Source organism: Chroicocephalus ridibundus, chromosome 12 (genome assembly GCF_963924245.1).
Source record: "Chroicocephalus ridibundus chromosome 12, bChrRid1.1, whole genome shotgun sequence".
Lineage (NCBI taxonomy): Eukaryota > Metazoa > Chordata > Aves > Charadriiformes > Laridae > Chroicocephalus > Chroicocephalus ridibundus.
Window position 1 is genome coordinate 17,276,684 of NC_086295.1, and position 70,203 is coordinate 17,346,886.

Genomic DNA, 70,203 nt, shown 5'->3' on the forward strand with positions numbered 1-70,203 from the left:
CCTGCACAAAACCCTTGTTCCCGCCGCTCTGGGGACGGACGCTGGCGTCTCCCCCTGGGGACCGCTCTGCCACCTGTCCTTTGGGTCTCCTCGCTGCGCAGCGGGGAGGCAGGTCTATTGTGGAGGCCCAGAACGGTGCAGCGGAGCAGGTTCGAGCAGCCGGTGCCAGGGCTCACCCAAAGGGAGCTGCAAGCAGGGAATGGGAAAAACCAGGGCCGGAGGAGATGGCCCTAAATCAGGGTTCTTCACCCGCTGGGCAAAAACCAATCAACACACTGAGTCGAGATATTTGGCTTTATTTCAGTTCTGCAGAATCGGGTGCCGGGCGTTTAACAACAGCCAGCACACCACGCGTTTCCGACAGTCCCAGGTTCACAGTGATGAGATACAGCCCATGGGTGAGCTACAGTTCCCTTACCAGCCCTCATCACACACATGCATTCAAGTCCAAGTTTGGAACGGTTTGGGAGATCCCCGTAATTAGGCCAATTAAGGATTAATTTCAGGAGTTCAGCTCAAGCTCCATCAAAGTTCTACTACAATTCTATACAAAGCGCTCCTGTAACTTTTTAACCATATTCTTTTGACATCCCTACTCTAACATTTTTCTAACCCATGAATGTACCAAGCACTCTCCTTTTCCTTCAAGAAACAGTACAAAATGGCTTTTATTACAAAAAGGTAAAAACCCCACTCCCCCTTTCCTTCAGAAACAGTACAAAATGGCTTTTATTAAAAAAACATAAAAACCCCTCTCCCTTTTCCCTTCAGAAATAGTACAAAACGGCTTTTAGTACAAAACCATAAACCCCCACTATCACTAGCACATGCTGCAAAATCTAAACAGAACAAATGCACCCACCCTGCCCGCAGGAAAACAAACACAGTCCAGGGAAGGGCCCAAGACGGGAACCCCGCGATGCTGCAGCTGCTCCGCGGCAGGACAAGGTTCAGCGCAGCTCCCGAGTCTCTGCCACCGGAGCAGCAGCTTTGGCCTTCAAGGTCTTCAAGTTCCTGGCCGGTCTTTGCACAGCACTCAATCCAGTCCCGCTTCTATTTTCCGTCTTGCGCCAGCTGCGTCTGCGGAAGGGACACCTGAAAGAGGCCAAAGGCCGAGCTCAGACAAGCCCACGCTGGTAGGACCAGCCCTAGCTCCACGGTACCGGCTCTCGGGGAAGACGCACCCTCTAACGCCAGCCCCGACAAACACTTGCTCTTCGGGGAATGGAAGTCACAGGCTCCCAGAGTCACCCTGGCCTCACCTCACACTATCAACACGTTGACTTTCTCTCTGGCTCACCATTCACACGTACAACCCCGAGACATCCCATGGATATGAGAGAGAGAGGTTCCTACAGGATTAAGTCACCCAACTCCCCTTTCCAAGGGAGAGACGGGGGCTACTGCCACCTTACTGCCACAGGCTTTTTCCTCAGCAGGAGAGTTACTGGTGACACAAGGCACTGAGGAACTCTTCTGCTCTCATCTGCCTTGAAAACGTGACAGCTAGCGCGTGAAAAGGGAAAATGGGAAAGCTCAACAAGACGAGCAAGACTCAAGGGGAACGTCCTTAGACTATTCTCTATTTCCCATCCATTCCGTTTTCTGAGTTTCCTCCAATCCCTCTCCCACCCTGCCTGACCCACAGGCACCACAGAGACCAGACCTTGGGGAACGATGCTGTCTGGCCATGGCCAAGGGACGCGTCTGACTGGGTATTCCCACCGCCTGCCGGCCTCCCTTCCTGATGGCCAAACAAAACTCGGGCCACAGCATCGTGCAGAGCTGTGCCCACCAGCACAGCCACAGCGGCTCTGGATGAGAGCTTTCCTGCTCCTCACCCGCTCTATACTGGGGGGCTGCTGCCATCGTTCCTCCATCTGGCCAGAGCCTCCTCCCACCAAGGAAGATCCTGGTCTCACCTGCTGAGACGCCGGCATCTTGTGCTGGTCAGACTCGGAGAGAGAAGATCCGCCTGCATCTGGCAGCGCCCGACCTCTGCAATATCTCCTCAGCCTCCTCCGTTCACGTTCCACCTGCACGTTGGATAGGAGAAAGGGTCACAGAAACCTGCCACCACACAAGGAGCAAAAGGACCTCTGGACATCCTGGCAAGGAGATGGCTGCTCCGAGACTGTGAATTGCACCACAGAACGCTGGGGCCAAAAAGCACTCCAAGCAGCCCACGGAAGAGAGCGAGCAGGAGGAAAGAGTTCCTGACACAAGAGTGTCCAGTGGGTGTGGATGGGGACACTGGGGCAAGAAGGCTGGTACCGCAGTGAACGTGCATTTGCGAAGGCAACGGGGTGCCAGAAGAGAGAGAAAAGACAAAAGCGTGTGGCCACAGGGGACAGTGGGAGAGGGAAGGAAACAAGCCGAGGACTCCACAGTGCTGCCTCTGGAAATGCGGTGCCTTCCAGAGGACCGTGATGCTGCGCAGAGGCAGCGAAAGCCTGGTCTACCTCCTCCAGAGTCCTCCTGAGCTCAGCACTGTATTGCTTCAGCTCCGTCTTCTCCTGGTCCAGCCTTGCAACTGCTCGCTGCAGACGTTCCAGCCGCTGCGACAGGAGTCTCTTCTCCGAGAGCCAGGACAGCCGCTGCCCTTCTGCAATCGCCTGCTGGGCATTCAGAGAGCAGATGATGGGAGTGGTGCCACAGAAAGGAGAGAAGGGCCAGAGTCAACACATCGCGGAGAGTGACCATGGAGGAGAGGACAGTGCTACGTCCCTTCTCCTCCTCCTCCCGGCCCACAGCCCAAAACAACACTCTCCCTTCCCAGGGGCCCTCCTCCACATCACCTCGGAGAAATCCCTGCGCCAAAAGAACACCCTGAAAGCGCAATGAAGCCTTCAACCTCACCACCCAACGGTACCATTTCCATTCTCTCTAATACCCTGGGAAAGGTGGACCTCAGGACTCTCCACCTCTGAAAGCCTCCTCTAAGCACCATCAGTGTCGCTGCTGTTCAGCCATCCTTACAACATTCTACTACGTTTAGTACATTCGCTTGGTCAACTGTGCCCTTTCCAGGCCAAATCCCAACCGCCACACATTGCTTCATCTTGCCTAGATAGGAGAGAACCAACCACCCACGCACAGCTCTTGGACTCGCATTCATTTTAACGGCAAGCTGCGTAGTTCTTTCATTAGTTCTGGGCTTGACGGAAAGCGTTTGAGCAGCTGAATGGTGAATTACTAGCAAACATTTTCTTCTCGGCCCAAGCACAAACACAGGCTGGGCAGAGAATGGATTGAGAGAGCCCTGAGCAGAAGGACTTGGGGGTGATGGTCGATGAGAGCCGGCAACGTGCACTTGCAGCCCAGAAAGCCCCCCGTATCCTGGGCTGCATCCCCAGTAGCGTGGCCAGCAGAGCGAGGGAGGGGATTCTGCCCCTCTGCTCTGCTCTGCTCTGGGGAGAACCCCTGCAGTGCTGCCTCCAGCTCTGGGGCCATGAATATCAGCACAGGGACCTGTTGGAGCGGGGACAGAGGAGGCCACAGAGATGCTGGGAGGGCTGGAGCCCCTCTGCTGTGAGGACAGGCTGAGAGAGCTGGGGGGGTTCAGCCCGGAGAAGAGCAGGCCCCGGGGAGACCTTAGAGCCCCTTCCAGTCCCTAAAGGGGCTCGGGGGGAACGGTTTTAGACTGAAAGAAGGGAGACTGAGATGAGATATTAGGAAGAAAGTCTTTGCTGTGACAGCGGTGAGACGCTGGCCCAGGTTGCCCAGAGAAGCTGTGGCTGGCCCATCCCTGGAGGGGCTCAAGGCCAGGTTGGACGGGGCTTGGAGCAACCTGGTCTAGTGGGAGGTGTCCCACTGGCATGGGGGTAGGAACTAGAAGATCTTTAAGGTCTCTTCCAACCCAAACCATTCAGTCCTTTAATGAAGTCTCAGCCAAGCTCCTCAGAACAGCGTAGGCTCACAGCCTCCATTGTCACAGCTCGGCTCCCTTTTCATCAAGGAAAAGGTGCAGACGGACTGCAGGGTCAGAAAGGGACCAGACCCTCGTGCCCTCCTCACAAGACAGGCCGCGAACGCCAGTACCAGCAACAAGGGGCCTGTTCCGTCTGCTCCAACACCTCTGTCAGCCGCCAAAGGACAGAAAGGAAGGAACAAAGTTCCCCCGCCTGCAGCTGGCAGCAGCGTTAGGAGTCTACTCCATGGCGGGCGGGAGGCTGGGAAGATCCCAGCCCTTTGCTGCCGTGCTTTGGCTGGGGACCACCCAACCTTCTGTTGAACTCCTCTTACGCCCACACGCAACCCGTGCCTGCATTTACTGTCCCACCAGAGTCCTGGGGGTCTCCACGCTCCTTCCAGGACGAGCCACTGGCTCTGCTGCCTGGCCCGGCACCGTGTCGCCCGGGACAGACCATTGCTGCCATTTCCCACGCTCAGGCTGTTCTTCTCCTCAAGCCAGCCCACAAAGCTGGCTTGAAGCATTCAGAAGCATAGTGTTTCCTACCACGTCTTGCAGCAGCTTGTTTATCTCCCCTTGGTGGTCGGCCTCCCGAACTTTGAGGGTGTCGGTATGCTGCTGTTCTTTCTGCAGGAGCTCTTGCGCCGTGTTTTGCCGTTCCCGCTTCAGGAGAGACCTCTCCGCTTCCAGCTCCCACTGAAGGCACTTCACTTCCCCTGCAAACACGACAAATGGCAAGAGTCAGAGTCTGCACAAACAGCGGCTCTGACTTTACTGACCTTACGCCCTTTGAGTTTCCGTGGAGGAGGGGTCTGTCTCCAGCTCCTTCACTCCTCAGAAGCACTGCGGACAGAGAGCTGCTTTCATACCACCTTCCCCAGGCACGGGGTCACCAGAAACGGGAGGCTCTCACCTTGGATCACCTCCTTGGCCTGCGCCACCGCGTGGAGCTGGGTTTCGAGATGACTCCTGCTGATCTCCAGCTCAGACAAGTGCTGCTGAGCCTCCAACAGGCTGCATTCCAGGGTCTCCTTCCCTGACCTGCAAATCGTGAATACAGAGAGAAAGGAGCTGCTTGCTCCTGACACCCACAGGGAGTTGTTCCAGGAAGAAGCGGTGCAAGATCCCTACCCCTGCCTACGGAAAAAGGCTCGCGTGGAAACTCCTACACAGAGAGCCTATTGCTGCCCTTCCAAATAGCAATGCGGGCCCCTGCCAGGGGATGGCCAGGCTTCCCTTGTCACCTGGCAGCACACAGAAAGCCCAGCCGAATTGGACTGCAATAGCCAAATCTTCACTTGCTGGGGTCTGATCCACGACACACGGGTAGCTGCGCCCACCAAGCCTGTGCCAGCAAGCAAAACTTGGATGGACAACGGAGGACGTATCTTCAAGAAGGAGAACAAGCACACAGTTCCGATTACACCGGTCTCTGGCAGGCCAAAGTAACTATGTCCATTTTAACAGACATCAGTGATGGGCAGGAACCCCTGAAGGCTGGCGAGAATTCAAGAGAGGGTTCCCTGCTGCTGGTGTCACCAGCTCTAGCTCCTGCACCACACTAACACCAGTTAGCTTAGAAACAGAAGGCCCTCCACACTTTCTGCAGGAGCCTCTGGCTTCTCCCGAAGGGCAGCGTCCTGCTCACAACCTCCATAAGCAATAGCCGTCAATTCTGAAGATCCCACCTCAAACTACGTGACAAGGAAAGATCGATGTTCAAATGCACAGAACAAGAATCCAAGACCCGAGAGAAACTTCACGTTCTGGGAAACGTCTGCGTGGTTTAATTATGGCTCCGTTCAGAGCCCACTCGGCTTGCTGTGGACGTCACAGAGGAGCACGTAAGGGGGTATAAACATGAGCCCAACGCTCAGGAGAGCTTTGCCAGCTTCAGCTGTCAGAAAAATAACCTTCAAATCAAGGTAGACTTTTTTTTTTTGCTTGAAATTCTTCCATTTTCTGTCCATGGAAGGGAAAACATGTGAAAAGCACACAGGATGCAATCAATCCCCGTGGAACCACTGTCACCTTTACCATTACAGACATTAAAGAACGTCCTGCCCAGGGTCTCCTCCCTGCCCTTACCTGGCCTCTGCCAGCTGCTCCGAAAGGCCTCGTCTCTCCCGCTCCATGGCTGCCAGTCGCACCTCCAGGGCAGCCTTCTCCCGCACCAGCAACTCCTTCTCTGCGCACACCTCGGCCAGCGCGTGCCCTTGGCGAGAGGACTCCTGGCGCAACTGCTCCAGGCCACTGCGAGACGACTCTTGCTGGCGGGAAACCTGGAAGCGGGACAAAAGGCAGTGAGAGTCCTTGCGTGCAGCCCTGGCTTTTGCCCCAGACAAAGGCTCCAGAGCTACACAGTTTGCTGCTTTTGCCACACGGGAGAACAGTAGAGTCGTGGATGCAGTCCTCTCTCTGCAACTCACCAGAAGCCAAAAAGGAGGCCAACACGCACAGCTTCACCCAGCCAAGCAGCCACATGCCCACCCAGAAGCACCAGGTCTTTGGTCTCACCTCAAGGAGTTTCTCTTGGGCTTCTTCCTTCTCCTCTGCCAGGACCCCCAGCTCTACCCGCAGCTCCTCTTGTTGCTCCTCTGCTTTCTTCAGCAGCTGCTCCAGGTGGCCTTTCTCTGCACAGAGCTCGCTCTTTGTTCTTTCACACAAGCTCAGCTTCTCCTGGGCAGAGATCTTTGCTCTCTCCGTCTCATCCACTTTACACAACAGAGCCTCATTCTCTTGCTCCAGCTGCAATCACAGAAGCACAGAGGAAATCAAATACAGCAAGACTTACTCTGAAGAAGAGGAGAGCAGCAACTCCACATCCCCTGCGTCTCGCTGACATACTCCCAGGTCAGCGCTCCCAATAAGCACGTGCCCACAAACTACCCCAAGGAGCCTGCGTGGTCTCATCACCATTTCCCAAGGAGGAGAACAGCACGTTCCCTGGCATCTACTGACACGAAAAAAGCATCTGTGCTGGTCTTGCTATCACAAGGTGGCCATACCTTCTCCAGGGCCACTCTAAGCTCATGCTTCTCTTCCTTCAGCACATCCCTCTCAAGGTGCGATTCCTCCAGCGCCTCTCTCGCAACTACCAACTCATGCTGTAACACGCAGTGTTTGTCTTCGAGTGCCACTAAGTCCTTCAGTCTGTGAGAAGGGGAAAGACAAACAAGTTGTCAACGTAAAAACATTCTCCTTTCCAAAACCAGGAGCACATACTGTGTCCCAGATACGGCAGTTGGAATGATTTCCAATGGCTTTGGACCTACACCTAAATGCCACCGGCATTTCCTGATTAGAGCTGCATCGCTCTTTGTCATGGATGAAACGTTCGTCATTGAGAAAGTAAATCAAGCTTCCAGACATCACAGAACGTTTCCAAAACGTTCAGGTACTGGCAACAGCTTCCTGCCTCTTAGTTCTCTCTCTCCTCTTTCATACGTTGGATACAAGCCTTGCACAAGTTCTTCTTGGGCTAAAACAGACTTTGAAAGTCCAGACTACGACTCCCACAATTACTTTTGCCTTCTGCAGTGAATGAATCCAAGGCCCTGCAAGCTGTCTGGGGAGACGGCTATGAATGTCCAATCCAATAACCATGGGATCACAGGAGGGGCCCGGTTAATACGCTGCATGTTGCAAAATGGCCCTTCTTGCCCCAAAGGCCTTCTGCACTCAGTCTCGCAAGGAACTGTCAGCACAGAGGTGCTACAGTGCTTAGGATGGTGCTGGGCAAATTCCTGCCAACTCCTCTAGCACCGCCCCGGGGAGCAAAAGGGCTGTACCAGAGACAGAGCTCTCTTTAGGCTGCTCTCGCTTGCTCACCAAGAACCAGTTCACAGCAAAAGCACTGGAATACGCCACCTCTTTGCCAGTCTGGTCTTACCCAGAGGAGCTTCTGGCAGTCAGACGGTTTTTGCCGTCCTTTCTGTTGAAGGCAACCGTTTGACTCGGGACAGAAACAAGGCCGTGCAGAACGGGTGTGTTTGCAATGTGAACACAGCCCATCTATGAATGCAAGAGGCAGCCCCAGAAGAGAACCCTGTCCGGCAGGTACTAGCAATTCAATGGCTCTCTCATAAAGACTCCGAACCCGTTATTGTCATTCCTGTTGGACCCCGGAAGATATTGGTAAATTTTATTATCGATACCGGAGCCCAAATGTCTGCAATCACTAACGAAACAGCACAACTTCTAGGTATAAATCCCACCCGACGCAGAGTCAACTTCACAGGAATTGATGGTGTGGTAAAAACACGCCCCACTGCAAAAATTAACCTCTGGTTGCCGGGAGAGCAGCGAATGACTAGGGCAGAAGTGTTAGTGGGTGCCTCACATACTAACCTCCTAGGATTTGACGTGCTGCGTGGGCGAATGTGGAAATTCCCGGATGGAACTGTGTGGAGTTTTGCAGGACGCAAAAAAGGATTAGACACAGTTAAACTGGGCCTATTAGAAACATCTATACCTTTGCCTCCCTCTAAAATTACCAACGTCCGACAGTACCCACTGCCTGCAGCTGCACTTGCAGGAGCAGACGGGGTGGTATCAGATTTAGAAAAAAGAAACATCATTAAGAGGACTCACTCGCCTTATAATTCACCGGTGTGGCCAGTAAAGAAACCAACCGGGCAATGGCGTTTCACAGTAGATTACCGAAAGTTAAACGCCAACACTGCACCCCTGACCGCCGCGGTTCCGAATATCGCGGAAATTGTGACAATGATAAAAGGAGCTGCCCATCCTTGGATGGCTGCCTTAGATGTAAAAGACATGTTTTTTATGATTCCCCTCCTTGAGAGCAGGACAAAGCGCGGTTTGCATTCACGTGGAAAGGAGTCCAATATACCTTTAACCGACTTCCACAAGGATACAAACATTCCCCCACCATTGCTCATAATGCTTTAGCTAAAGTGCTATCAGAGATTCCTGTTTCACAGGGATGTACAGTATACCAATATATTGACGACATCTTAATAGGGGGAGAGAGCCAAGAAAGTGTACAAGACATGATGCAAAACATCCGAAAAACATTATCAGATTTGGGATTGGAAATTCCAGACTCAAAATGTCAGGGACCCGCACAGGAAGTTAAATTCCTGGGGGTCTGGTGGATTAAGGGAGCTGCTTCTGTCCCTCAGGATACCCTGAAAAAAATAGAACATGGACAGAATCCTTCCAGCACGAAGGAGTTACAGCAAGTTCTGGGAACTTTAAGTTATTGGCGTAAACACATCCCTGGCTTTTCCATCATTGCTCGCCCCCTTTATTGTTTGCTCAAAAAAGGTAAATCCTGGGAGTGGACTGAACAACATACTAATGCACTAGAATTGCTAATAGAAGAGCTAAGGTTATTCCAACAACTTGGCCCCATACATCCAACTGACCCTGTCCATGTAGAATGGGGGTTCAGCGAACATGGTTCTCATTGTAACTTATGGCAAAAGGGACCAGCAGGACCGGAGAGACCATTAGAATTTAGCTCTCACTCCTTTAATGATACTGAGAGCAGATATTCAGACCTTGAGAAGGGTTTACTGTCCCTGGTGCGAGCATTGCAACGAGCAGAGCAGATAAGGAGAGAACAGAGCGTGATTTTTTACACATTCGGGACAAGAAAACATTGTGGCATTCATGGCAAATTGATTATATTGGGCCCTTGAGATCATCAGGTGAGAAAAGATACGTCCTAGTCGGAGTGGAGATTATCTCTGGCCTCACTATGGCCACCAGCTTCAAATCAGCTACTGGGGACAACACAGTGAAAGGCCTACAAGGGTGGTTCAGCACACTTCCCCTTCCTGAGGAAATCCAAAGTGATAACGGTTCACACTTTACCGCTACAGTGGTACAAGATTGGGCCAAAGAAGAAGGGATTCGATGGGTATTTCATACTCCCTATTATCCCCAGGCTAATGGCATTGTTGAACGCACCAATGGATTGGTTAAGCGTTTTGCAAAAACTCATGAACCTGGTTGGCATTTGCGATTGGATGATGCCATCTATCAATTAAATAACAGATGGAGTGGAGATGGCTGTCCTAAAATGAAAGCTTTCTGTGTATCTGCTGATATCATCACTCCAAAAGTTCCCAATGAACCACGAATATACCTAGGACAATTTCACCCTGGGCAACCTGTGTTAGTGAAAACGCCTCAAATTGGCACAGTACCAATGGTGCTAGCTACTCCCAAAAACCCCCATGCATGGGAAGCCAAAGACTGTTCAGGGAAGATACACCGGATCAGCACCCGGTGGATCTCACCCTCTTTTTAACCCCCTCGGTCAAATGAGACCGAGCAGATTTTCTTTTCCTTTGTGTCTTACAGGAACCTTGGAAGAACTGTACGTGGACAGACGCATTGGCCTACGCTAACCTCGAGTGTCTCCAGGGAATCCTGACATTGATCCTGGCAATAATATTATTTTTGTTATGTATGGCCACCTGGAGGCCTAAATTTTAGAATGACGAATTGGCAGATGGAATTGATGCTATTCAGTTTTATCTTTTTACTCCCTGTTGTTTGTAGTCAAAGAGACCCAGAATGGCCGTGGTCTCAAGCTTATGTAAAACACAATGCGATGGCAGGAACAGGAAAAGGAAAATTGAGCCTGGCCACTGTAGTCCTACATGAAAATGAGGTGTTTTCAAAACATGAGATAGATCAAAGCATAGATATAGTCGAACCTGACTCAACTCCACAGCCTAGTCTGGTTCCACTGCCACTATCTGAAACCCCTGACAATGACACCTTATTGAGCGGACTTAAGAATCTGCCCCTTGATGATGAGCTTTGGGATAATGCACTGTCACGATACACTGCAAGCACTGAGACACTAGAAAACATAAGGGATTTAAATCTCTCCACTCTGGTTATACAAGGAAGTGAAGTATATTCCAGAGATAAATGGAGTTGGAAAGACTCACTCCAAATGGCTAAGCTTGAAGCCGCCCCAGGAAAGAAAATACAAATTAGCTGCCGAGTAATCAATGGGTCTGCTCACCATAGACCAACTGTAATTGAAACCATCCATGTAGACTCTACTAAACCGGACAAATACAACACTGATTGTTACAAAATTATAGAGCCAAACTCAGATTGCTGGCACAACTTCACCTTTATCAAACCTATCGTAGTATATTGTATTTGGGGCTACAGGGGCACGGAATTGTTATTTGAATTTATGATTGACTCAAATACATCTGAACCTGTTGAAATGAACCCAAAACCTACACCCCCACAAACTTTCAAGGGTGTAGCTACTCAGCCCTCCATTAGTCTAACTCCTTACACCTTTAACATTGGCCCTTATGCCATTAAACACACAGGTCAACAACAAATACTGTTTAACCCAACATATTCCCTCAAACGAGTAGAACTGTCAATGCAGATTAATATCTCTGCGATCAAACCCACCTGCTCACCATTCCTGAGTACATCTTATGCAGGATGGTCAGCATGGTTAGGCCGGCGAACTGTTGCCACCTCACAACGACTGAAGACAGATGTGACTGGTATCTTGGGAACAGGACTGGGAGTCTTAAATAGTATAGATGCTGAGAGACTTGCAAACAAACTAGTCACAACTACTAGTGATCTAGACAAATTAAAACATCCTCTACAGTCCTCGCTATCAGCATTGGGAAATCACCAATGGCTTTTATCGAATATATTGCCTCAGTGGGAAGAAACAGGTGAAAAAGACCATCAGCTGATCACAAATGCACTTGGTACAACCCAAAACAATGTTTCCTTGGCCCTTAGTTGTATCCAAGCCCAACTGTGGATGCAATCTATGACAGCCGCAATTATAAGGGAAGGTGAAGAAGGCACCTTGCCCACCGAAATTCGAAAAGTAATATGGGATAATGCAATTCAGTTTGAGAGGAAATTTCAATCCTGGTGGTATCTGGTTAATTTCACCTATGATCCCACTGAGAGCAAAGCCACAGCTTTTGTCTTAACGATACGCAATGCCTCAGTATACACCATATACCCAATCATCGCACTGGGGTTGAATCACCATGGAGCCATACTCCATCCGGTAGAGCATAGAGTGTGGGCACAACAAAACGAGAATAAATGGCAAACTGTTGATGTTGAAGCATGCATTTCACGAGATCAACAAGGATTCATTTGTGAGAGTAATACTCTCAAGGCACAAGACATTTGTCTTGACACCAACCAGAATGTTTGTCATTTTGAGATACAACCTGATGAAACCCCAGAAACTGTGCTTGTGTATATTGGGAAAGGGTGTGTTTGCATGAGGTCTCCCTGTACTTTTGTATTCGTAGATGACATAGCAGTAGATAGAAGTAATCACTCAAATCTTTGTGTTTCTAACTTTACTAACATCATTGGATGTGACTTCAGTTATTCAGCTCCTGTTACGTCTTTTCAATTGCTACAATCTAATTACACATTGATTCGAGATTTGCTGCCTACCCCTATCGGAATGAATCTCTCACTAGTGAAGAAGTTGCTACAACACGATGAATTGAAGCGATTGTTGAAAGAGGCCCAAGAAAATGGACAAAGAACTCTGATTACTGTCCATCATGATGTTGAAGAAATACACCACGTACTGGAAAGGGTCAAGAGAGACGGAGGACATGAATGGTGGGACACCCTCTTTGGATGGTCACCAACAGCTACAGGACCTTTTAACAAGATGCTCCATCCTGTTGTTGTTCTACTAGTACTCACTGTATTGTGCTTTGATTTGACAATTGTTTTGTGTGTTAGACTTTGGATTATGATGAAACGCTTAACTCGCTTAATCACCCCACAAGAAGTATTTGCACTTGATATCCCTCGCCATAAGAGGACATGTGATATTCCCCATCAGTATTGATTATCGTGGAGCTTGAGTGACTGTAGTCACGGGGTGGATTATGTGGAATAATTACTAAATTGGCCAAGAATACAAAAATACAGCATTGTTCACACATTAAGGAAAGTCATAAAATCAAGAGGCTTCTGAGGTAGAATACAGCCGCAGCCAGCACACGAAGAATGCAACATCTGTGATTCCCTGTACAAGGTTGTTTGCGAAACTACACGAGGGATGGAACGGAACACGCTTGTTCCATGGCCTTCCCTTGTGACGAATAGCAGATATGGGGACGAGATGGTACTACGGAACTGATAAGCGGCCTACACGCTACCCGAGCCAACATTTCGTCAAACGTTGATGAAATGCTGCCCTTTGTGCGAACTTTGCTCACCACAATGTACCAAAACACACCTCCATCCCGGAGGCTATCCGCCCCCGAGGTGTGAACACTCCTCCTTGAATACATTAATCATAATAACAGTACGTATGACTAAAGTCACTCAACCTCCACTTTGAAGATAAAAAAATAATATAAAAATAGCCCAAGAGAGAGGGGATGTCAGGGAAGACACCATCGCGAAGAATTCCACCGCTGATTTCCGGGATCAGTCGACGGGCTGAGCCTCTCTTCCCCCCCATAGGGACGCCTTTGGGTAAGACTTCGATTACACCGAGCGCTTTCTCGGGGACTTAGAAATTTCTCTAGAGAATCTCTACCCTACGTTTATAGCCAGGCTGTATCGTTTATAATTTTGTCGCGCGTTTGTATACTTAGCAATATCTTTATTTGCATGTGCTTTGCAGACAGCGTATTTATCACCGGCAATCCTAAAGAACCTGTATATCTGTTGTTTAAATAAACTGCACTGTTTAAGTAGCCGGTCGTTTCGCTTTCTCACTGAACGCGACCAAAACTTGAGAGAGGCCGTGCTAGTTCAGGAGCACGACTAGAGTGAAGGTGCAGTCCACTATTAGTGTATCCAAATCGTAATAGTTTAATACATATTAAATGCGATTGGACTGATAGTGCTGAATTGGGCATCACTCAGAATTTAAACCCAGCCACACCCAGCCTCCCACCTCGGTGAGGAGTGTTAGAACGCAAGGGGGTTTATCTTCTGCCAAAACCACTTTGGCCCCGTTTCACGTAACAGAATTTGGCATAGTCGGCAGGATTGCCATGGATAAACTGCTGCAAAAATACGATTGTGCCCCTTCCCAGGCTGGGAAGGAGTGGGCCCAAAAATTTTGGAAGGATGAAGAGAAAGTGGTGGAACGTATTGAAGAGTGTCGGGTTTCACAGAAGCTCAGAGCGGGGAAAGGCAAGGGTGTGATTTGTGCTGTGTTAGGCGCCTGTTTATCTTGTGCACAACAAGAAGCTAGAGAAACCCCTGCTCCTAATCTGATTTCAGCTGTAGAATATGCAACCCTGAAATCGGAGAATGAGGTGCTGAAGTCATCATTAGCCTTGCAAAAGGAGACAGGAGAAAAATTAAGAACTCAAGTCGATAAGCTTGGGAGTGAAAATCTCCAACTTAAAATGTTATTGGAAAGGGTGACTGGGCTCTTAGATAAAATGCAGCCCTCGACCCAGGTCCAACAGATTCGTAAGTTAATGTGTTATCCAAATTCCGGAACCCAGACCGGAGATTTTTTGTCTAATAGTGAGGATGACGAAGAAGATGAGGAGGAAGGGACTTTTACTTTGAAATCCCAAGTTTTTCCTTCACGTCCTCTGGTTAAAACTGAAACTGCGGTTGATGATGATGATGAAATTCACACCACTGTGCGTACCGTTCCATGGACACCAACCGAGTTAACAAAAATAAGGGAGAAATATTCGAGGCGACCAGAAGAGTCAGCTGTTGAGTACGCGTGGCGAGTTTCTTCTGAAGGGGGGGACAGAATTATGCTGAGTGAGGAAGAAGCAGGAGACTCTTGGGGACCAGGAGTGTTTTTAACCACTGTGCCTGGGGATCATAATTATTCCCTAACTGCTCGAGCAGCCTATTGGGCAGGGGGTATGGATCCGCGAGAGAGGGGGGAGCCGTTAGAGATTAGAGCTACAGGCTACTCTGATCCGTTTGCGGCTGTACGGAAAGCAGCTTGTCTGCAAGCCATGTATGACAGAGAGGAATTTCGGAAATCCCCAATGTCAGCCCCTATCGACCCCGATCGATTAGCCCCTCTTATCCGTGGTCTTCCCGATTGCCTGAAACCGTTCCTTGTTCGCACTCAAGATCGTATACGGGATGCTCGGGGTGCTCATGGGCGGGGCCGTCCTCACTACATGCCCACCTGGAATGAATATGTACAGGAAATAGATCAATATGGGCGCCGAATGGGCTGGGCCAGCCTAACTAGTGAGAAATCCTCCGAACACCCCCGAAAGGTTCGCCAAGTCCGAACCCACACTTAAAACCCTAAATCGGAGGAAAGGTTTAAGCCTGATAAGGACAGAAATTAGTTGTGGCGTAAAGCCCTACAATTAGGGGTGCCCTGACAATTCTTGCACGGTGTCCCTACAGGAGATCTCCATACACTAGTCCAATCTCTAACTAGAAAGAATAATGCGGCTGGGGAGAAAAGTCTAACCAGAGAATCCCCAAGTCGTGAGAAAATTGTGCCTTCTGCACCGGAACGTAACTTGATTGATTTGACAGAGTCCCAGCCAAAAAACTCCTATCCCCGGGGAGGGCAGTGAGCCACCCTGTCCGGCAGGTACTAGCAATTCAATGGCTCTCTCATAAAGACTCCGAACCCGTTATTGTCATTCCTGTTGGACCCCGGAAGATATTGGTAAATTTTATTATCGATACCGGAGCCCAAATGTCTGCAATCACTAACGAAACAGCACAACTTCTAGGTATAAATCCCACCCGACGCAGAGTCAACTTCACAGGAATTGATGGTGTGGTAAAAACACGCCCCACTGCAAAAATTAACCTCTGGTTGCCGGGAGAGCAGCGAATGACTAGGGCAGAAGTGTTAGTGGGTGCCTCACATACTAACCTCCTAGGATTTGACGTGCTGCGTGGGCGAATGTGGAAATTCCCGGATGGAACTGTGTGGAGTTTTGCAGGACGCAAAAAAGGATTAGACACAGTTAAACTGGGCCTATTAGAAACATCTATACCTTTGCCTCCCTCTAAAATTACCAACGTCCGACAGTACCCACTGCCTGCAGCTGCACTTGCAGGAGCAGACGGGGTGGTATCAGATTTAGAAAAAAGAAACATCATTAAGAGGACTCACTCGCCTTATAATTCACCGGTGTGGCCAGTAAAGAAACCAACCGGGCAATGGCGTTTCACAGTAGATTACCGAAAGTTAAACGCCAACACTGCACCCCTGACCGCTGCGGTTCCGAATATCGCGGAAATTGTGACAATGATAAAAGGAGCTGCCCATCCTTGGATGGCTGCCTTAGATGTAAAAGACATGTTTTTTATGATTCCCCTCCTTGAGAGCAGGACAAAGCGCGGTTTGCATTCACGTGGAAAGGAGTCCAATATACCTTTAACCGACTTCCACAAGGATACAAACATTCCCCCACCATTGCTCATAATGCTTTAGCTAAAGTGCTATCAGAGATTCCTGTTTCACAGGGATGTACAGTATACCAATATATTGACGACATCTTAATAGGGGGAGAGAGCCAAGAAAGTGTACAAGACATGATGCAAAACATCCGAAAAACATTATCAGATTTGGGATTGGAAATTCCAGACTCAAAATGTCAGGGACCCGCACAGGAAGTTAAATTCCTGGGGGTCTGGTGGATTAAGGGAGCTGCTTCTGTCCCTCAGGATACCCTGAAAAAAATAGAACATGGACAGAATCCTTCCAGCACGAAGGAGTTACAGCAAGTTCTGGGAACTTTAAGTTATTGGCGTAAACACATCCCTGGCTTTTCCATCATTGCTCGCCCCCTTTATTGTTTGCTCAAAAAAGGTAAATCCTGGGAGTGGACTGAACAACATACTAATGCACTAGAATTGCTAATAAAAGAGCTAAGGTTATTCCAACAACTTGGCCCCATACATCCAACTGACCCTGTCCATGTAGAATGGGGGTTCAGCGAACATGGTTCTCATTGTAACTTATGGCAAAAGGGACCAGCAGGACCGGAGAGACCATTAGAATTTAGCTCTCACTCCTTTAATGATAGTGAGAGCAGATATTCAGACCTTGAGAAGGGTTTACTGTCCCTGGTGCGAGCATTGCAACGAGCAGAGCAGATAAGGAGAGAACAGAGCGTGATTTTTTACACATTCGGGACAAGAAAACATTGTGGCATTCATGGCAAATTGATTATATTGGGCCCTTGAGATCATCAGGTGAGAAAAGATACGTCCTAGTCGGAGTGGAGATTATCTCTGGCCTCACTATGGCCACCAGCTTCAAATCAGCTACTGGGGACAACACAGTGAAAGGCCTACAAGGGTGGTTCAGCACACTTCCCCTTCCTGAGGAAATCCAAAGTGATAACGGTTCACACTTCACCGCTACAGTGGTACAAGATTGGGCCAAAGAAGAAGGGATTCGATGGGTATTTCATACTCCCTATTATCCTCAGGCTAATGGCATTGTTGAACGCACCAATGGATTGGTTAAGCGTTTTGCAAAAACTCATGAACCTGGTTGGCATTTGCGATTGGATGATGCCATCTATCAATTAAATAACAGATGGAGTGGAGATGGCTGTCCTAAAATGAAAGCTTTCTGTGTATCTGCTGATATCATCACTCCAAAAGTTCCCAATGAACCACGAATATACCTAGGACAATTTCACCCTGGGCAACCTGTGTTAGTGAAAACGCCTCAAATTGGCACAGTACCAATGGTGCTAGCTACTCCCAAAAACCCCCAAGCATGGGAAGCCAAAGACTGTTCAGGGAAGATACACCGGATCAGCACCCGGTGGATCTCACCCTCTTTTTAACCCCCTCGGTCAAATGAGACCGAGCAGATTTTCTTTTCCTTTGTGTCTTACAGGAACCTTGGAAGAACTGTACGTGGACAGACGCATTGGCCTACGCTAACCTCGAGTGTCTCCAGGGAATCCTGACATTGATCCTGGCAATAATATTATTTTGGTTATGTATGGCCACCTGGAGGCCTAAATTTTAGAATGACGAATTGGCAGATGGAATTGATGCTATTCAGTTTTATCTTTTTACTCCCTGTTGTTTGTAGTCAAAGAGACCCAGAATGGCCGTGGTCTCAAGCTTATGTAAAACACAATGCGATGGCAGGAACAGGAAAAGGAAAATTGAGCCTGGCCACTGTAGTCCTACATGAAAATGAGGTGTTTTCAAAACATGAGATAGATCAAAGCATAGATATAGTCGAACCTGACTCAACTCCACAGACTAGTCTGGTTCCACTGCCACTATCTGAAACCCCTGACAATGACACCTCATTGAGCGGACTTAAGAATCTGCCCCTTGATGATGAGCTTTGGGATAATGCACTGTCACGATACACTGCAAGCACTGAGACACTAGAAAACATAAGGGATTTAAATCTCTCCACTCTGGTTATACAAGGAAGTGAAGTATATTCCAGAGATAAATGGAGTTGGAAAGACTCACTCCAAATGGCTAAGCTTGAAGCCGCCCCAGGAAAGAAAATACAAATTAGCTGCCGAGTAATCAATGGGTCTGCTCACCATAGACCAACTGTAATTGAAACCATCCATGTAGACTCTACTAAACCGGACAAATACAACACTGATTGTTACAAAATTATAGAGCCAAACTCAGATTGCTGGCACAACTTCACCTTTATCAAACCTATCGTAGTATATTGTATTTGGGGCTACAGGGGCACGGAATTGTTATTTGAATTTATGATTGACTCAAATACATCTGAACCTGTTGAAATGAACCCAAAACCTACACCCCCACAAACTTTCAAGGGTGTAGCTACTCAGCCCTCCATTAGTCTAACTCCTTACACCTTTAACATTGGCCCTTATGCCATTAAACACACAGGTCAACAACAAATACTGTTTAACCCAACATATTCCCTCAAACGAGTAGAATTGTCAATGCAGATTAATATCTCTACGATCAAACCCACCTGCTCACCATTCCTGAGTACATCTTATGCAGGGTGGTCAGCATGGTTAGGCCGGCGAACTGTTGCCACCTCACAACGACTGAAGACAGATGTGACTGGTATCTTGGGAACAGGACTGGGAGTCTTAAATAGTATAGATGCTGTGACTAGTTTGTTTGCAAGTATCTCAACTACTAGTGATCTAGACAAATTAAAACATCCTCTACAGTCCTCGCTATCAGCATTGGGAAATCACCAACGGCTTTTATCGAATATATTGCCTCAGTGGGAAGAAACAGGTGAAAAAGACCATCAGCTGATCACAAATGCACTTGGTACAACCCAAAACAATGTTTCCTTGGCCCTTAGTTGTATCCAAGCCCAACTGTGGATGCAATCTATGACAGCCGCAATTATAAGGGAAGGTGAAGAAGGCACCTTGCCCACCGAAATTCGAAAAGTAATATGGGATAATGCAATTGAGTTTGAGAGGAAATTTCAATCCTGGTGGTATCTGGTTAATTTCACCTACGATCCCACTGAGAGCAAAGCCACAGCTTTTGTCTTAACGATACGCAATGCCTCAGTATACATCATATACCCAATCATCGCACTGGGGTTGAATCACCATGGAGCCATACTCCATCCGGTAGAGCACAGAGTGTGGGCACAACAAAACGAGAATAAATGGCAAACTGTTGATGTTGAAGCATGCATTTCACGAGATCAACAAGGATTCATTTGTGAGAGTAATACTCTCAAGGCACAAGACATTTGTCTTGACACCAACCAGAATGTTTGTCATTTTGAGATACAACCTGATGAAACCCCAGAAACTGTGCTTGTGTATATTGGGAAAGGGTGTGTTTGCATGAGGTCTCCCTGTACTCTCGTATTCGTAGATGACATAGCAGTAGATAGAAGTAATCACTCAAATCTTTGTGTTTGTAACTTTACTAACATCATTGGATGTGACTTCAGTTATTCAGCTCCTGTTACGTCTTTTCAATTGCTACAATCTAATTACACATTGATTCGAGATTTGCTGCCTACCCCTATCGGAATGAATCTCTCACTAGTGAAGAAGTTGCTACAACACGATGAATTGAAGCGATTGTTGAAAGAGGCCCAAGAAAATGGACAAAGAACTCTGATTACTGCCCATCATGATGTTGAAGAAATACACCACGTACTGGAAAGGGTCAAGAGAGACGGAGGACATGAATGGTGGGACACCCTCTTTGGATGGTCACCAACAGCTACAGGACCTTTTAACAAGATGCTCCATCCTGTTGTTGTTCTACTAGTACTCACTGTATTGTGCTTTGATTTGACAATTGTTTTGTGTGTTAGACTTTGGATTATGATGAAACGCTTAACTCGCTTAATCACCCCACAAGAAGTATTTGCACTTGATATCCCTCGCCATAAGAGGACATGTGATATTCCCCATCAGTATTGATTATCGTGGAGCTTGAGTGACTGTAGTCACGGGGTGGATTATGTGGAATAATTACTAAATTGGCCAAGAATACAAAAATACAGCATTGTTCACACATTAAGGAAAGTCATAAAATCAAGAGGCTTCTGAGGTAGAATACAGCCGCAGCCAGCACACGAAGAATGCAACATCTGTGATTCCCTGTACAAGGTTGTTTGCGAAACTACACGAGGGATGGAACGGAACACGCTTGTTCCATGGCCTTCCCTTGTGACGAATAGCAGATATGGGGACGAGATGGTACTACGGAACTGATAAGCGGCCTACACGCTACCCGAGCCAACATTTCGTCAAACGTTGATGAAATGCTGCCCTTTGGTGCGAACTTTGCTCACCACAATGTACCAAAACACACCTCCATCCCGGAGGCTATCCGCCCCCGAGGTGTGAACACTCCTCCTTGAATACATTGATCATAATAAAAGTACGTATGACTAAAGTCACTCAAACTCCACTTTGAAGATAAAAAAATAATATAAAAATAGCCCAAGAGAGAGGGGATGTCAGGGAAGACACCATCGCGAAGAATTCCACCGCTGATTTCCGGGATCAGTCGACGGGCTGAGCCTCTCTTCCCCCCCATAGGGACGCCTTTGGGTAAGGCTTCGATTACACCGAGCGCTTTCTCGGGGACTTAGAAATTTCTCTAGAGAATCTCTACCCTACATTTATAGCCAGGCTGTATCGTTTATAATTTTGTCGCGCGTTTGTATACTTAGCAATATCTTTATTTGCACGTGCTTTGCAGACAGCGTATTTATCACCGGCAATCCTAAAGAACCTGTATATCTGTTGTTTAAATAAACTGCACTGTTTAAGTAGCCGGTCGTTTCGCTTTCTCACTGAACGCGACCAAAACTTGAGAGAGGCCGTGCTAGTTCAGGAGCACGACTAGACTGAAGGTGCAGTCCACTATTAGTGTATCCAAATCGTAATAGTTTAATACATATTAAACGCGATTGGACTGATAGTGCTGAATTGGGCATCACTCAGAATTTAAACCCAGCCGCACCCGGCCTCCCACCTCGGTGAGGAGTGTTAGAACGCAAGGGGGGTTATCTTCTGCCAAAACCACTTGGCCCCGTTTCACGTAACAACCAAGAACCAGTTCACAGCAAAAGCACTGGAATACGCCACCTCTTTGCCAGTCTGGTCTTACCCAGAGGAGCTTCTGGCAGTCAGACGATTTTTGCCGTCCTTTCTGTTGAAGGCAACCGTTTGACTCGGGACAGAAACAAGGCCGTGCAGAACGGGTGTGTTTGCAATGTGAACACAGCCCATCTATGAATGCAAGAGGCAGCCCCAGAAGAGAACGGTGCTAACAGCAAAGTTTAAAACACCTTTACCTCTCCTGAAGCTCCTTCTTCTCCAGCTCCCCCTTGCCTTGGAAGGACATCACGCTGCAGTTTAGACGGGAGCAGTTTGCCATTACAGACCCAGAAAGCCTCGTTTGCTCTGCCTTCAGCTCTGACAAATCTCTGCAGAAGCACAAAGGAAGAGCCAACGTTCACACCACCAGCTCTCTCAGCTGACTCGCTTCTCACGCACGTAATGGCGCAAAGAGGAAAAGCTGCCAGGAAAGATGACATCTCGGCTGGGGACAAATCATTCCCCTGACACTCTGGGGTCAGGACACACCTTGGCGAGCGACTGCTCAGAGGCTCACGACAACAGCCACATAATAAACTTTTCAGGAAGGTGGAGGAAGAATAAGCCTAAAACGGCGTAACGAAAAAGCACAAAGAACTCAAGAACCAAGGCACGCTCGACGCATTAAGGAAGGTTCATCATCCAGGAAGATAAATGGCTGACAGTAACCCAGAGTCTGAAGTCGCCTGCTGACACCAGCAGCAGACACTCTCACGGCTACGCTGCTCTTGTTTGTGTAGAAGGCAACTGTGAGAAAGGAACCTCAGAGAGGTGTGAAGGGAAGGTACATCTTTTCTGCCAGAGATCGGGCCTCAACTTCTACTCACCGGTTCGTGGCAGTCTTCATTTCCAGGAAATGACGGCGGAAGGTGACCATCTGATGCCACAGCCCGAGCAGACGGTCACGGTCACCCCTGAAGTAGTTCTCATAGAGCTACAGATGCAAAGACAAAAAGAAATGCCAGTTCAGCCTCCGCCATCACTGTACGAGCAGTAAAAAACCAAGTGGACCTTGCTATAGAACCCCCTTAAAACTGTCGCGTCTGCTATCGACTTGGTCAAATCATTGGTTTATATCAATAAATATATTGCTGCTTCTCTCTTAGGAGTGAAGTCTATCGCTCCATCCGCGACAACCCCTCTCTTCTGCTCGTCAACACCAACACATCCTCAACAGAGCCACAACCTTCTCACAGCAAGTTCTCTGGGCCAGAAACAAAACGCGTTCTCATGCCACGCTGGCACCACCTCTGACATTCCCGCAGCTGAGCCTCACCTCACGTTCCTGGCGCCATTCGCGCTCCTTCGCTTCCAGCTCCTCCCGCGCCCTCATCCAATCCACCGTCAGCTTTCCAACATCTTCTTTGAGGGCTGAATTCACCTCTTTCGCTTTCTCCAGGTGCTCCCGCAGCAGACTGTTCGCTTCGGCCAGATCCTCGCACCTTGCAAAGGGAGGAACAGCCATGAGGTCACTGAACAACCCCGATCCACAAGCAGCATCCCCGGGATTTCCCGGCTCCCCCAACACTGACTTTGTTCTCAAACTGAGAGGCAGGAAAAGCGCTTTCTAGGATGAACTAAGATCTCTCGCTGATGGCCAACTCATGTGCTTCTCCTTGCTTTAAGCCTTCAGTTTCCACCCAGAGGTTGGGTTTCCCCTTCCTCTGCAACTCGGACGATGCCCACAGTTGACGGCTGCCTCCCCTTCGTGCCGCCTCATCACTGGACGCATCACCTTTCTCTAGCGTTGCCCCCAGCCCCTCACCTACTGCACCAGGGCAGCGTTTAGGCTGGAAAGGGACCCTTGGAGCTCACCCGCAGGAACGCCCCGCTCCAAACAGAAGCGGTCAGCACACACCACTATTACTGCCCCACAGAACAGGTTGTGCACCTCTCTCCTTTCCAAAGGGCTTGCCCCAACACTTCCCTTGCGGAGACTGCCTACCACGGACAGGTTTTCCCTCCCTGCCGTGAGCATCCAGGATACCGAGTAGGAGGGAACGCTTCTTCCTTGTACCTTTGCTGCTCCTCTTTCACCTCAAGCAGGGCTTTCTCCAGGGCCTCCGTGCCTTCCCACCTGCCTGGGAGGCATCCCTGAAGAACAAAGCGAATGGTTGGTCCAATTCTTCCACCTGAAGCCCAGGAATGCTCTCCTACGCTCCCGCCCTTTCTTTCCTAGATCTGCTTTAGCCGGCAAGCAGAATGAAAAGCACAGAGCCAGCTCTCTCTGCCCGACGCCAGCATTCTCGCCTTCCAAAACACTGTCTGTCCACCCATTCTATTTCAGAGACAGCCCCAGAACAGGCAGCAAAGCCCTCTCCCGAGACCCAGGACGAAACGCTCCCCGCCAATAAAGCCCTCCCGCACACAACTCCAATCCTGCATTTCTGGGACCGCTGGCTGCTCTGAGAGCGGCAACTGGGCAGAACAGGGGCGGGCAAACTCGCAGCGCTTCTTGAAACCCTCCGGGAGCACAATCTTGCTTTTCCCCTGCCATGGCTCGGGGAGCTTTTTCGCTCCCGAACGCTCCGGCCGCTCTCTTCAGTTCGCGCCCTGCGCACTCACCGCTCCTGCTTCCAGCTGCTGCTCCAGCTCTCGGCAGCGGGTCCGGTACTGCAGGACCTGGGCGCAGACACGGCATGAAGATGAGCGACTGCAGCCGGGGACGGACCCGGCTCCTCCGGCACCGGCTTTTCTCTCGCTCTCTGCAGCCCGAGCTCAGCCCGCGCCACGGCGCTGCTGCTCCGACACCGAGTCCCTTCGGGACCGGGAAGCTTCGCTTCCCCCGAGCCCGGCCAAGCCCCGGCGAGCGGCTCGGGGGTGACCGCCGACGGGACGGGACGGGACGGGACGGGACGGGACGGCTCCCGGGGCCTCCCTCCCTCCCTCCCCCGAGCTCCGGGCTCGGCGCCGTCCCGCCCGCGGCAGCGCAGGGCAGGGCCCGGGCAGGACCCCGCCGGGGCCGCGCCTTCGCCCCCCGAGGGCTCCGCCGCCGAGTCCCGTCCGCGGACGGCGCGGGCACCCCGGCCCGGCCTCGGGGAGCTCCCCCCGGGCAGGCGCCCCCGCTCCTCACCTTCGCCTGCAGCTTCCGCACCAGCACCGCTTGCCGGTGCCGCGCCTCCTGCGAGCTCTGCAGCCGGCGCTGCAGGGAGGCCGGGCCCGGCGCCGCCATGCCCCCGCTCGCCGGCCGGGCTCCGCCGCCTGACGGGCGCCGCCGGGAGCCGCGGGGCGGGAGGGACGGGCTCGCTCGGGGCCGCTCTGCGGCGGCGCTTTCCTGCGGGCTGCGGGGCTGCCGCGGGGGAAGAGGCCGCTCCGGCCGCGGTTCGCTCCGGCCGGCTCCGCTCGGAGACCGTTACCGGCCCCGGCCGACGCTGGGGGCGGGAGCGGGGGGAAACGGTCCCCGCGAGCCGCGTGTCGGGGGGGCCCCGAGACGGCGGGCGAGAGCCGGGGCCGCGGGGACGGGCCGTCGCCCGGGGAAGGCGGCGGCAGCGCCGGAGCCTCTGCCGGAGGCTGCGGCTTCGGCCCGGGCTGCCGCGGGAGCGGGGGGCCCGGCCCGGGGCGAAACGCCGACGTGCCCGGGGGGAGCTCCCGGACCTTGTCCTCCCCGACGGGCGGCGCGAAGGGCCCGGGCCGCCAGCAGGGAACGGGGAAGCCGGGGCGGGAGGGAAAGCTTCCGAGTTCCAGGGCAAGGGACCCCGGGAATAAAGCGCTATTTCGTGGGCTCAGGGGGGAAACACGACAAACGGGGCTCAGTCCCCTTTGCCCCCCGGCCTCGTCTGTCCTGGGAGTAGAGAAAGGCTGCCAAGGGACACCGCAGCGAGAGCACTATCACCACACTCCCGCGACAACGGGAGAAATCCTCGTACCTCCCCATCATTCAGCTCTTGCCTTAGTTTAGCCTTTCAGCTTCAACACCAGAAAGTTACATCCAAGTGATGCAAACCAACAAATTCCCTTTATGCTGACACACAGAATGACGCTGTCTCCCAGAAAAGGTAGTCAGGAGATCACGTTTTGGAAAGGAGAAGTCAGGACAGTATTCCTGTTAGACTGCAACACTTTGCCAGAATCCTCTCTGGTTTGTGTCGAAGAACGAGGGTGAGTCAGAACAGGTAGAAAGGGTAGAGGAGAGGGTCACGTAGCCAAGGGCCACTTCCTACAACTTGTAAGCGATAAGTCAACTACAATATATTTCTCAGGTCTGCATGAACACACACAAAGTGCCTGCACTAAGGGGCAAGGTTAGGCTTAAAGGCTTGAGTCACCGGAACCTTCCCTGGGGAGAGGCTCTTTCCTCTAACCAGGTCATCCCATTTGTCAGCCCACTGTGATTTAAAGATACAACCAAAGCCAAGCTTGGCCAGAACAGCTGCTTCCTTTCTAGTCGTCAAAGACCATTAACTTGGGAGCTTTATTCCTGAAATGCATCCATGAGCCCTTGTCATAATGTCAGAGGGACTAGGCAAAGATTTGCCCCGCAAAAGTAGCCAGTATCAAAGCAGTCGGACTGATCTGCACGTTTCATAGACTTGCGTGCCTTAAACGTGTTTAAGGTTCAACCTTAAGGTGTTTCAAACACCATAAAGGTGTTTAAATGCTCGTCAGCTGTCCCTTGTTCCCGTGAAAGCCAAACCAGGCACACAGTGATGGCAGGACGACCAGAGCATCCGCCCAAGACAGGCAGAAGAGCGCCTTACCGTGTCTCTCGGCCCCTGGAGTCACGCGATTGCCACCTTTATCCCACCGCTGCTTAAACAGGTTGTGCTCTACCTCCAGCTGCTGCTCTCCTGCTCCCTCCATGGCTTCGATGCTCAAATCTGAAAGCAGTGAGCAAGGGAAGTGGTCTGTAAAGGCACAGTCATTATGGCCTGTGGTGGGCTGAGGAAGCATTCAACCCGTGAAAACACAGAATCTTTCAGCCAGGGGGACAAGAATGTGCCAAAGTGAAAGGCTGTGTATGCTTGGGGCCGAGTGTCACCCAGGGAAGAAAACGCACGTTGCAGCAGCCGAAATGCCCCTTCCAAATACGGGGATGGGTTTGGTGTACAAGAAGGACTGTTTCCAGCTGCCACAGAAAGCGTTACCCTGAAGGGTAATACACTTAAGGCCAAACAAATCCACACACCAAGCCCCTCCAAGCCCATAACCATCTTCACAAACACCGCTTCAGAAGCACAGCTTAAAACGGGTTGAAAGCTGCCTCCTACCTCAACCCCCCCACCTTCAGCTGTCTGACTCCTTGTCTGACTCCTTGGGGGAGTGGGGTGTCTCTGAGGGTGCCAGGGATAATTTAGACGTTTCCTGAGAGCTGTTCCCGAAGATTTCCGAAGGGCAAACTTTGGCCTGCTTAGGAGCATGGTTGAGAGTGTCCCTTGGGGGACAGTCCTGAAGGGCAAAGGTGCCCAGGAAGGCTGGTCTCACTTCAAGGAGGAACTCCTAAAAGCTCAGGAGAAGGCCACATCCCCAAGTCCCAGAAAACGAGCAGACAGGGAAGAAGACCAGTAAATTATCCACGAGTAAGCAATGTGCCCTTGTCGCCAAGGCGGCCAACGGAATTCTGGGCTGCATAGGGAAGAGTGTGGCCAGCAGGTCCAGGGAGGTCATTCTCCCCCTCTACTCTGCACTGGTGAGGCCACAACTGGAATACTGTGTCCAGTTCTGGGCTCCCCAGTTCAAGAGAGACAGGGAATGGCTGGAGAGAGTCCAGCGGAGGGCAACAAAGACGATGGAGGCATTGGAGCATCTCCCTTATGAGGAAAGGCTGAGAGAGCTGGGACTCTCTAGCCTGGAGAAGAGAAGGCCGAGGGGAGACCTTATTAATGTTGCCAAGTATCTAAAGGGTGGGTTTAAAGAGGATGGAGACAGACTCTTTTCAGTGGTTCCCAGTAACAGGTGATGGGCACAAGGACCCTTGGGGCCTCCCTGTAGGGCTGCCTACACTTTCTGCATTCCTTGTGCAGTGGAAAGGGTCCCCGTCTTGACCTCTCCTGTCAGGGGACACTACACCCAGGAATCAGCAGCTCTCTGCCGTTTGGCAGGACTCGGAGCGAACCCACCTTCTGCAGCCTTAAAGCCCTCCCCTGAGCAGCCCGTGGGGGCGAGCAGCCCGTGCAGAGCAGGGTCGGGAGAACTGGACCTGGCGAAGCAAAGCTCCTGCTGCGCTGGTGGATGAGCCTGGGACCCCCGGCTCTGCAGCGCAGTCGGGGCTCTGCCCCTTATCTCAGCCCTTTGCCGGCCAGGGCTGCTGCGGGGGCACCAAAACTCTTCATTCCTGCACCTGTGAGCAAAAAATAAACAAGTCCTTTCCCCAGCCAACGGTGAGAGTGCTCATCCCTCCTCCTCCCCCCTCACCTCCTCCTTTCGCCAGTGGGCAGCAACCCCACTCCCGACACCAACCTGGGGGGGATTCTGCATCTCCGGGGCCTCAGCCCAGAGAGAATTTTCATCCCGAGCCAGCCTGTCCCGTGGAGAAGGGGCAATAAAGAGCAGGTCACAGACAACCTCCCATCGGCATTTTGCTGGCAGAAGAATGCAAGCACCAAATAAAGACATTTTCAAAAAACGAGCAGTACTATGTTTTCCATTCTCCTTGAGCAAAAGAGTTTTGCTGAAGTGTTTTCCCCTTCTGGCAACAACCAAAGTTCCCTATTTTGGCTGGGGCAGGCGGCAGGGCTGAGGACCCTCCGCTTGCCTCGGCAGCGGCACTGGCACCTCGTCCCGGCTTGTTGAGACCCCCCCCTGCCGCCAGCCCCCGCCCCATCCCGGCTGTCCCCCGCCCGCCTCAGCCCTGACACATGCCAGCCAGCGGGGCTGGCACCAAGGAGCGCGTCCCACAGCCTCCACCCCACCGCTGAGGGCGATGCCTTCCCCTCCCAGCCCACGGGGGGCTCGGCAGCAGCTTGGGAAGCCTGACCCACCGGGCACTCGGCCCCCGCCTTGCCCTGGCACCTTTCCTCCGAGCCAAGGCACCGGGGCTTTCCCTTCATCGCTCCCTGCAGTTCCTCGCAACTCCTTTGCGCTCCCCACAACTCACTGCCGGGCACAAAAAGATGCCCCCAGTCATCCCCGCAAACGTTTCATTGCTGACTTCCCACTTGCCCCCCACCTTGCCCCTTCTGCTCCATTGCTCTTTAAGCAGACCTTTCCCCAAACCCGCCCAACACCACCCTCCTTACCCAGCTCATCTGGGATTGTTACAGCTCTGCTGAAGTTAATGCCCTCCCAACACCATCATCTTGGGGCACTCGCTACAAACTCACCAACACCAGGGGGGAGCTCAACTCAAGCCACAAGGAGGAAAGCTCTCGCAGGAAGGGTCTCAGCATGCGGGGGGAAGGGAGAAGGACGGCTTTGGGCAGCAGGATCCGAGTGGAGACCGGGTGCAGGCTGCTCCCTGCAGCGCCTGACCCTGGGACAGCCCGGACACCTGCGAGTCCCTGGCTGAAGCCCCTGTGTCCAGGGGAGCCTTGACAGCCGGGGGGGCACGGACAGCTCGGCTCCGCCAGCCGACACCCACCGGACACACACACACAGTCCCGACCCAGCCACACGGAGAGAGGGGACCCCGCATCGCCCCCCGACTCCGCACCCCAGGCAGCGGCCCCTCCGCAGCCCGGCCCCCGCAGCCCGACCCCCGCCCGGGCAGCCTCCCCCAGGGACAGGAGCAGCACGGCGGGGCGCCGCCGCCCGCAACCCCCATGGCCGGCAGCGCTCCCCGACCGCCTCCGCGGGGAGGGCACCACGCCCCGGCCGCCGCTAATGAGGCGCTAATGAGGCGCGGGTAATGAGGGGGCGGGCGGGGCCGCGGCTCCCGAGCGGCCGGGGGCAGCCCCGTGCCCGCAGCCCCGGCCCCCCGCGGCTCCCCGCATCCCGCACCCCCGGCCCGCACGGCATCGCCCCCCCTCGCCACTCTGCCGGCACCCACGGCTCCCCGCACCCCGACACCCTGCGCCCACCGCACCCCTGCACCAGCTCCCTCTCCCCAAAGCCCCCCGCAGCCTGCGCTGCCCCCTCCACGGCTCGCCCCGAGTGGGGACCAGGGCCCGGGGCCGCTGCCGGCAGCAGGAATGCCGGAGGGCAAGGAGGGCTTTGCTCCGGGCTTCGGCTCTGGGCACGGCCCCGGGTAAAGCACGGCAGGACCAGAAGCAAAGACCCGAGCGTGGGGAGGTTCACACCATTAAACATCAGCCCCTGCAGCTCCAAAACCTTCTCCCCTCATCCTTGTACCAGCCATTCCCAAGGATGTCATGGCCCTCGGCTGATCAGTTTGCATTTTGCAGCTCTGCAGCCCCATCCTGGCTTGTGCCCCGTCCCTCCCTTTCCTTTCCCTCCAGCAGCAAGGGCAGCAGCAGGTTTCCTGCCTGCTTTGATGGCATCATGGCAGGGGTCGGTCATGGCAGAGTCCATGCTTGGCTGGGGACCCCTTTGCTGTTGGGGACCCCACTCCCCAGCAGCCCATGAACCCCGCTGGTGCCCAGGGACGTCCCCTCCATCAGCCGCATCCCATCTGTGCACAGGGACCCCCGGGGCGGCCGTGCCACCACCCCCAGCCGCCTCCAGCGCCGCCATCCCCGAGACACTGGAACCACAACTCTGCAAAGGCCGCGGCTCCCAAGAAATGCACACAGAGCTTGGGTGTGAAAAACAGGAACACAACTCTTTATTAACAACAACACAACTACCTACAACTACTGACAACCAGTAACAACTCTTACAACTCTTTACAACTCTGAACAACTAACAAAAATATTAACAACTAACAAAACTATTAACAAACACCAAAACTATTAACAAACTGTAGACAACTATTTACAACTCTTCCTCTTCCTTGGTCTGGTCTTGGTCTGGCCTCCGCACGCCTGCTGCCCCTGGAAGAAAAGCCAGCGGCACGGCCGTTTGGCTAACGAGCAGCGCCTCACCCAGCAGAGCTGGGGCTTCCCGAGCCAGCTCAGCGGCAGCAGCTGCTTCGGGTCGGGCTTCGCCCCGACGGGCATTCGATGGCCACAGCCCTGGGACACGCTGGGGACAGCGGGACTCTGCCGCCAGCGCTGAGCCCCGCCTGGGCTTGGGCTTACACTTGCCTGTCCCGGCCCTAAGGAATCGCTCCCGGCCCAAAGCGGACGGGGGCTCAGGGCAGCGCGGTGGGGGCCGTTGTGCCGCCAGTAGGAGGGCAGCGGGTGCTGTGTGCCTGCAGCGGGGACCACCCAGCCCAGCCCCAGCCCCAGCCCCAGCCCGGTGGCAGGAGACCCTCCCTCCCTGCGGGCAGCGCATGGCGAGCACGTGCCTGTCCTCCTGATGGCGGGTCCACATCCATCGCCTCCTCCTCCTCCACATCCACCTCCATCTCCTCCTCCTCAGCCACATCCACCTCCATCGCCATCTCTTCCTCCGTCCCCACACTCCTGGCAGCCGCCTCTGCAGCCTCCAGCGCAGTCTGGCACATCCTAAGCCGAAAGGCAAGCAGAAAAGGGCATTGGTCCTGCCCTGGCCAGCCCAGCGGACCTGTGGGACGGGGGTCTCCGCACCCCTGCCCCTCTTGCTGCCCGGGGAGAGCCGTGGGGCCATGGGGCTCCAGCAGGAACTGGCTGGACCTGAGTGGCTCCTTGGCCACCAGCACCCACCAGCACTGACGCCCCAGCGCCTGCAGCTGGAGGCTCCTCTTCTTCCTCTCCTTCAGCAGCTTGGAGTGCGGCACGGTCCTGTGGATCTGGCGGAGCAGAGAGGGCAGGGGTGAGCAGCCCTGCTCCCTGCCCCACGGGGCTCTGGGCACAGTCCCCGGCGCCCCCCGCGTAGACCCCGGCCCCGCGCCTGCCCTGGCGCCCAGAAGCTCCTTACTTGGTGCAGGCAACCTTTGGGCTCGGCGCTGCTCCGCTGGCAGGGCTCAGCTCCCACGGCTCCAGCCTGGAAAGGGGCAGCGCAGGCACCGGCTCAGGCTCCGGCCAGCACCCGCCTGCTCCCGCCGAGCATCCCTGCGGCACCAGCCCGGGGCAGCCTGGGCTGTGTGTGGGGACGTGTCCCCCTGGCGCAGGGATGCTGCATCCCAGCAGGGCATGAGCAGCTCAGAAGGGCTTCTGCCAGCCCCTGGCCTTGCAGGGGTGGGGGGAGAGGGCGAGACAAGGTCTCGGCCCCCCAGCCACTGCGGGCTGCCCACCTCCAGGGAACAGGGATGTACCTCTGCCAGCACACATGGATTCTTCTTCATCGCCTTCATTATCACAACGCTAGGGGAAAGAAATTGGGATCGGACGGGATGGGAAGGGAAGGGCTGGGTGGAGGGTAGGAGCTGTGAGGAGCAGGAGAGCAGGGCTGTGTGGGGAGCAGGAGAGAAGGGCTGTCGGGCACAGGGCAGAGGGGATGCGTTGTGCCCGTCGCCAGGGACTGGCAGTTACAGATGGAACACGGGCCATGGCAACGGGAGCGCAGTGGGGATGGGGACGAGCCCCCTTAAAGGTGGGGCAGCTGAATACATACCTACCCCCCAAAGTTAAGAATCCCAACACATTACACTTCAGTCCTGTCTTCAGCGGCTCTTCCTGACCATCCCCTCATGCCTGACCATCCCCTCATGCCAAGCTGCTCCTCAGGTTAGTCTCAGAAGCGTGCCGGAGAAGACGTGCCCAACAGCATCCAGCCTACGCTGCTGCGGGCTACGCTGGCCGAAGAGCAGGAGCTTAAAGAGGAGGCTGAGACCGTGGTCGGGGAAGTGCTGGATGGGGGAAGGCGCTGGATCAGCCCCTCCATGTCTTCAGGAGGGCTCCCCATGGGGTCGGCGGGAGGTTGTTTGCCAGTGCCAGAGAGGCAGAGCCTTTGGACACTTCTCCTGCGGAGCGATGGGAGGAATTTGGACTGGAGGCTCGAGAGATTGTGGCGAGCGTGTTGGGGAGCTTTGGGCAGCGTTTGGTCCTGAGGAGGTGTGCGGCTCCTGGGGCACAGAGCCCCCGCGCAGCTCCACCAGGCGGACAATAAAACCTTTGCTCCCAGGGGGTGCCTTGTGCCTTCCTTCCTTCAGGCCAGGCCATACTGTGTCTGTCTGGGCATCTTCCCTGCAATGATTTCCCTCTTCTTCCTCCCTCCCACAGCCTGGGTCAGGCGAAGACCCAGCTTTTGTCTCCTTCGGGAAGCTTTGTGGCCGGGCTATCGGAGGGGCTGCTCCAGCTCTGCTGAGCCGGGGTTCTGGCGGTCCTTGTGTCGAGATCCTTTCTCCAGGGCTCTTTCTCCTCAGAGCAAGCAGCCCTGCACAAAACCCTTGTTCCCGCCGCTCTGGGGACGGACGCTGGCGTCTCCCCCTGGGGACCGCTCTGCCACCTGTCCTTTGGGTCTCCTCGCTGCGCAGCGGGGAGGCAGGTCTATTGTGGAGGCCCAGAACGGTGCAGCGGAGCAGGTTCGAGCAGCCGGTGCCAGGGCTCACCCAAAGGGAGCTGCAAGCAGGGAATGGGAAAAACCAGGGCCGGAGGAGATGGCCCTAAATCAGGGTTCTTCACCCGCTGGGCAAAAACCAATCAACACACTGAGTCGAGATATTTGGCTTTATTTCAGTTCTGCAGAATCGGGGGCCGGGCGTTTCACAACAGCCAGCACACCACGCGTTTCCGACAGTCCCAGGTTCACAGTGATGAGATACAGCCCATGAGTGAGCTACAGTTCCCTTACCAGCCCTCATCAGACACATGCATTCAAGTCCAAGTTTGGAACGGTTTGGGAGATCCCCCTAATTAGGCCAATTAAGGATTAATTTCAGGAGTTCAGCTCAAGCTCCATCAAAGTTCTACTACAATTCTATACAAAGCGCTCCTGGAACTTTTTAACCATATTCTTTTGACGTCCCTACTCTAACATTGTTCTAACCCATGAATGTACCAAGCACTCTCCTTTTCCTTCAAGAAACAGTACAAAATGGCTTTTATTACAAAAAGGTAAAAACCCCACTCCCCCTTTCCTTCAGAAACAGTACAAAATGGCTTTTATTACAAAAACAGAAAAACCCCTCTCCCTTTTCCCTTCAGAAATAGTACAAAACGGCTTTTAGTACAAAAACATAAACCCCCACTATCACTAGCACATGCTGCAAAATCTAAACAGAACAAATGCACCCCCCCTGCCCGCAGGAAAACAAACACAGTCCAGGGAAGGGCCCAAGACGGGAACCCCGCGATGCTGCAGCTGCTCCGCGGCAGGACAAGGTTCAGCGCAGCTCCCGAGTCTCTGCCACCGGAGCAGCAGCTTTGGCCTTCAAGGTCTTCAAGTTCCTGGCCGGTCTTTGCACAGCACTCAATCCAGTCCCGCTTCTATTTTCCGTCTTGCGCCAGCTGCGTCTGCGGAAGGGACACCTGAAAGAGGCCAAAGGCCGAGCTCAGACAAGCCCACGCTGGTAGGACCAGCCCTAGCTCCACGGTACCGGCTCTCGGGGAAGACGCACCCTCTAACGCCAGCCCTGACAAACACTTGCTCTTCGGGGAATGGAAGTCACAGGCTCCCAGAGTCACCCTGGCCTCACCTCACACTATCAACACGTTGACTTTCTCTCTGGCTCACCATTCACACGTACAACCCCGAGACATCCCATGGATATGAGAGAGAGAGGTTCCTACAGGATTAAGTCACCCAACTCCCCTTTCCAAGGGAGAGACGGGGGCTACTGCCACCTTACTGCCACAGGCTTTTTCCTCAGCAGGAGAGTTACTGGTGACACAAGGCACTGAGGAACTCTTCTGCTCTCATCTGCCTTGAAAACGTGACAGCTAGCGCGTGAAAAGGGAAAATGGGAAAGCTCAACAAGACGAGCAAGACTCAAGGGGAACGTCCTTAGACTATTCTCTATTTCCCATCCATTCCGTTTTCTGAGTTTCCTCCAATCCCTCTCCCACCCTGCCTGACCCACAGGCACCACAGAGACCAGACCTCGGGGAACGATGCTGTCTGGCCATGGCCAAGGGACGCGTCTGACTGGGTATTCCCACCGCCTGCCGGCCTCCCTTCCTGATGGCCAAACAAAACTCGGGCCACAGCATCGTGCAGAGCTGTGCCCATCAGCACAGCCACAGCGGCTCTGGATGAGAGCTTTCCTGCTCCTCACCCGCTCTATACTGGGGGGCTGCTGCCATCGTTCCTCCATCTGGCCAGAGCCTCCTCCCACCAAGGAAGATCCTGGTCTCACCTGCTGAGACGCCGGCATCTTGTGCTGGTCAGACTCGGAGAGAGAAGATCCGCCTGCATCTGGCAGCGCCCGACCTCTGCAATATCTCCTCAGCCTCCTCCGTTCACGTTCCACCTGCACGTTGGATAGGAGAAAGGGTCACAGAAACCTGCCACCACACAAGGAGCAAAAGGACCTCTGGACATCCTGGCAAGGAGATGGCTGCTCAGAGACTGTGAATTGCACCACAGAACGCTGGGGCCAAAAAGCACTCCAAGCAGCCCACGGAAGAGAGCGAGCAGGAGGAAAGAGTTCCTGACACAAGAGTGTCCAGTGGGTGCGGATGGGGACACTGGGGCAAGAAGGCTGGTACCGCAGTGAACGTGCATTTGCGAAGGCAACGGGGTGCCAGAAGAGAGAGAAAAGACAAAAGCGTGTGGCCACGGGGGACAGTGGGAGAGGGAAGGAAACAAGCCGAGGACTCCACAGTGCTGCCTCTGGAAATGCGGTGCCTTCCAGAGGACCGTGATGCTGCGCAGAGGCAGCGAAAGCCTGGTCTACCTCCTCCAGAGTCCTCCTGAGCTCAGCACTGTATTGCTTCAGCTCCGTCTTCTCCCGGTCCAGCCTTGCAACTGCTCGCGGCAGACGTTCCAGCCGCTGCGACAGGAGTCTCTTCTCTGAGAGCCAGGACAGCCGCTGCCCTTCTGCAATCGCCTGCTGGGCATTCAGAGAGCAGATGATGGGAGTGGTGCCACAGAAAGGAGAGAAGGGCCAGAGTCAACACATCGCGGAGAGTGACCATGGAGGAGAGGACAGTGCTACGTCCCTTCTCCTCCTCCTCCCGGCCCACAGCCCAAAACAACACTCTCCCTTCCCAGGGGCCCTCCTCCACATCACCTCGGAGAAATCCCTGCGCCAAAAGAACACCCTGAAAGCGCAATGAAGCCTTCAACCTCACCAGCCAACGGTACCATTTCCATTCTCTCTAATACCCTGGGAAAGCTGGACCTCAGGAGTCTCCATCTCTGAAAGCCTCCTCTAAGCACCATCAGTGTCGCTGCTGTTCAGCCATCCTTACAACATTCTACTACGTTTAGTACATTCGCTTGGTCAACTGTGCCCTTTCCAGGCCAAATCCCAACCGCCACACATTGCTTCATCTTGCCTAGATAGGAGAGAACCAATCACCCACGCACAGCTCTTGGACTCGCATTCATTTTAACGGCAAGCTGCGTAGTTCTTTCATTAGTTCTGGGCTTGACGGAAAGCGTTTGAGCAGCTGAATGGTGAATTACTAGCAAACATTTTCTTCTCGGCCCAAGCACAAACACAGGCTGGGCAGAGAATGGATTGAGAGCCCTGAGCAGAAGGACTTGGGGGTGATGGTCGATGAGAGCCGGCAACGTGCACTTGCAGCCCAGAAAGCCCCCCGTATCCTGGGCTGCATCCCCAGTAGCGTGGCCAGCAGAGCGAGGGAGGGGATTCTGCCCCTCTGCTCTGCTCTGCTCTGGGGAGAACCCATGCAGTGCTGCCTCCAGCTCTGGGGCCATGAACATCAGCACACGGACCTGTTGGAGCGGGGACAGAGGAGGCCACAGACATGCTGGGAGGGCTGGAGCCCCTCTGCTGTGAGGACAGGCTGAGAGAGCTGGGGGGGTTCAGCCCGGAGAAGAGCAGGCCCCGGGGAGACCTTAGAGCCCCTTCCAGTCCCTAAAGGGGCTCAGGGGGAACGGTTTTAGACTGAAAGAAGGGAGACTGAGATGAGATATTAGGAAGAAATTCTTTGCTGTGAGAGCGGTGAGACGCTGGCCCAGGTTGCCCAGAGAAGCTGTGGCTGGCCCATCCCTGGAGCTGCTCAAGGCCAGGTTGGACGGGGCTTGGAGCAACCTGGTCTAGTGGGAGGTGTCCCACTGGCATGGGGGTAGGAACTAGAAGATCTTTAAGGTCTCTTCCAACCCAAACCATTCAGTCATTTGATGAAGTCTCAGCCAAGCTCCTCAGAACAGCGTAGGCTCACAGCCTCCATTGTCACAGCTCGGCTCCCTTTTCATCAAGGAAAAGGTGCAGACGGACTGCAGGGTCAGAAAGGGACCAGACCCTCGTGCCCTCCTCACAAGACAGGCCGCGAACGCCAGTACCAGCAACAAGGGGCCTGTTCCGTCTGCTCCAACACCTCTGTCAGCTGCCAAAGGACAGAAAGGAAGGAACAAAGTTCCCCCGCCTGCAGCTGGCAGCAGCGTTAGGAGTCTACTCCATGGCGGGCGGGAGGCTGGGAAGATCCCAGCCCTTTGCTGCCGTGCTTTGGCTGGGGACCACCCAACCTTCTGCTGAACTCCTCTTACGCCCACACGCAACCCGTGCCTGCATTTACTGTCCCACCAGAGTCCTGGGGGTCTCCACGCTCCTTCCAGGACGAGCCACTGGCTCTGCTGCCTGGCCCGGCACCGTGTCGCCCGGGACAGACCATTGCTGCCATTTCCCACGCTCAGGCTGTTCTTCTCCTCAAGCCAGCCCACAAAGCTGGCTTGAAGCATTCAGAAGCATAGTGTTTCCTACCACGTCTTGCAGCAGCTTGTTTATCTCCCCTTGGTGGTCGGCCTCCCGAACTTTGAGGGTGTTGGTATGCTGCTGCTCTTTCTGCAGGAGCTCTTGCGCCATGTTTTGCCGTTCCCGCTTCAGGAGAGACCTCTCCGCTTCCAGCTCCCACTGAAGGCACTTCACTTCCCCTGCAAACACGACAAATGGCAAGAGTCAGAGTCTGCACAAACAGCGGCTCTGACTTTACTGACCTTACGCCCTTTGAGTTTCCGTGGAGGAGGGGTCTGTCTCCAGCTCCTTCACTCCTCAGAAGCACTGCGGACAGGGAGCTGCTTTCATACCACCTTCCCCAGGCACGGGGTCACCAGAAACGGGAGGCTCTCACCTTGGATCACCTCCTTGGCCTGCGCCACCGCGTGGAGCTGGGTTTCGAGATGACTCCTGCTGATCTCCAGCTCAGACAAGTGCTGCTGAGCCTCCAACAGGCTGCATTCCAGGGTCTCCTTCCCTGACCTGCAAATCGTGAATACAGAGAGAAAGGAGCTGCTTGCTCCTGACACCCACAGGGAGTTGTTCCAGGAAGAAGCGGTGCAAGATCCCTACCCCTGCCTACGGAAAAAGGCTCGCGTGGAAACTCCTACACAGAGAGCCTATTGCTGCCCTTCCAAATAGCAATGCGGGCCCCTGCCAGGGGATGGCCAGGCTTCCCTTGTCACCTGGCAGCACACAGAAAGCCCAGCCGAATTGGACTGCAATAGCCAAATCTTCACTTGCTGGGGTCTGATCCACGACACACGGGTAGCTGCGCCCACCAAGCCTGTGCCAGCAAGCAAAACTTGGATGGACAACGGAGGACGTATCTTCAAGAAGGAGAACAAGCACACAGTTCCGATTACACCAGTCTCTGGCAGGCCAAAGTAACTATGTCCATTTTAACAGACATCAGTGATGGGCAGGAACCCCTGAAGGCTGGCGAGAATTCAAGAGAGGGTTCCCTGCTGCTGGTGTCACCAGCTCTAGCTCCTGCACCACACTAACACCAGTTAGCTTAGAAACAGAAGGCCCTCCACACTTTCTGCAGGAGCCTCTGGCTTCTCCCGAAGGGCAGCGTCCTGCTCACAACCTCCATAAGCAATAGCCGTCAATTCTGAAGATCCCACCTCAAACTACGTGACAAGGAAAGATCGATGTTCAAATGCACAGAACAAGAATCCAAGACCAGAGAGAAACTTCACGTTCTGGGAAACGTCTGCGTGGTTTAATTATGGCTCCGTTCAGAGCCCACTCGGCTTGCTGTGGACGTCACAGAGGAACACGTAAGGGGGCATAAACATGAGCCCCACGCCCAGGAGAGCTTTGCCAGCTTTAGCTGTCAGAAAAATAACCTTCAAATCAAGGTAGACTTTTTTTTGCTTGAAATTCTTCCATTTTCTGTCCATGGAAGCGAAAACATGTGAAAAGCACACAGGATGCAATCAATCCCCGTGGAACCACTGTCACCTTGACCATTACAGACATTAAAGAACGTCCTGCCCAGGGTCTCCTCCCTGCCCTTACCTGGCCTCTGCCAGCTGCTCCGAAAGGCCTCGTCTCTCCCGCTCCAGGGCTGCCAGTCGCACCTCCAGGGCAGCCTTCTCCCGCACCAGCAACTCCTTCTCTGCGCACACCTCGGCCAGCGCGTGCCCTTGGCGAGAGGACTCCTGGCGCAACTGCTCCAGGCCACTGCGAGACGACTCTTGCTGGCGGGAAACCTGGAAGCGGGACAAAATGCAGTGAGAGTCCTTGCGTGCAGCCCTGGCTTTTGCCCCAGACAAAGGCTCCAGAGCTACACAGTTTGCTGCTTTTGCCACACGGGAGAACAGTAGAGTCGTGGATGCAGTCCTCTCTCTGCAACTCACCAGAAGCCAAAAAGGAGGCCAACACGCACAGCTTCACCCAGCCAAGCAGCCACATGCCCACCCAGAAGCACCAGGTCTTTGGTCTCACCTCAAGGAGTTTCTCTTGGGCTTCTTCCTTCTCCTCTGCCAGGACCCCCAGCTCTACCCGCAGCTCCTCTTGTTGCTCCTCTGCTTTCTTCAGCAGCTGCTCCAGGTGGCCTTTCTCTGCACAGAGCTCGCTCTTTGTTCTTTCACACAAGCTCAGCTTCTCCTGGGCAGAGATCTTTGCTCTCTCCATCTCATCCACTTTACACAACAGAGCCTCATTCTCTTGCTCCAGCTGCAATCACAGAAGCACAGAGGAAATCAAATACAGCAAGACTTACTCTGAAGAAGAGGAGAGCAGCAACTCCACATCCCCTGCGTCTCGCTGACATACTCCCAGGTCAGCGCTCCCAATAAGCACGTGCCCACAAACTACCCCAAGGAGCCTGCGTGGTCTCATCACCATTTCCCAAGGAGGAGAACAGCACGTTCCCTGGCCTCTACTGACACCAAAAAAGCATCTGTGCTGGTCTTGCTATCACAAGGTGGCCATACCTTCTCCAGGGCCACTCTAAGCTCATGCTTCTCTTCCTTCAGCACATCCCTCTCAAGGTGCGATTCCTCCAGCGCCTCTCTCGCAACTACCAACTCATGCTCTAACACGCAGTGTTTGTCTTCGAGTGCCACTAAGTCCTTCAGTCTGTGAGAAGGGGAAAGACAAACAAGTTGTCAATGTAAAAACATTCTCGTTTCCAAAACCAGGAGCACATACTGTGTCCCAGATACGGCAGTTGGAATGATTTCCAACTGCTTTGGACCTACACCTAAACACCACCGGCATTTCCTGACTAGAGCTGCATCGCTCTTTGTCATGGGTGAAACGTTCCTCATTGAGAAAGTAAATCAAGCTTCCAGACATCACAGAACGTTTCCAAAACTTTCAGGTACTGGCAACAGCTTCCTGCCTCTTAGTTCTCTCTCTCCTCTTTCATACGTTGGATACAAGCCTTGCACAAGTTCTTCTTGGGCTAAAACAGACTTTGAAAGTCCAGACTACGACTCCCACAATTACTTTTGCCTTCTGCAGTGAATGAATCCAAGGCCCTGCAAGCTGTCTGGGGAGACGGCTATGAATGTCCAATCCAATAACCATGGGATCACAGGAGGGGCCCGGTTAATACGCTCCATGTTGCAAAATGGCCCTTCTTGCCCCAAAGGCCTTCTGCACTCAGTCTCGCAAGGAACTGTCAGCACAGAGGTGCTACAGTGCTTAGGATGGTGCTGGGCAAATTCCTGCCAACTCCTCTAGCACCGCCCCGGGGAGCAAAAGGGCTGTACCAGAGACAGAGCTCTCTTTAGGCTGCTCTCGCTTGCTCACCAAGAACCAGTTCACAGCAAAAGCACTGGAATACGCCACCTCTTTGCCAGTCTGGTCTTACCCAGAGGAGCTTCTGGCAGTCAGGCGATTTTTGCCGTCCTTTCTGTTGAAGGCAACCGTTTGACTCGGGACAGAAACAAGGCCGTGCAGAACGGGTGTGTTTGCAATGTGAACACAGCCCATCTATGAATGCAAGAGGCAGCCCCAGAAGAGAACGGTGCTAACAGCAAAGTTTAAAACACCTTTACCTCTCCTGAAGCTCCTTCTTCTCCAGCTCCCCCTTGCCTTGGAAGGACATCACGCTGCAGTTTAGACGGCAGCAGTTTGCCATTACAGACCCAGAAAGCCTCGTTTGCTCTGCCTTCAGCTCTGACAAATCTCTGCAGAAGAACAAAGGAAGAGCCAACGTTCACACCACCAGCTCTCTCAGCTGACTCGCTTCTCACGCACGTAACCGCGCAAAGAGGAAAAGCTGCCAGGAAAGATGACATCTCGGCTGGGGACAAATCATTCCCCTGACACTCTGGGGTCAGGACACACCTTGGCGAGCGACTGCTCAGAGGCTCACGACAACAGCCACATAATAAACTTTTCAGGAAGGTGGAGGAAGAATAAGCCTAAAACGGCGTAACGAAAAAGCACAAAGAACTCAAGAACCAAGGCACGCTCGACGCATTAAGGAAGGTTCATCATCCAGGAAGATAAATGGCTGACAGTAACCCAGAGTCTGAAGTCGCCTGCTGACACCAGCAGCAGACACTCTCACGGCTACGCTGCTCTTGTTTGTGTAGAAGGCAACTGTGAGAAAGGAACCTCAGAGAGGTGTGAAGGGAAGGTACATCTTTTCTGCCAGAGATCGGGCCTCAACTTCTACTCACCGGTTCGTGGCAGTCTTCATTTCCAGGAAATGACGGCGGAAGGTGACCATCTGATGCCACAGCCCGAGCAGACGGTCACGGTCACCCCTGAAGTAGTTCTCATAGAGCTACAGATGCAAAGACAAAAAGAAATGCCAGTTCAGCCTCCGCCATCACTGTACGAGTCTTTCAGCTGGCAGAGAGCACAACCACCATCGCCAGCTCTCCTTGAATAACTATTCCGACAGGGCACCAAGGACTGAAGAGGCACCGCAGAAGCAGCCCCAGCAGACCTGCCACCTGCCTTCAAAGAAGGCAACATCCACCCTTCTCCTGCGGGAGGGGACATCAGCAAAGCAAGCTGACCCCGAGTCACCACCTCGCCTTGCAGAGCTGTCTCACACTCTTGGTGGAGGAAGACAAAGACAAGCCCCTCCAAGACCACCGTCCCATTTGCTAGCGGTGACGGAGGCCTGTCTTCTTCTTCCCTTGGCTGCTCTGAATCTCAAAACACACAGACCTCTCTGCTCTCACGGCTCTAGACGCAGATTTAAGAACCATCAAAAAGACGAGCGCTCCTGTGTCGCTGCCCTACAGCGTCCAGCAGCAGCAAGCATTTGCCTTCAGGACCCAGCAGCACGGCCACAGCAGGTGGGCCTCTTCCGTCACCACGAGTTCCTGACACTCCCCCAGCACCCTCTTAGAACTGTCGCGTCTGCTATCGACTTGGTCAAATCATTGGTTTATATCAATAAATATATTGCTGCTTCTCTCTTAGGAGTGAAGTCTATCGCTCCATCCGCGACAACCCCTCTCTTCTGCTCGTCAACACCAACACATCCTCAACCGAGCCACAACCTTCTCACAGCAAGTTCTCTGGGCCAGAAACAAAACGCGTTCTCATGCCACGCTGGCACCACCTCTGACATTCCCGCAGCTGAGCCTCACCTCACGTTCCTGGCGCCATTCGCGCTCCTTCGCTTCCAGCTCCTCCCGCGCCCTCATCCAATCCACCGTCAGCTTTCCAACATCTTCTTTGAGGGCTGAATTCACCTCTTTCGCTTTCTCCAGGTGCTCCCGCAGCAGACTGTTCGCTTCGGCCAGATCCTCGCACCTTGCAAAGGGAGGAACAGCCATGAGGTCACTGAACAACCCCGATCCACAAGCAGCATCCCCGGGATTTCCCGGCTCCCCCAACACTGACTTTGTTCTCAAACTGAGAGGCAGGAAAAGCGCTTTCTAGGATGAACTAAGATCTCTGGGTGATGGCCAACTCATGTGCTTCTCCTTGCTTTAAGCCTTCAGTTTCCACCTACAGGTTGGCTTTCCCCTTCCTCTGCAACTCGGACGATGCCCACAGTTGACGGCTGCCTCCCCTTCGTGCTGCCTCATCACTGGACGCATCACCTTTCTCTAGCGTTGCCCCCAGCCCCTCACCTACTGCACCAGGGCAGCGTTTAGGCTGGAAAGGGACCCTTGGAGCTCACCCGCAGGAACGCCCCGCTCCAAACAGAAGCGGTCAGCACACACCACTATTACTGCCCCACAGAACAGGTTGTGCACCTCTCTCCTTTCCAAAGGGCTTGCCCCAACACTTCCCTTGCGGAGACTGCCTACCACGGACAGGTTTTCCCTCCCTGCCGTGAGCATCCAGGATACCGAGTAGGAGGGAACGCTTCTTCCTTGTACCTTTGCTGCTCCTCTTTCACCTCAAGCAGGGCTTTCTCCAGGGCCTCCGTGCCTTCCCACCTGCCTGGGAGGCATCCCTGAAGAACAAAGCGAATGGTTAGTCCAATTCTTCCACCTGAAGCCCAGGAATGCTCTCCTACGCTCCCGCCCTTTCTTTCCTAGATCTGCTTTAGCCGGCAAGCAGAACTCCAATCCTGCATTTCTGGGACCGCTGGCTGCTCTGAGAGCGGCAACTGGGCAGAACAGGGGCGGGCAAACTCGCAGCGCTTCTTGAAACCCTCCGGGAGCACAATCTTGCTTTCCCCTGCCATGGCTCGGGGAGCTTTTTCGCTCCCGAACGCTCCGGCCGCTCTCTTCAGTTCGCGCCCTGCGCACTCACCGCTCCTGCTTCCAGCTGCTGCTCCAGCTCTCGGCAGCGGGTCCGGTACTGCAGGACCTGGGCGCAGACACGGCATGAAGATGAGCGACTGCAGCCGGGGACGGACCCGGCTCCTCCGGCACCGGCTTTTCTCTCGCTCTCTGCAGCCCGAGCTCAGCCCGCGCCACGGCGCTGCCGCTCCGACACCGAGTCCCTTCGGGACCGGGAAGCTTCGCTTCCCCCGAGCCCGGCCAAGCCCCGGCGAGCGGCTCGGGGGTGACCGCCGACGGGACGGGACGGGACGGGACGGGGCGGCTCCCGGGGCCTCCCTCCCTCCCTCCCCCGAGCTCCGGGCTCGGCGCCGTCCCGCCCGCGGCAGCGCAGGGCAGGGCCCGGGCAGGACCCCGCCGGGGCCGCGCCTTCGCCCCCCGAGGGCTCCGCCGCCGAGTCCCGTCCGCGGACGGCGCGGGCACCCCGGCCCGGCCTCGGGGAGCTCCCCCCGGGCAGGCGCCCCCGCTCCTCACCTTCGCCTGCAGCTTCCGCACCAGCACCGCTTGCCGGTGCCGCGCCTCCTGCGAGCTCTGCAGCCGGCGCTGCAGGGAGGCCGGGCCCGGCGCCGCCATGCCCCCGCTCGCCGGCCGGGCTCCGCCGCCTGACGGGCGCCGCCGGGAGCCGCGGGGCGGGAGGGACGGGCTCGCTCGGGGCCGCTCTGCGGCGGCGCTTTCCTGCGGGCTGCGGGGCTGCCGCGGGGGAAGAGGCCGCTCCGGCCGCGGTTCGCTCCGGCCGGCTCCGCTCGGAGACCGTTACCGGCCCCGGCCGACGCTGGGGGCGGGAGCGGGGGGAAACGGTCCCCGCGAGCCGCGTGTCGGGGGGGCCCCGAGACGGCGGGCGAGAGCCGGGGCCGCGGGGACGGGCCGTCGCCCGGGGAAGGCGGCGGCAGCGCCGGAGCCTCTGCCGGAGGCTGCGGCTTCGGCCCGGGCTGCCGCGGGAGCGGGGGGCCCGGCCCGGGGCGAAACGCCGACGTGCCCGGGGGGAGCTCCCGGACCTTGTCCTCCCCGACGGGCGGCGCGAAGGGCCCGGGCCGCCAGCAGGGAACGGGGAAGCCGGGGCGGGAGGGAAAGCTTCCGAGTTCCAGGGCAAGGGACCCCGGGAATACAGCGCTATTTCGTGGGCTCAGGGGGGAAACACGACAAATGGGGCTCAGTCCCCTTTGCCCCCCGGCCTCGTCTGTCCTGGGAGTAGAGAAAGGCTGCCAAGGGACACCGCAGCGAGAGCACTATCACCACACTCCCGCGACAACGGGAGAAATCCTCGTACCTCCCCATCATTCACCTGAAATGCATCCATGAGCCCTTGTCATAATGTCAGAGGGACTAGGCAAAGATTTGCCCTGCAAAAGTAGCCAGTATCAAAGCAGTCGGACTGATCTGCACGTTTCATAGACTTGCGTGCCTTAAACGTGTTTAAGGTTCAACCTTAAGGTGTTTCCGTTTTAAACACCTTAAAGGTGTTTAAATGCTCATCAGCTGTCCCTTGTTCCCATGAAAGCCAAACCAGGCACACAGTGATGGCAGGACGACCAGAGCATCCGCCCAAGAAAGGCAGAAGAGCGTCTTACCGTGTCTCTCGGCCCCTGGAGTCACGCGATTGCCACCTTTATCCCACCGCTGCTTAAACAGGTTGTGCTCTACCTCCAGCTGCTGCTCTCCTGCTCCCTCCATGGCTTCGATGCTCAAATCTGAAAGCAGTGAGCAAGGGAAGTGGTCTGTAAAGGCACAGTCATTATGGCCTGTGGTGGGCTGAGTCAGCATTCAACCCGTGAAAATACAGAATCTTTCAGCCAGGGGGACAAGAATGTGCCAAAGTGAAAGGCTGTGTATGCTTGGGGCCGAGTGTCACCCAGGGAAGAAAACGCACGTTGCAGCAGCCGAAATGCCCCTTCCAAATACGGGGTTGGGTTTGGTGCACAAGAAGGACTGTTTCCAGCTGCCACAGAAAGCGTTACCCTGAAGGGTAATACACTTAAGGCCAAACAAATCCACAAACCAAGCCCCTCCAAGCCCATAACCATCTTCACAAACACCGCTTCAGGAGCACAGCTTAAAACGGGTTGAAAGCTGCCTCCTACCTCAACCCCCCCACCTTCAGCTGTCTGAATCCTTGGGGGAGTGGGGTGTCTCTGAGGGTGCCAGGGATAATTTAGACGTTTCCCGAGAGAGGTTCCCGAAGATTTCCGAAGGGCGAACCTTGGCCTGCTTAGGAGCATGGTTGAGAGTGTCCCTTGGGGGACAGTCCTGAAGGGCAAAGGTGCCCAGGAAGGCTGCTCTCACTTCAAGGAGGAACTCCTAAAAGCTCAGGAGAAGGCCATCCCCAAGTCACAGAAAACGAGCAGACAGGGAAGAAGACCAGTAAATTATCCACGAGCAAGCAATGTGCCCTTGTCGCCAAGGCGGCCAACGGAATTCTGGGCTGCATAGGGAAGAGTGTGGCCAGCAGGTCCAGGGAGGTCATTCTCCCCCTCTACTCTGCACTGGTGAGGCCACAACTGGAATACTGTGTCCAGTTCTGGGCTCCCCAGTTCAAGAGAGACAGGGAACGGCTGGAGAGAGTCCAGCGTAGGGCAACAAAGACGATGGAGGCATTGGAGCATCTCCCTTATGAGGAAAGGCTGAGAGAGCTGGGACTCTTTAGCCTGGAGAAGAGAAGGCTGAGGGGGCAATAAAGTGCAGGTCACAGACAACCTCCCATCGGCACGTTTGCTGACAGAAGAAACAGTTTTCTGCCCCCCGCTCGCCTCAGCCCTGACACATGCCAGCCAGCGGGGCTGGCACCAAGGAGTGCGTCCCACAGCCTCCACCCCACCGCTGAGGGCGATGCCTTCCCCTCCCAGCCCACGGGGGGCTCGGCAGCAGCTTGGGAAGCCTGACCCACCGGGCACTCGGCCCCCGCCTTGCCCTGGCACCTTTCCTCCGAGCCAAGGCACCGGGGCTTTCCCTTCATCGCTCCCTGCAGTTCCTTGAAACTCCTTTGCGCTCCCCACAACTCACTGCCGGGCACAAAAAGATGCCCCCAGTCATCCCCGCAAACGTTTCATTGCTGACTTCCCACTTGCCCCCCACCTTGCCCCTTCGGCTCCATTGCTCTTTAAGCAGACCTTTCCCCAAACCCGCCCAACACCCCCCTCCTTACCCAGCTCATCTGGGATTGTTACAGCTCTGCTGAAGTTAATGCCCTCCCAACACCATCATCTTGGGGCACTCGCTACAAACTCACCAACACCAGGGGGGAGCTCAACTCAAGCCACAAGGAGGAAAGCTCTCGCAGGAAGGGTCTCAGCATGCGGGGGGGGAGGGAGAAGGACGGCTTTGGGCAGCAGGATCCGAGTGGAGACCGGGTGCAGGCTGCTCCCTGCAGCGCCTGACCCTGGGACAGCCCGGACACCTGCGAGTCCCTGGCTGAAGCCCCTGTGTCCAGGGGAGCCTTGACAGCCGGGGGGGCACGGACAGCTCGGCTCCGCCAGCCGACACCCCCCGGACACACACACACACAGCCCCGACCCAGCCACACGGAGAGAGGGGACCCCGCATCGCCCCCCGACTCCGCACCCCAGGCAGCGGCCCCTCCGCAGCCCGGCCCCCGCAGCCCGACCCCCGCCCGGGCAGCCTCCCCCAGGGACAGGAGCAGCACGGCGGGGCGCCGCCGCCCGCAACCCCCATGGCCGGCAGCGCTCCCCGACCGCCTCCGCGGGGAGGGCACCACGCCCCGGCCGCCGCTAATGAGGCGCTAATGAGGCGCGGGTAATGAGGGGGCGGGCGGGGCCGCGGCTCCCGAGCGGCCGGGGGCAGCCCCGTGCCCGCAGCCCCGGCCCCCCGCGGCTCCCCGCATCCCGCACCCCCGGCCCGCACGGCATCGCCCCCCCTCGCCACTCTGCCGGCACCCACGGCTCCCCGCACCCCGACACCCTGCGCCCACCGCACCCCTGCACCAGCTCCCTCTGCCCAAAGCCCCCCGCAGCCTGCGCTGCCCCCTCCACGGCTCGCCCCGAGTGGGGACCAGGGCCCGGGGCCGCTGCCGGCAGCAGGAATGCCGGAGGGCAAGGAGGGCTTTGCTCCGGGCTTCGGCTCTGGGCACGGCCCCGGGTAAAGCACGGCAGGACCAGAAGCAAAGACCCGAGCGTGGGGAGGTTCACACCATTAAACATCAGCCCCTGCAGCTCCAAAACCTTCTCCCCTCATCCTTGTACCAGCCATTCCCAAGGATGTCATGGCCCTCGGCTGATCAGTTTGCATTTTGCAGCTCTACGGCCCCATCCTGGCTTGTGCCCCGTCCCTCCCTTTCCTTTCCCTCCAGCAGCAAGGCAGCAGCAGGTTTCCTGCCTGCTTTGATGGCATCATGGCAGGGGTCGGTCATGGCAGAGTCCGTGCTTGGCTGGGGACCCCTTTGCTGTTGGGGACCCCACTCCCCAGCAGCCCATGAACCCCGCTGGTGCCCAGGGCCGTCCCTTTCATCAGCCGCATCCCATCTGTGCACAGGGACCCCCGGGGTGGCCGTGCCACCACCCCCAGCCGCCTCCAGCGCCGCCATCCCCGAGACACTGGAACCACAACTCTGCAAAGGCCGCGGCTCCCAAGAAATGCACACAGAGCTTGGGTGTGAAAAACAGGAACACAACTCTTTATTAACAACAACACAACTACCTACAACTCTTAACAACCAGTAACAACTCTTACAACTCTTAACAACTCTGAACAACTAACAAAAATATTAACAACTAACAAAACTGTTAACAAACAACAAAACTATTAACAAACTGTAGACAACTATTTACAACACTTCCTCTTCCTTGGTCTGGTCTTGGTCTGGCCTCCGCACGCCTGCTGCCCCTGGAAGAAAAGCCAGCGGCACGGCCGTTTGGCTAACGAGCAGCGCCTCACCCAGCAGAGCTGGGGCTTCCCGAGCCGGCTCAGCGGCAGCAGCTGCTTCGGGTCGGGCTTCGCCCCGACGGGCGTTCCATGGCCACAGCCCTGGGACACGCTGGGGACAGGGGGACTCTGCCACCAGCGCTGAGCCCCGCCTGGGCTCGGGCTTACACTTGCCTGTCCCGGCCCTAAGGAACCGCTCCCGGCCCAAAGCGGAGGGGGGCTCAGGGCAGCGCGATGGGGGCCGTTGTGCCGCCAGCACGAGGGCAGCGGGCGCCGTGTCCCTGCAGCGGGGACCACCCAGCCCAGCCCCAGCCCCAGCCCCATCCCGGTGGCAGGAGACCCTCCCTCCCTGCGGGCAGCGCATGGCGAGCACGTGCCTGTCCTCCTGATGGCGGGTCCACATCCATCGCCTCCTCCTCCTCCACATCCACCTCCATCTCCTCCTCCTCAGCCACATCCACCTCCATCGCCTTCTCTTCCTCCGTCCCCACACTCCTGGCAGCCGCCTCTGCAGCCTCCAGCGCAGTCTGGCACATCCTAAGCCGAAAGGCAAGCAGAAAAGGGCATTGGTCCTGCCCGGGCCAGCCCAGCGGACCTGTGGGACGGGGGTCTCCGCACCCCTGCCCATCTTGCTGCCCGGGGAGAGCCGTGGGGCCATGGGGCTCCAGCAGGAACTGGCTGGACCTGAGTGGCTCCTTGGCCACCAGCACCCACCAGCACTGACGCCCCAGCGCCTGCAGCTGGAGGCTCCTCTTCTTCCTCTCCTTCAGCAGCTTGGAGTGCGGCACGGTCCTGTGGATCTGGCGGAGCAGAGAGGGCAGGGGTGAGCAGCCCTGCTCCCTGCCCCACGGGGCTCTGGGCACAGTCCCCAGCGCCCCCTGCGTAAACCCCGGTCCCGCGCCTGCCCTGGCGCCCAGAAGCTCCTTACTCGGTGCAGGCGGCCTTTGGGCTCGGCGCTGCTCCACTGGCAGGGCTCAGCTCCCACGGCTCCAGCCTGGAAAGGGGCAGCGCAGGCACCGGCTCAGGCTCCGGCCAGCACCCGCCTGCTCCCGCCGAGCATCCCTGCGGCACCAGCCCGGGGCAGCCTGGGCTGTGTGTGGGGACGTGTCCCCCCGGCGCAGGGATGCTGCACCCCAGCAGGGCATGAGCAGCCCAGAAGGGCTTCTGCCAGCCCCTGGCCTTGCAGGGGTGGGGGGAGAGGGCGAGACAAGGTCTCGGCCCCCCAGCCACTGCGGGCTGCCCACCTCCAGGGAACAGGGATGTACCTCTGCCAGCACACATGGATTCTTCTTCATCGCCTTCATTACCACAACGCTAGGGGAAAGAAATTGGGATCAGGCGGGATGGGAAGGGAAGGGCTGGGTGGAGGGTAGGAGCTGTGAGGAGCAGGAGAGCAGGGCTGTGTGGGGAGCAGGAGAGAAGGGCTGTCGGGCACAGGGCAGAGGGGATGCGTTGTGCCCGTCGCCAGGGACTGGCAGTTACAGATGGAACACGGGCCATGGCAACGGGAGCGCAGTGGGGATGGGGACGAGCCCCCTTAAAGGTGGGGCAGCTGAATACATACACTACCCCCCAAAGTTAAGAATCCCAACACATTACACTTCAGTCCTGTCTTCAGCAGCTCTTCCTGACCATCCCCTCATGCCAAGCTGCTCCTCAGGTTAGTCTCAGAAGCGTGCCGGAGAAGACGTGCCCAACAGCATCCAGCCTACGCTGCTGCGGGCTACGCTGGCCGAAGAGCAGGAGCTTAAAGAGGAGGCTGAGACTGTGGTCGGGGAAGTGCTGGATGGGGGAAGGCGCTGGATCAGCCCCTCCATGTCTTCAGGAGGGCTCCCCATGGGGTCGGCGGGAGGTTGTTTGCCAGTGCCAGAGAGGCAGAGCCTTTGGACACTTCTCCTGCGGAGCGATGGGAGGAATTTGGACTGGAGGCTCGAGAGATTGTGGCGAGCGTGTTGGGGAGCTTTGGGCAGCGTTTGGTCCTGAGGAGGTGTGCGGCTCCTGGGGCACAGAGCCCCCGCGCAGCTCCACCAGGCGGACAAGAAAACCTTTGCTCCCAGGGGGTGCCTTGTGCCTTCCTTCCTTCAGGCCAGGCCATACTGTGTCTGTCTGGGCATCTTCCCTGCAATGATTTCCCTCTTCTTCCTCCCTCCCACAGCCTGGGTCAGGCGAAGACCCAGCTTTTGTCTCCTTTGGGAAGCTTTGTGGCCGGGCTATCGGAGGGGCTGCTCCAGCTCTGCTGAGCCGGGGTTCTGGCGGTCCTTGTGTCGAGATCCTTTCTCCAGGGCTCTTTCTCCTCAGAGCAAGCAGCCCTGCACAAAACCCTTGTTCCCGCCGCTCTGGGGACGGACGCTGGCGTCTCCCCCTGGGGACCGCTCTGCCACCTGTCCTTTGGGTCTCCTCGCTGCGCAGCGGGGAGGCAGGTCTATTGTGGAGGCCCAGAACGGTGCAGCGGAGCAGGTTCGAGCAGCCGGTGCCAGGGCTCACCCAAAGGGAGCTGCAAGCAGGGAATGGGAAAAACCAGGGCCGGAGGAGACGGCCCTAAATCAGGGTTCTTCACCCGCTGGGCAAAAACCAATCAACACACTGAGTCGAGATATTTGGCTTTATTTCAGTTCTGCAGAATCGGGTGCCGGGCGTTTCACAACAGCCAGCACACCACGCGTTTCCGACAGTCCCAGGTTCACAGTGATGAGATACAGCCCATGAGTGAGCTACAGTTCCCTTACCAGCCCTCATCACACACATGCATTCAAGTCCAAGTTTGGAACGGTTTGGGAGATCCCCCTAATTAGGCCAATTAAGGATTAATTTCAGGAGTTCAGCTCAAGCTCCATCAAAGGTCTACTACAATTCTATACAAAGCGCTCCTGGAACTTTTTAACCATATTCTTTTGACGTCCCTACTCTAACATTTTCCTGACCCATGAATGTACCAAGCACCCTCCTTTTCCTTCAGAAACAGTACAAAATGGCTTTTATTACAAAAACAGAAAAACCCCTCTCCCTTTTCCCTTCAGAAATAGTACAAAACGGCTTTTAGTACAAAAACATAAACCCCCACTATCACTAGCACATGCTGCAAAATCTAAACAGAACAAATGCACCCCCCCTGCCCGCAGGAAAACAAACACAGTCCAGGGAAGGGCCCAAGACGGGAACCCCGCGATGCTGCAGCTGCTCCGCGGCAGGACAAGGTTCAGCGCAGCTCCCGAGTCTCTGCCACCGGAGCAGCAGCTTTGGCCTTCAAGGTCTTCAAGTTCCTGGCCGGTCTTTGCACAGCACTCAATCCAGTCCCGCTTCTATTTTCCGTCTTGCGCCAGCTGCGTCTGCGGAAGGGACACCTGAAAGAGGCCAAAGGCCGAGCTCAGACAAGCCCACGCTGGTAGGACCAGCCCTAGCTCCACGGTACCGGCTCTCGGGGAAGACGCACCCTCTAACGCCAGCCCCGGCAAACACTTGCTCTTCGGGGAATGGAAGTCACAGGCTCCCAGAGTCACCCTGGCCTCACCTCACACTATCAACACGTTGACTTTCTCTCTGGCTCACCATTCACACGTACAACCCCGAGACATCCCATGGATATGAGAGAGAGAGGTTCCTACAGGATTAAGTCACCCAACTCCCCTTTCCAAGGGAGAGACTGGGGCTACTGCCACCTTACTGCCACAGGCTTTTTCCTCAGCAGGAGAGTTACTGGTGACACAAGGCACTGAGGAACTCTTCTGCTCTCATCTGCCTTGAAAACGTGACAGCTAGCGCGTGAAAAGGGAAAATGGGAAAGCTCAACAAGACGAGCAAGACTCAAGGGGAACGTCCTTAGACGATTCTCTATTTCCCATCCATTCCGTTTTCTGAGTTTCCTCCAATCCCTCTCCCACCCTGCCTGACCCACAGGCACCACAGAGACCAGACCTCGGGGAACGATGCTGTCTGGCCATGGCCAAGGGACGCGTCTGACTGGGTATTCCCACCGCCTGCCGGCCTCCCTTCCTGATGGCCAAACAAAACTCGGGCCACAGCATCGTGCAGAGCTGTGCCCATCAGCACAGCCACAGCGGCTCTGGATGAGAGCTTTCCTGCTCCTCACCCGCTCTATACTGGGGGGCTGCTGCCATCGTTCCTCCATCTGGCCAGAGCCTCCTCCCACCAAGTAAGATCCTGGTCTCACCTGCTGAGACGCCGGCATCTTGTGCTGGTCAGACTCGGAGAGAGAAGATCCGCCTGCATCTGGCAGCGCCCGACCTCTGCAATATCTCCTCAGCCTCCTCCGTTCACGTTCCACCTGCACGTTGGATAGGAGAAAGGGTCACAGAAAGCTGCCACCACACAAGGAGCAAAAGGACCTCTGGACATCCTGGCAAGGAGATGGCTGCTCAGAGACTGTGAATTGCACCACAGAACGCTGGGGCCAAAAAGCACTCCAAGCAGCCCACGGAAGAGAGCGAGCAGGAGGAAAGAGTTCCTGACACAAGAGTGTCCAGTGGGTGTGGATGGGGACACTGGGGCAAGAAGGCTGGTACCGCAGTGAACGTGCATTTGCGAAGGCAACGGGGTGCCAGAAGAGAGAGAAAAGACAAAAGCGTGTGGCCACGGGGGACAGTGGGAGAGGGAAGGAAACAAGCCGAGGACTCCACAGTGCTGCCTCTGGAAATGCGGTGCCTTCCAGAGGACCGTGATGCTGCGCAGAGGCAGCGAAAGCCTGGTCTACCTCCTCCAGAGTCCTCCTGAGCTCAGCACTGTATTGCTTCAGCTCCGTCTTCTCCCGGTCCAGCCTTGCAACTGCTCGCTGCAGACGTTCCAGCCGCTGCGACAGGAGTCTCTTCTCCGAGAGCCAGGACAGCCGCTGCCCTTCTGCAATCGCCTGCTGGGCATTCAGAGAGCAGATGATGGGAGTGGTGCCACAGAAAGGAGAGAAGGGCCAGAGTCAACACATCGCGGAGAGTGACCATGGAGGAGAGGACAGTGCTACGTCCCTTCTCCTCCTCCTCCCGGCCCACAGCCCAAAACAACACTCTCCCTTCCCAGGGGCCCTCCTCCACATCACCTCGGAGAAATCCCTGCGCCAAAAGAACACCCTGAAAGCGCAATGAAGCCTTCAACCTCACCAGCCAACGGTACCATTTCCATTCTCTCTAATACCCTGGGAAAGCTGGACCTCAGGACTCTCCACCTCTGAAAGCCTCCTCTAAGCACCATCAGTGTCGCTGCTGTTCAGCCATCCTTACAACATTCTACTACGTTTAGTACATTCGCTTGGTCAACTGTGCCCTTTCCAGGCCAAATCCCAACCGCCACACATGCTTCATCTTGCCTAGATAGGAGAGAACCAACCACCCACGCACAGCTCTTGGACTCGCATTCATTTTAACGGCAAGCTGCGTAGTTCTTTCATTAGTTCTGGGCTTGACGGAAAGCGTTTGAGCAGCTGAATGGTGAATTACTAGCAAACATTTTCTTCTCGGCCCAAGCACAAACACAAACAAGAAGTCTCAGCCAAGCTCCTCAGAACAGCGTAGGCTCACAGCCTCCATTGTCACAGCTCGGCTCCCTTTTCATCAAGGAAAAGGTGCAGACGGACTGCAGGGTCAGAAAGGGACCAGACCCTCGTGCCCTCCTCACAAGACAGGCCGCGAACGCCAGTCCCAGGAACAAGGGGCCTGTTCCGTCTGCTCCAACACCTCTGTCAGCCGCCAAAGGACAGAAAGGAAGGAACAAAGTTCCCCCGCCTGCAGCTGGCAGCAGCGTTAGGAGTCTACTCCATGGCGGGCGGGAGGCTGGGAAGATCCCAGCCCTTTGCTGCCGTGCTTTGGCTGGGGACCACCCAACCTTCTGTTGAACTCCTCTTACGCCCACACGCAACCCGTGCCTGCATTTACTGTCCCACCAGAGTCCTGGGGGTCTCCACGCTCCTTCCAGGACGAGCCACTGGCTCTGCTGCCTGGCCCGGCACCGTGTCGCCCGGGACAGACCATTGCTGCCATTTCCCACGCTCAGGCTGTTCTTCTCCTCAAGCCAGCCCACAAAGCTGGCTTGAAGCATTCAGAAGCATAGTGTTTCCTACCACGTCTTGCAGCAGCTTGTTTATCTCCCCTTGGTGGTCGGCCTCCCGAACTTTGAGGGTGTCGGTATGCTGCTCTTCTTTCTGCAGGAGCTCTTGCGCCATGTTTTGCCGTTCCCGCTTCAGGAGAGACCTCTCCGCTTCCAGCTCCCACTGAAGGCACTTCACTTCCCCTGCAAACACGACAAATGGCAAGAGTCAGAGTCTGCACAAACAGCGGCTCTGACTTTACTGACCTTACGCCCTTTGAGTTTCCGTGGAGGAGGGGTCTGTCTCCAGCTCCTTCACTCCTCAGAAGCACTGCGGACAGAGAGCTGCTTTCATGCCACCTTCCCCAGGCACGGGGTCACCAGAAACGGGAGGCTCTCACCTTGGATCACCTCCTTGGCCTGCGCCACCGCGTGGAGCTGGGTTTCGAGATGACTCCTGCTGATCTCCAGCTCAGACAAGTGCTGCTGAGCCTCCAACAGGCTGCATTCCAGGGTCTCCTTCCCTGACCTGCAAATCGTGAATACAGAGAGAAAGGAGCTGCTTGCTCCTGACACCCACGGGGAGTTGTTCCAGGAAGAAGCGGTGCAAGATCCCTACCCCTGCCTACGGAAAAAGGCTCGCATGGAAACTCCTACACAGAGAGCCTATTGCTGCCCTTCCAAATAGCAATGCGGGCCCCTGCCAGGGGATGGCCAGGCTTCCCTTGTCACCTGGCAGCACACAGAAAGCCCAGCCGAATTGGACTGCAATAGCCAAATCTTCACTTGCTGGGGTCTGATCCACGACACACGGGTAGCTGCGCCCACCAAGCCTGTGCCAGCAAGCAAAACTTGGATGGACAACGGAGGACGTATCTTCAAGAAGGAGAACAAGCACACAGTTCCGATTACACCAGTCTCTGGCAGGCCAAAGTAACTATGTCCATTTTAACAGACATCAGTGATGGGCAGGAACCCCTGAAGGCTGGCGAGAATTCAAGAGAGGGTTCCCTGCTGCTGGTGTCACCAGCTCTAGCTCCTGCACCACACTAACACCAGTTAGCTTAGAAACAGAAGGCCCTCCACATTTTCTGCAGGAGCCTCTGGCTTCTCCCGAAGGGCAGCGTCCTGCTCACAACCTCCATAAGCAATAGCCGTCAATTCTGAAGATCCCACCTCAAACTACGTGACAAGGAAAGATCGATGTTCAAATGCACAGAACAAGAATCCAAGACCCGAGAGAAACTTCACGTTCTGGGAAACGTCTGCGTGGTTTAATTGTGGCTCCGTTCAGAGCCCACTTGGCTTGCTGTGGACGTCACAGAGGAACACATAAGGGGGTATAAACATGAGCCCAACGCTCAGGAGAGCTTTGCCAGCTTTAGCTGTCAGAAAAATAACCTTCAAATCAAGGTAGACTTTTTTTTTTTGCTTGAAATTCTTCCATTTTCTGTCCATGGAAGCGAAAACATGTGAAAAGCACACAGGATGCAATCAATCCCCGTGGAACCACTGTCACCTTTACCATTACAGACATTAAAGAACGTCCTGCCCAGGGTCTCCTCCCTGCCCTTACCTGGCCTCTGCCAGCTGCTCCGAAAGGCCTTGTCTCTCCCGCTCCAGGGCTGCCAGTCGCACCTCCAGGGCAGCCTTCTCCCGCACCAGCAACTCCTTCTCTGCGCACACCTCGGCCAGCGCGTGCCCTTGGCGAGAGGACTCCTGGCGCAACTGCTCCAGGCCACTGCGAGACGACTCTTGCTGGCGGGAAACCTGGAAGCGGGACAAAATGCAGTGAAAGTCCTTGCGTGCAGCCCTGGCTTTTGCCCCAGACAAAGGCTCCAGAGCTACACAGTTTGCTGCTTTTGCCACATGGGAGAACAGTAGAGTCGTGGATGCACCCAAGGGTATTGAAAGAGCTGGCGGAGGTGCTCGCCGGGCCACTTGGTATCATTTATGAGCAGTCCTGGACAACCGGAGAGGTCCCAGCTGACTGGAGGTTAGCAAATGTGACACCCATCCACAAGAAGGGCCGGAAGGAGGATCCGGGGAACTACAGGCCAGTCAGTCTGACCTCGGTGCCTGGGAAGGTCATGGAACAGATCCTCCTCAGTGCCATTACACGGCACATGCAGGAGAACAGGGTGATCAGGCCCAGTCAGCATGGGTTTGTGAAGGGCAGGTCATGCCTATCAAACCTAATATCCTTCTATGATAAGGTGACCCACTTAGTGGATGAGGGAAAAGCTGTGGATGTTATCTACTTGGATTTTTGCAAAGCTTTTGACACTGTTTCCCACAGCATTCTCCTGGAGAAACTGGCTGCTCATGGCCTGGACAGGTGTACTCTTCGCTGGGTAAAAAACTGGCTGGATGGCCGTGCCCAGAGAGTGGTGGTAAATGGAGTTAAATCCAGTTGGTGTCCAGTCACAAGTGGTGTCCCCCAGGGTTCGGTGCTGGGGCCGGTTCTCTTTAATATCTTTATCAATGATCTGGATGAAGGGATTGAATGCACCCTCAGTAAGTTCGCAGATGACACTAAACTGGGCGGGCGTGTTGATCTGCTTGAGGGTAGGTTAGCTCTGCAGAGGGATCTGGACAGGCTGGACCGATGGGCTGTGACCAATGGTATGAGGTTCAACAAGGCCAAGTGCCGGGTCCTGCACTTGGGTCACAACAACCCCATGCAGTGCTACAGGATTGGGGCAGAATGGCTTGAAAGCAGCTCGACAGAAAAGGACTTGGGAGTGTTGGTTGACAGCCGGCTGAATATGAGCCAGCAGTGTGCCCAGGTGGCCAAGAAGGCCAACAGCATCCTAGCCTGTCTCAGGAATAGTGTGGTGAGCCGGACTAGGGAAGTGATCATCCCCCTGTACTCGGCACTGGTGAGGCCCCACCTCGAGTACTGCGTTCAGTTTTGGGCCCCTCGCTACAAGAGGGACATTGAGGTGTTGGAGCGTGTCCAGAGAAGGGCTACAAAGCTGGTGAGGGGCCTGGAGGACAAACCTTATGAAGAACGACTGAGGGAGCTGGGGTTGTTTAGCCTGGAAAAGAGGAGGCTGAGGGGAGACCTTATCACCCTCTACAACTACCTGAAAGGAGGTTGTAGAGAGATGGGGGCTGACCTCTTCTCCCTGGTGACAAGTGATAGGACGAGGGGAAACGGGTTCAAGTTACGTCAGGGGAGGTTTAGATTAGATATTAGGAGACATTTTTACACTGAAAGGGTTATTAAACATTGGAATAGGCTGCCCAGGGAGGTGGTGGATTCACCATCTCTGGAGGTGTTTAAAAAAAGGGTAGATGGGGCACTGAGGGACATGGTTTAGAAGTGGCTCTTGTCAGGGTAGGCTAAAGGTTGGACTCGATGATCTTAAAGGTCCCTTCCAACCTCAACAATTCTATGATTCTATGATTCTATGCAGTCCTCTCTCTGCAACTTACCAGAAGCCAAAAAGGAGGCCAACACGCACAGCTTCACCCAGCCAAGCAGCCACATGCCCACCCAGAAGTACCAGGTCTTTGGTCTCACCTCAAGGAGTTTCTCTTGGGCTTCTTCCTTCTCCTCTGCCAGGACCCCCAGCTCTACCCGCAGCTCCTCTTGTTGCTCCTCTGCTTTCTTCAGCAGCTGCTCCAGGTGGCCTTTCTCTGCACAGAGCTCGCTCTTTGTTCTTTCACACAAGCTCAGCTTCTCCTGGGCAGAGATCTTTGCTCTCTCCATCTCATCCACTTTACACAACAGAGCCTCATTCTCTTGCTCCAGCTGCAATCACAGAAGCACAGAGGAAATCAAATACAGCAAGACTTACTCTGAAGAAGAGGAGAGCAGCAACTCCACATCCCCTGCGTCTCGCTGACATACTCCCAGGTCAGCGCTCCCAAGAAGCACGTGCCCACAAACTACCCCAAGGAGCCTGCGTGGTCTCATCACCATTTCCCAAGGAGGAGAACAGCACGTTCCCTGGCCTCTACTGACACCAAAAAAGCATCTGTGCTGGTCTTGCTATCACAAGGTGGCCATACCTTCTCCAGGGCCACTCTAAGCTCATGCTTCTCTTCCTTCAGCACATCCCTCTCAAGGTGCGATTCCTCCAGCGCCTCTCTCGCAACTACCAACTCATGCTGTAACACGCAGTGTTTGTCTTCGAGTGCCACTAAGTCCTTCAGTCTGTGAGAAGGGGAAAGACAAACAAGTTGTCAATGTAAAAACATTCTCCTTTCCAAAACCAGGAGCACATACTGTGTCCCAGATACGGCAGTTGGAATGATTTCCAACGGCTTTGGACCTACACCTAAACACCACCGGCATTTCCTGACTAGAGCTGCATCGCTCTTTGTCATGGATGAAACGTTCGTCATTGAGAAAGTAAATCAAGCTTCCAGACATCACAGAACGTTTCCAAAACGTTCAGGTACTGGCAACAGCTTCCTGCCTCTTAGTTCTCTCTCTCCTCTTTCATACGTTGGATACAAGCCTTGCACAAGTTCTTCTTGGGCTAAAACAGACTTTGAAAGTCCAGACTACGACTCCCACAATTACTTTTGCCTTCTGCAGTGAATGAATCCCAGGCCCTGCAAGCTGTCTGGGGAGACGGCTATGAATGTCCAACCCAATAACCATGGGATCACAGGAGGGGCCCGGTTAATACGCTGCATGTTGCAAAATGGCCCTTCTTGCCCCAAAGGCCTTCTGCACTCAGTCTCGCAAGGAACTGTCAGCACAGAGGTGCTACAGTGCTTAGGATGGTGCTGGGCAAATTCCTGCCGACTCCTCTAGCACCGCCCCGGGGAGCAAAAGGGCTGTAGCAGAGACAGAGCTCTCTTTAGGCTGCTCTCGCTTGCTCACCAAGAACCAGTTCACAGCAAAAGCACTGGAATACGCCACCTCTTTGCCAGTCTGGTCTTACCCAGAGGAGCTTCTGGCAGTCAGACGATTTTTGCCGTCCTTTCTGTTGAAGGCAACCGTTTGACTCGGGACAGAAACAAGGCCGTGCAGAACGGGTGTGTTTGCAATGTGAACACAGCCCATCTATGAATGCAAGAGGCAGCCCCAGAAGAGAACCCTGTCCGGCAGGTACTAGCAATTCAATGGCTCTCTCATAAAGACTCCGAACCCGTTATTGTCATTCCTGTTGGACCCCGGAAGATATTGGTAAATTTTATTATCGATACCGGAGCCCAAATGTCTGCAATCACTAACGAAACAGCACAACTTCTAGGTATAAATCTCACCCGACGCAGAGTCAACTTCACAGGAATTGATGGTGTGGTAAAAACACGCCCCACTGCAAAAATTAACCTCTGGTTGCCGGCAGAGCAGCGAATGACTAGGGCAGAAGTGTTAGTGGGTGCCTCACATACTAACCTCCTAGGATTTGACGTGCTGCGTGGGCGAATGTGGAAATTCCCAGATGGAACTGTGTGGAGTTTTGCAGGACGCAAAAAAGGATTAGACACAGTTAAACTGGGCCTATTAGAAACATCTATACCTTTGCCTCCCTCTAAAATTACCAACGTCCGACAGTACCCACTGCCTGCAGCTGCACTTGCAGGAGCAGACGGGGTGGTATCAGATTTAGAAAAAAGAAACATCATTAAGAGGACTCACTCACCTTATAATTCACCGGTGTGGCCAGTAAAGAAACCAACCGGGCAATGGCGTTTCACAGTAGATTACCGAAAGTTAAACGCCAACACTGCACCCCTGACCGCTGCAGTTCCGAATATCGCGGAAATTGTGACAATGATAAAAGGAGCTGCCCATCCTTGGATGGCTGCCTTAGATGTTAAAGACATGTTTTTTATGATTCCCCTCCTTGAGAGCAGGACAAAGCGCGGTTTGCATTCACGTGGAAAGGAGTCCAATATACCTTTAACCGACTTCCACAAGGATACAAACATTCCCCCACCATTGCTCATAATGCTTTAGCTAAAGTGCTATCAGAGATTCCTGTTTCACAGGGATGTACAGTATACCAATATATTGACGACATCTTAATAGGGGGAGAGAGCCAAGAAAGTGTACAAGACATGATGCAAAACATCCGAAAAACATTATCAGATTTCGGATTGGAAATTCCAGACTCAAAATGTCAGGGACCCGCACAGAAGTTAAATTCCTGGGGGTCTGGTGGATTAAGGGAGCTGCTTCTGTCCCTCAGGATACCCTGAAAAAAATAGAACATGGACAGAATCCTTCCAGCACGAAGGAGTTACAGCAAGTTCTGGGAACTTTAAGTTATTGGCGTAAACACATCCCTGGCTTTTCCATCATTGCTCGCCCCCTTTATTGTTTGCTCAAAAAAGGTAAATCCTGGGAGTGGACTGAACAACATACTAATGCACTAGAATTGCTAATAAAAGAGCTAAGGTTATTCCAACAACTTGGCCCCATACATCCAACTGACCCTGTCCATGTAGAATGGGGGTTCAGCGAACATGGTTCTCATTGTAACTTATGGCAAAAGGGACCAGCAGGACCGGAGAGACCATTAGAATTTAGCTCTCACTCCTTTAATGATACTGAGAGCAGATATTCAGACCTTGAGAAGGGTTTACTGTCCCTGGTGCGAGCATTGCAACGAGCAGAGCAGATAAGGAGAGAACAGAGCGTGATTTTTTACACATTCGGGACAAGAAAACATTGTGGCATTCATGGCAAATTGATTATATTGGGCCCTTGAGATCATCAGGTGAGAAAAGATACGTCCTAGTCGGAGTGGAGATTATCTCTGGCCTCACTATGGCCACCAGCTTCAAATCAGCTACTGGGGACAACACAGTGAAAGGCCTACAAGGGTGGTTCAGCACACTTCCCCTTCCTGAGGAAATCCAAAGTGATAACGGTTCACACTTTACCGCTACAGTGGTACAAGATTGGGCCAAAGAAGAAGGGATTCGATGGGTATTTCATACTCCCTACTATCCTCAGGCTAATGGCATTGTTGAACGCACCAATGGATTGGTTAAGCGTTTTGCAAAAACTCATGAACCTGGTTGGCATTTGCGATTGGATGATGCCATCTATCAATTAAATAACAGATGGAGTGGAGATGGCTGTCCTAAAATGAAAGCTTTCTGTGTATCTGCTGATATCATCACTCCAAAAGTTCCCAATGAACCACGAATATACCTAGGACAATTTCACCCTGGGCAACCTGTGTTAGTGAAAACGCCTCAAATTGGCACAGTACCAATGGTGCTAGCTACTCCCAAAAACCCCCATGCATGGGAAGCCAAAGACTGTTCAGGGAAGATACACCGGATCAGCACCCGGTGGATCTCACCCTCTTTTTAACCCCGTCGGTCAAATGAGACCGAGCAGATTTTCTTTTCCTTTGTGTCTTACAGGAACCTTGGAAGAACTGTACGTGGACAGACGCATTGGCCTACGCTAACCTCGAGTGTCTCCAGGGAATCCTGACATTGATCCTGGCAATAATATTATTTTGATTATGTATGGCCACCTGGAGGCCTAAATTTTAGAATGACGAATTGGCAGATGGAATTGATGCTATTCAGTTTTATCTTTTTACTCCCTGTTGTTTGTAGTCAAAGAGACCCAGAATGGCCGTGGTCTCAAGCTTATGTAAAACACAATGCGATGGCAGGAACAGGAAAAGGAAAATTGAGCCTGGCCACTGTAGTCCTACATGAAAATGAGGTGTTTTCAAAACATGAGATAGATCAAAGCATAGATATAGTCGAACCTGACTCAACTCCACAGCCTAGTCTGGTTCCACTGCCACTATCTGAAACCCCTGACAATGACACCTCATTGAGCGGACTTAAGAATCTGCCCCTTGATGATGAGCTTTGGGATAATGCACTGTCACGATACACTGCAAGCACTGAGACACTAGAAAACATAAGGGATTTAAATCTCTCCACTCTGGTTATACAAGGAAGTGAAGTATATTCCAGAGATAAATGGAGTTGGAAAGACTCACTCCAAATGGCTAAGCTTGAAGCCGCCCCAGGAAAGAAAATACAAATTAGCTGCCGAGTAATCAATGGGTCTGCTCACCATAGACCAACTGTAATTGAAACCATCCATGTAGACTCTACTAAACCGGACAAATACAACACTGATTGTTACAAAATTATAGAGCCAAACTCAGATTGCTGGCACAACTTCACCTTTATCAAACCTATCGTAGTATATTGTATTTGGGGCTCCAGGGGCACGGAATTGTTATTTGAATTTATGATTGACTCAAATACATCTGAACCTGTTGAAATGAACCCAAAACCTACACCCCCACAAACTTTCAAGGGTGTAGCTACTCAGCCCTCCGTTAGTCTAACTCCTTACACCTTTAACATTGGCCCTTATGCCATTAAACACACAGGTCAACAACAAATACTGTTTAACCCAACATATTCCCTCAAACGAGTAGAATTGTCAATGCAGATTAATATCTCTGCGATCAAACCCACCTGCTCACCATTCCTGAGTACATCTTATGCAGGATGGTCAGCATGGTTAGGCCGGCGAACTGTTGCCACCTCACAACGACTGAAGACAGATGTGACTGGTATCTTGGGAACAGGACTGGGAGTCTTAAATAGTATAGATGCTGAGAGACTTGCAAACAAACTAGTCACAACTACTAGTGATCTAGACAAATTAAAACATCCTCTACAGTCCTCTCTATCAGCATTGGGAAATCACCAACGGCTTTTATCGAATATATTGCCTCAGTGGGAAGAAACAGGTGAAAAAGACCATCAGCTGATCACAAATGCACTTGGTACAACCCAAAACAATGTTTCCTTGGCCCTTAGTTGTATCCAAGCCCAACTGTGGATGCAATCTATGACAGCCGCAATTATAAGGGAAGGTGAAGAAGGCACCTTGCCCACCGAAATTCGAAAAGTAATATGGGATAATGCAATTGAGTTTGAGAGGAAATTTCAATCCTGGTGGTATCTGGTTAATTTCACCTACGATCCCACTGAGAGCAAAGCCACAGCTTTTGTCTTAACGATACGCAATGCCTCAGTATACACCATATACCAAATCATCGCACTGGGGTTGAATCACCATGGAGCCATACTCCATCCGGTAGAGCACAGAGTGTGAGCACAACAAAACGAGAATAAATGGCAAACTGTTGATGTTGAAGCATGCATTTCACGAGATCAACAAGGATTCATTTGTGAGAGTAATACTCTCAAGGCACAAGACATTTGTCTTGACACCAACCAGAATGTTTGTCATTTTGAGATACAACCTGATGAAACCCCAGAAACTGTGCTTGTGTATATTGGGAAAGGGTGTGTTTGCATGAGGTCTCCCTGTACTCTCGTATTCGTAGATGACATAGCAGTAGATAGAAGTAATCACTCAAATCTTTGTGTTTGTAACTTTACTAACATCATTGGATGTGACTTCAGTTATTCAGCTCCTGTTACGTCTTTTCAATTGCTACAATCTAATTACACATTGATTCGAGATTTGCTGCCTACCCCTATCGGAATGAATCTCTCACTAGTGAAGAAGTTGCTACAACACGATGAATTGAAGCGATTGTTGAAAGAGGCCCAAGAAAATGGACAAAGAACTCTGATTACTGTCCATCATGATGTTGAAGAAATACACCACGTACTGGAAAGGGTCAAGAGAGACGGAGGACATGAATGGTGGGACACCCTCTTTGGATGGTCACCAACAGCTACAGGACCTTTTAACAAGATGCTCCATCCTGTTGTTGTTCTACTAGTACTCACTGTATTGTGCTTTGATTTGACAATTGTTTTGTATGTTAGACTTTGGATTATGATGAAACGCTTAACTCGCTTAATCACCCCACAAGAAGTATTTGCACTTGATATCCCTCGCCATAAGAGGACATGTGATATTCCCCATCAGTATTGATTATCGTGGAGCTTGAGTGACTGTAGTCACTGGGTGGATTATGTGGAATAATTACTAAATTGGCCAAGAATACAAAAATACAGCATTGTCCGCACATTAAGGAAAGTCATAAAATCAAGAGGCTTCTGAGGTAGAATACAGCCGCAGCCAGCACACGAAGAATGCAACATCTGTGATTCCCTGTACAAGGTTGTTTGCGAAACTACACGAGGGATGGAACGGAACACACTTGTTCCGTGGCCTTCCCTTGTGACGAATAGCAGATATGGGGACGAGATGGTACTACGGAACTGATAAGCGGCCTACACGCTACCCGAGCCAACATTTCGTCAAATGTTGATGAAATGCTGTCCTTTGTGCGAACTTTGCTCACCACAATGTACCAAAACACACCTCCATCCCGGAGGCTATCCGCCCCCGAGGTGTGAACACTCCTCCTTTAATACATTGATCATAATAAAAGTACGTATGACTAAAGTCACTCAAACTCCACTTTGAAGATAAAAAAATAATATAAAAATAGCCCAAGAGAGAGGGGATGTCAGGGAAGACACCATCGCGAAGAATTCCACCGCTGATTTCCGGGATCAGTCGACGGGCTGAGCCTCTCTTCCCCCCCATAGGGACGCCTTTGGGTAAGGCTTCGATTACACCGAGCGCTTTCTTGGGGACTTAGAAATTTCTCTAGAGAATCTCTACCCTACATTTATAGCCAGGCTGTATCGTTTATAATTTTGTCGCGCGTTTGTATACTTAGCAATATCTTTATTTGCACGTGCTTTGCAGACAGCGTATTTATCACCGGCAATCCAAAAGAACCTGTATATCTGTTGTTTAAATAAACTGCACTGTTTAAGTAGCCGGTCGTTTCGCTTTCTCACTGAACGCGACCAAAACTTGAGAGAGGCCGTGCTAGTTCAGGAGCACGACTAGACTGAAGGTGCAGTCCACTATTAGTGTATCCAAATCGTAATAGTTTAATACATATTAAACGCGACTGGACTGATAGTGCTGAATTGGGCATCACTCAGAATTTAAACCCAGCCGCACCCGGCCTCCCACCTGGGTGAGGAGTGTTAGAACGCAAGGGGGGTTATCTTCTGCCAAAACCACTTGGCCCCGTTTCACGTAACAACCAAGAACCAGTTCACAGCAAAAGCACTGGAATACGCCACCTCTTTGCCAGTCTGGTCTTACCCAGAGGAGCTTCTGGCAGTCAGACGATTTTTGCCGTCCTTTCTGTTGAAGGCAACCGTTTGACTCGGGACAGAAACAAGGCCGTGCAGAACGGGTGTGTTTGCAATGTGAACACAGCCCATCTATGAATGCAAGAGGCAGCCCCAGAAGAGAACGGTGCTAACAGCAAAGTTTAAAACACCTTTACCTCTCCTGAAGCTCCTTCTTCTCCAGCTCCCCCTTGCCTTGGAAGGACATCACGCTGCAGTTTAGACGGGAGCAGTTTGCCATTACAGACCCAGAAAGCCTCGTTTGCTCTGCCTTCAGCTCTGACAAATCTCTGCAGAAGAACAAAGGAAGAGCCAACGTTCACACCACCAGCTCTCTCAGCTGACTCGCTTCTCACGCACGTAATGGCGCCAAGAGGAAAAGCTGCCAGGAAAGATGACATCTCGGCTGGGGACAAATCATTCCCCTGACACTCTGGGGTCAGGACACACCTTGGCGAGCGACTGCTCAGAGGCTCACGACAACAGCCACATAATAAACTTTTCAGGAAGGTGGAGGAAGAATAAGCCTAAAACGGCGTAACGAAAAAGCACAAAGAACTCAAGAACCAAGGCACGCTCGACGCATTAAGGAAGGTTCATCATCCAGGAAGAGAAATGGCTGACAGTAACCCAGAGTCTGAAGTCGCCTGCTGACACCAGCAGCAGACACTCTCACGGCTACGCTGCTCTTGTTTGTGTAGAAGGCAACTGTGAGAAAGGAACCTCAGAGAGGTGTGAAGGGAAGGTACATCTTTTCTGCCAGAGATCGGGCCTCAACTTCTACTCACCGGTTCGTGGCAGTCTTCATTTCCAGGAAATGACGGCGGAAGGTGACCATCTGATGCCACAGCCCGAGCAGACGGTCACGGTCACCCCTGAAGTAGTTCTCATAGAGCTACAGATGCAAAGACAAAAAGAAATGCCAGTTCAGCCTCCGCCATCACTGTACGAGCAGTAAAAAACCAAGTGGACCTTGCTATAGCACCCCCTTAAAACTGTCGCGTCTACTATCGACTTGATCAAATCATTGGTTTATATCAATAAATATATTGCTGCTTCTCTCTTAGGAGTGAAGTCTATCGCTCCATCCGCGACAACCCCTCTCTTCTGCTCATCAACACCAACACATCCTCAGCAGAGCCACAACCTTCTCACAGCAAGTTCTCTGGGCCAGAAACAAAACGCGTTCTCATGCCACGCTGGCACCACCTCTGACATTCCCGCAGCTGAGCCTCACCTCACGTTCCTGGCGCCATTCGCGCTCCTTCGCTTCCAGCTCCTCCCGCACCCTCATCCAATCCGCCGTCAGCTTTCCAACATCTTCTTTGAGGGCTGAATTCACCTCTTTCGCTTTCTCCAGGTGCTCCCACAGCAGACTGTTCGCTTCGGCCAGATCCTCGCACCTTGCAAAGGGAGGAACAGCCATGAGGTCACTGAACAACCCCGATCCACAAGCGGCATCCCCGGGATTTCCCGGCTCCCCCAACACTGACTTTGTTCTCAAACTGAGAGGCAGGAAAAGCGCTTTCTAGGATGAACTAAGATCTCTGGGTGATGGCCAACTCATGTGCTTCTCCTTGCTTTAAGCCTTCCATTTCCACCTACAGGTTGGGTTTCCCCTTCCTCTGCAACTCGGACGATGCCCACAGTTGACGGCTGCCTCCCCTTCGTGCTGCCTCATCACTGGACGCATCACCTTTCTCTAGCGTTGCCCCCAGCCCCTCACCTACTGCACCAGGGCAGCGTTTAGGCTGGAAAGGGACCCTTGGAGCTCACCCGCAGGAACGCCCCGCTCCAAACAGAAGCGGTCAGCACACACCACTATTACTGCCCCACAGAACAGGTTGTGCACCTCTCTCCTTTCCAAAGGGCTTGCCCCAACACTTCCCTTGCGGAGACTGCCTACCACGGACAGGTTTTCCCTCCCTGCCGTGAGCATCCAGGATACCGAGTAGGAGGGAACGCTTCTTCCTTGTACCTTTGCTGCTCCTCTTTCACCTCAAGCAGGGCTTTCTCCAGGGCCTCCGTGCCTTCCCACCTGCCTGGGAGGCATCCCTGAAGAACAAAGCGAATGGTTGGTCCAATTCTTCCACCTGAAGCCCAGGAATGCTCTCCTACGCTCCCGCCCTTTCTTTCCTAGATCTGCTTTAGCCGGCAAGCAGAACGAAAAGCACAGAGCCAGCTCTCTCTGCCCGACGCCAGCATTCTCGCCTTCCAAAACACTGTCTGTCCACCCATTCTATTTCAGAGACAGCCCCAGAACAGGCAGCAAAGCCCTCTCCCGAGACCCAGGACGAAACGCTCCCCGCCAATAAAGCACTCCCGCACACAACTCCAATCCTGCATTTCTGGGACCGCTGGCTGCTCTGAGAGCGGCAACTGGGCAGAACAGGGGCGGGCAAACTCGCAGCGCTTCTTGAAACCCTCCGGGAGCACAATCTTGCTTTCCCCTGCCATGGCTCGGGGAGCTTTTTCGCTCCCGAACGCTCCGGCCGCTCTCTTCAGTTCGCGCCCTGCGCACTCACCGCTCCTGCTTCCAGCTGCTGCTCCAGCTCTCGGCAGCGGGTCCGGTACTGCAGGACCTGGGCGCAGACACGGCATGAAGATGAGCGACTGCAGCCGGGGACGGACCCGGCTCCTCCGGCACCGGCTTTTCTCTCGCTCTCTGCAGCCCGAGCTCAGCCCGCGCCACGGCGCTGCCGCTCCGACACCGAGTCCCTTCGGGACCGGGAAGCTTCGCTTCCCCCGAGCCCGGCCAAGCCCCGGCGAGCGGCTCGGGGGTGACCGCCGACGGGACGGGACGGGACGGGACGGGACGGGACGGGACGGGACGGGACGGGACGGGACGGCTCCCGGGGCCTCCCTCCCTCCCCCGAGCTCCGGGCTCGGCGCCGTCCCGCCCGCGGCAGCGCAGGGCAGGGCCCGGGCAGGACCCCGCCGGGGCCGCGCCTTCGCCCCCCGAGGGCTCCGCCGCCGAGTCCCGTCCGCGGACGGCGCGGGCACCCCGGCCCGGCCTCGGGGAGCTCCCCCCGGGCAGGCGCCCCCGCTCCTCACCTTCGCCTGCAGCTTCCGCACCAGCACCGCTTGCCGGTGCCGCGCCTCCTGCGAGCTCTGCAGCCGGCGCTGCAGGGAGGCCGGGCCCGGCGCCGCCATGCCCCCGCTCGCCGGCCGGGCTCCGCCGCCTGACGGGCGCCGCCGGGAGCCGCGGGGCGGGAGGGACGGGCTCGCTCGGGGCCGCTCTGCGGCGGCGCTTTCCTGCGGGCTGCGGGGCTGCCGCGGGGGAAGAGGCCGCTCCGGCCGCGGTTCGCTCCGGCCGGCTCCGCTCGGAGACCGTTACCGGCCCCGGCCGACGCTGGGGGCGGGAGCGGGGGGAAACGGTCCCCGCGAGCCGCGTGTCGGGGGGGCCCCGAGACGGCGGGCGAGAGCCGGGGCCGCGGGGACGGGCCGTCGCCCGGGGAAGGCGGCGGCAGCGCCGGAGCCTCTGCCGGAGGCTGCGGCTTCGGCCCGGGCTGCCGCGGGAGCGGGGGGCCCGGCCCGGGGCGAAACGCCGACGTGCCCGGGGGGAGCTCCCGGACCTTGTCCTCCCCGACGGGCGGCGCGAAGGGCCCGGGCCGCCAGCAGGGAACGGGGAAGCCGGGGCGGGAGGGAAAGCTTCCGAGTTCCAGGGCAAGGGACCCCGGGAATAAAGCGCTATTTCGTGGGCTCAGGGGGGAAACACGACAAACGGGGCTCAGTCCCCTTTGCCCCCCGGCCTCGTCTGTCCTGGGAGTAGAGAAAGGCTGCCAAGGGACACCGCAGCGAGAGCACTATCACCACACTCCCGCGACAACGGGAGAAATCCTCGTACCTCCCCATCATTCAGCTCTCGCCTTAGTTTAGCCTTTCAGCTTCAACACCAGAAAGTTACATCCAAGTGATGCAAACCAACAAACTCCCTTTATGCTGACACACAGAATGACGCTGTCTCCCAGAAAAGGTAGTCAGGAGATCACGTTTTGGAAAGGAGAAGTCAGGACAGTATTCCTGTTAGACTGCAACACTGTGCCAGAATCCTCTCTGGTTTGTGTCGAAGAACGAGGGTGAGTCAGAACAGGTAGAAAGGGTAGAGGAGAGGGTCACGTAGCCAAGGGCCACTTCCTACAACTTGTAACCGATAAGTCAACTACAATATATTTCTCAGGTCTGCATGAACACACACAAAGTGCCTGCACTAAGGGGCAAGTTTAGGCTTCAAGGCTTGAGTCGCCGGAACCTTCCCTGGGGAGAGGCTCTTTCCTCTAACCAGGTCATCCCATTTGTCAGCCCGCTGTGATTTAAAGATACAACCAAAGCCAAGCTTGGCCAGAACAGCTGCTTCCTTTCTAGTCGTCAAAGACCATTAACTTGGGAGCTTTATTCCTGAAATGCATCCATGAGCCCTTGTCATAATGTCAGAGGGACTAGGCAAAGATTTGCCCCGCAAAAGTAGCCAGTATCAAAGCAGTCGGACTGATCTGCACGTTTCATAGACTTGCGTGCCTTAAACGTGTTTAAGGTTCAACCTTAAGGTGTTTCAGTTTCAAACACCTTAAAGGTGTTTAAATGCTCGTCAGTTGTCCCTTGTTCCCGTGAAAGCCAAACCAGGCACACAGTGATGGCAGGACGACCAGAGCATCCGCCCAAGAAAGGCAGAAGAGCGCCTTACCGTGTCTCTCGGCCCCTGGAGTCACGCGATTGCCACCTTTATCCCACCGCTGCTTAAACAGGTTGTGCTCTACCTCCAGCTGCTGCTCTCCTGCTCCCTCCATGGCTTCGATGCTC

The 70,203-nt window shown here is 54.2% G+C and overlaps 1 protein-coding gene and 4 long non-coding RNA genes across 5 annotated transcripts; all 5 read right to left on the reverse strand.

Annotated features, from left to right (window-relative positions):
• Positions 1-1,919: 1,919 nt before the first annotated feature.
• LOC134522606 (uncharacterized) lies at positions 1,920-4,547 on the reverse strand. Its single transcript, XR_010073083.1, has 3 exons — positions 4,460-4,547; positions 2,463-2,618; positions 1,920-2,036 (listed from the first exon to the last, which is right to left on the reverse strand). It is a non-coding gene; the product is annotated as an uncharacterized LOC134522606 (long non-coding RNA).
• Positions 4,548-21,757: 17,210 nt separating this feature from the next.
• LOC134522662 (uncharacterized) lies at positions 21,758-22,916 on the reverse strand. The gene is made up of 3 exons (XR_010073092.1): positions 22,754-22,916; positions 22,305-22,411; positions 21,758-21,806 (listed from the first exon to the last, which is right to left on the reverse strand). It is a non-coding gene; the product is annotated as an uncharacterized LOC134522662 (long non-coding RNA).
• Positions 22,917-34,648: 11,732 nt separating this feature from the next.
• On the reverse strand, positions 34,649-37,209 carry LOC134522519 (uncharacterized). Its single transcript, XR_010073074.1, has 3 exons — positions 37,166-37,209; positions 35,171-35,326; positions 34,649-34,744 (listed from the first exon to the last, which is right to left on the reverse strand). It is a non-coding gene; the product is annotated as an uncharacterized LOC134522519 (long non-coding RNA).
• Positions 37,210-37,482: 273 nt separating this feature from the next.
• LOC134522617 (centrosome-associated protein CEP250-like) lies at positions 37,483-39,702 on the reverse strand. Its single transcript, XM_063350422.1, has 4 exons — positions 39,625-39,702; positions 39,134-39,364; positions 38,705-38,898; positions 37,483-37,660 (listed from the first exon to the last, which is right to left on the reverse strand). Exons 2-4 carry the CDS (start codon positions 39,320-39,322, stop codon positions 37,483-37,485), a joined length of 561 nt encoding a protein of 186 aa, XP_063206492.1. The 5' UTR covers positions 39,323-39,364; positions 39,625-39,702.
• A 1,076-nt stretch (positions 39,703-40,778) lies between these two features.
• Positions 40,779-42,415, reverse strand: LOC134522657 (uncharacterized). Its single transcript, XR_010073088.1, has 3 exons — positions 42,253-42,415; positions 41,326-41,432; positions 40,779-40,827 (listed from the first exon to the last, which is right to left on the reverse strand). It is a non-coding gene; the product is annotated as an uncharacterized LOC134522657 (long non-coding RNA).
• Positions 42,416-70,203: the final 27,788 nt, after the last annotated feature.

Excerpts from the sequence above, each read along its gene's own strand:
- LOC134522617 (XM_063350422.1), bottom strand. The coding sequence starts at position 39,322 with ATGGAGAGAGCAAAGATCTCTGCCCAGGAGAAGCTGAGCTTGTGTGAA. Across the intron at positions 38,899-39,133 it reads CCCAAGAGAAACTCCTTGAG|GTTTCCCGCCAGCAAGAGTC; the intron begins GTGAGACCAAAG and ends TCCCGCTTCCAG. Across the intron at positions 37,661-38,704 it reads GAGCAGCTGGCAGAGGCCAG|GTCAGGGAAGGAGACCCTGG; the intron begins GTAAGGGCAGGG and ends CACGATTTGCAG.